Source organism: Rattus norvegicus, chromosome X, assembly GCF_021556685.1.
Source record: "Rattus norvegicus strain SHRSP/BbbUtx chromosome X, alternate assembly SHRSP_T2T, whole genome shotgun sequence".
Classification (NCBI taxonomy): Eukaryota; Metazoa; Chordata; class Mammalia; order Rodentia; family Muridae; genus Rattus; species Rattus norvegicus.
In genome coordinates, this window is record NC_141554.1 from 105,224,482 (window position 1) to 105,296,570 (window position 72,089).

At 39.5% G+C, this 72,089-nt stretch overlaps 1 protein-coding gene and 1 non-coding gene across 2 annotated transcripts; both read left to right on the forward strand.

Annotated features, from left to right (window-relative positions):
* Positions 1-41,458: 41,458 nt before the first annotated feature.
* On the forward strand, positions 41,459-41,566 carry LOC120099559 (U6 spliceosomal RNA). Its single transcript, XR_015647201.1, has one exon. It is a non-coding gene; the product is annotated as a U6 spliceosomal RNA (small nuclear RNA).
* A 1,108-nt stretch (positions 41,567-42,674) lies between these two features.
* Tnmd (tenomodulin) lies at positions 42,675-58,172 on the forward strand. Its single transcript, NM_022290.1, has 7 exons — positions 42,675-42,939; positions 43,105-43,236; positions 51,638-51,778; positions 51,994-52,095; positions 55,187-55,340; positions 57,320-57,486; positions 57,800-58,172. The coding sequence occupies exons 1-7, from the start codon at positions 42,892-42,894 to the stop codon at positions 58,007-58,009; spliced, it is 954 nt and encodes a 317-aa protein (NP_071626.1). The 5' UTR covers positions 42,675-42,891; the 3' UTR covers positions 58,010-58,172.
* The last annotated feature ends 13,917 nt before the right edge of the window (positions 58,173-72,089 follow it).

Consider the following 72,089-nt stretch of genomic DNA (forward strand, 5'->3'; position numbering starts at 1 on the left):
TTATTTCAGTGTAGTCTCTTGTAGGTCACCCACACACCAGGAAGTAAGTCTACAGTCATGTATATATGTGCAACCCCCCAAAAAAGGAATACAGGAATTTAGGAAGGGGTGGGAAGGGAGGTAGAGGGTGGATTGGGAGCAATTAAAGGAAGGAAAGGAGTAAATATGATCAAAATATGCTGAAGGAAATTCTCAAAGAATTAATAAAAATACTGTTTTAATGGAGGAGCAGTAAATCTTGGAGACAGGAGGTGGGAAAAACTAGGAGTGGACGGAGGAGAGGCCAAGGTCAGGATATACTGTATGAGAAATGAATAAAGAAAAAAATGGAAAGTGAAAAAGTATTATGCTGAAAGTCCCATTTTATAGTTTGCTCTTATCCATAATTATGAGGAACTATAAAATTACTGGCTGACTTATCCAATAAGTTACATTTTCCGTGACTTTAGTTTTAATATTATCCTAATGAAAACACACCATCTTTCAGTCCTATTGACAGTATGTTGGGAGTCAATTATTCACAGTTCTCTGATATTTCCACATATCATACAAGCAGAGATCCTAACTACACTTTGGATAACATTTGTATTGCAAATAATTGTGAAAGATAGAAATTGTCTTTTCCTCCAAGACAAAGTGATGTGTTTATTGAGCCATATGATATATATTATCCTCCTGCTCTGTTTCTTATAAGATCTCCCAGCCAAACATGACCTTTATCAAAGAAACAGGAACATAACTCTTGCTTATTAATCATTCATGCTAAAACCACTAATAGCAGGTTCCTGTTTATTACCATATTACAGAATTATCCCAACAACCAATTCTACTTTTCCACAGGAACCAGAAGGCACCTCATCTTTATGAAATTACAAAACTTCAATCTCATTGTCTCTGGTTATTAACTTCGTTGCTGGTATAGTTACATGTGGCACTCCAAAGTATCTAGCAACATCTTCTGTATCATTATGATGTATGACAGATATATCGTGAATTTCATCTGTTTCCTGTTGAATATTAATATTTGGCAATTCCCATAATCCTAGATTAGGAGTCTTTACTTCATTAATGGAGTATCTAGGTAAAGAAACTCTGTATATATGTGTGTGTGTGGCTGCATATATGCACGTATGTGTGCATGATATTTTCTTTCAGATCAAAAGGTTATGTATACATCCCATAATAAAAGAGTTGGCTTCCTTAAGTTTTAGTGTTCCTGAGCTATTATGTGATCTGACCATGTTCACAGTTTCTGCCTTGGTTGCCCACTCTGTGTTTCTGCATGGGGGTGAGCACTCACAGGGATTTTTCAAGAGCATGAAGTTCTGGATGTTTTCTGTATAGTATGTCTAATTTTATGTATAATCCAGAAAATTTTCACCTTCTGCCAGCGCCTATGAAACTGGCATACAAGTAGAGTTGAAATCTCATACCCTTCACAGCTCTTCGCACATTGTATAGCCTGATATAACCTGCTATAGTCTGAAGAGTGTTTTCCTGGGCTTCTTTTCTTTATTAATTAACCACAGTAGGCATATTTTGCAATGATTCCAGGTAGGGATGAGTCTGATTTAAATTGAGTTTAAACGTTTTAACCATCTGGTTCACTGAGGTAAGTATTCTTTTTCATGGATTATTAAGATTTACAACTTTGGCATCTACTGATTTCAAAAATATCACTACAAGGAGCAAAATTTGACATGCCATAAAACCATTAATAGCACTCTAGCTATGATAATGCTAAGCCCTAGTTAATCATCACTTATTAAATAGTGTTGGTACCTAGTTCCATCCATTTCTAACAATTGCCTCTCTTTCTTATAAATATCCAGCAATGTACAGTGCAATTTTGCAAGTTAAAATACAAAGTTTTGTAAAAAAAAAAAAAACAGCATAAATACAAGTAGGTAAAGGACCTTAAAGAAATGATCAAATAATTCATAAACTCATTGTCAAGTGATCCCCTGCCCAAGTTACATAAATCAACCATTAAAAAGGAGAAAATAGACAAGTACAATGACAGCATTTCATAATATAATTATATGAACAATAAATTTTAGCACAGGCTCATGGAGTGATATAATGCAGCTCTCAGTGTTGCACTAATGACCCTCTCATCAGAACCAAACCTGAAATTGAGCAAGTTACACTCATGCTATCACATGTTGGTCCAGAGAATGGCCCTTCCAAAAAGAAACCACAGATATTTTAAGTACTAGAAACTAGTTTAATTTGAACCTACAGTTAATATGTTATAAACCTCTCTTCATGATTTTTGTGTTTTCTTGAAACAAGGACTCATTCTGTAGCCTGCGCAGGCCTGGAAATCATTAGCACAAGCTGGCTACAGTTTCTCAGTTCTCCTGATTCAGCCCCACCCACACCCCCACCAAGAGCTAGGATTACAGATCTGCATCACCACACCCATATGAAGTATTTAACTTTTGAACTAAGATCTCAATCATATAGATTTTTCCATACGTTTTGTCATGTAATGTTTCCTGTTTCCCATGCATTCTCTTCCTATGCGTGTGCCAGCAGTTCTTCCTCGACACTGACAGTTCCCTGTGGTGTGGTTACAGTCATCAGGCTTCCTGTGACCCTGAAATATATAGTCCACTGACACAGTCTTTCTGAAAGGTAGTATCTATGCCCCTTAAAAGAATTCAATAATTTTAAGACATTCATAAAGGATTATATTATATTAATATATCAAAAGTCATGATAATGTGTATTACCCAAGTTTTCACCAATTGTTCCAGCTTCAAAGTTAAGAAATTAATGGTTATATACACACAAGTAGCATTATGCGAAGTGATGAGGTTGTATTAATATATTTAGGAATATATTTGTGTGTGTGCGTGTGTGTGTGTGTGTGTGTGTGTGTAACAATTAAAAGAAAAAGGGCCATGAATTTGAGAGAGAGAGAGAGAGAGAGAGAGAGAGAGAGAGAGAGAGAGAGAGCGCGCAGGAGCGGTACACAGGAGGGAAATGATGTGCTTATACTATAATTTCAAAAAGGATAAAATATTAAATTACAAGTGAATGTATTTTAACTTTTAATTGCCAATTTATTTGCACAAAGGGTAGGTACATGTGATGAAAGTTACAACTATGGCTTACAAATGATTGAAGCTTAGGAAATACTGCATAAATGTACCAAATGTATCTCAGACACTTTAAGATGTCTATTGGCAATGTGTGTGGCATTCAAGACATCAGAGTCTAACAATTGTGATGAGATGAGCCTCTACATGTTGTAATTATGTAACCAAATTATTCTACACATAAAATTTAGCAGATGTACATATAAATGATGCAGAAAGGATAGAGAAGTTATATACGAGGGCATGTGGAAGGACTAGATTCATGTCATAGACATGAATTATGAAGGAAAATATAAGGTCAGTTGGTTTCCTGATCCTAATTCTGTCATAAATCTTTTGGTTTTGGTGTTGGATAACACATAAAACATATTCAATAACAAAAGTGTAAAATTTAAACCTGAAGTTCCACAGGTTCATTGTATAGAATTTTATAGAGTTATATATATTTTAGGTTTGATTAATTTTGATATGCGATGTTTTTATTTGCAATATTTTTTGTAATGAAATTTATAAAATTTTATAAAAGAAGGATTAGAGACAAATATTTTAAATAATTAGAAAAGAGTTTTGTCACTGCTGCTAAGTATGCCACTGGTTCTGTTATCTGAATAGCCTCAATACCGAAAGGCCCATCCATCTCCAAATCCCAATCCAGGCTAATGGCCAGGAATACTTCAAGAGACTCCACATGAAGCATTCTTCAAATTGGAGAAGCATAATACTTCTATCCAATGAAAGCTTGTGTGTCTAGAGGGCGGTTGGTGAAAGGTTTATGGTGGCATAGATTTTTTCATTTAATTCTCAACCCAAATGTCTTTTCTAGGAAATCATTTTGAGTTGAGTAAACAAAAAAAGCAAAAGTTCTCATGAAAAAAAAACATGTTCTAACATCTTTGAAACATTTGTAGGGAAAGTAGAGGTGCCAAGAAACTTTAAAACTTCATAACTTACTACTTTTCAAAAAGTAATTTCTTGGGGTAAGAGAATGCTCAAGATTTACCACTTTCCAAATATTATGGAGAGTTTATAAAATACAATCATTGTGGTTTTGATATGGATTCTGTTGAATCTGTAGGTTTCATTAGATAAAATTGAAATCTTAACAGTATTAAGCCTGTGAATGCATACAGATGCCTTGTCTTTCGTGTCTGCACATAGAACATGTGCACTTTTAGTTTCCCTGAAGTTTTTCTTGAAATTGATTCATTATTGAAATTCCACCTTGTCTTATGCAATGATACTTGTAAAAAGGGTAAGTGTGTCTTAGTTCCCTTTCTTGCATATATTTTTAAATACAGAGGAATACAAAACACTCATTAAATGAGTACCATGAGCCAGATACTGTTCTGAATATCTTGATTGCCACATATAATCCTGCAACTGCCCTGTCACACTTGGATTGTAGCTTTTAAAAGTATTCTTTCCCATCCTCTGATTCTTACATTCTTTCTGCACCTTCTTCTATGATGTCCCCTCAACTCTGTGGGGTGGGGCTGTCATGTAGATGCCCACTTTGGGCTCAGCACTAAATTTCAATGCATTTGTTCTCAGCACTTTGGTTAAATATGAGTCTCTGTGTTAACCACCATCTACTACAGAAAGTGGTATGTGCCCCATGCTGAGTGGCATGCATGGGTCTACATATATAAAAATAAACACAAGGCAATTGGACAAGCCCGTTTAGCAAAAATAACAATAGTTGGGGTGGTTTGAATAGGTGTGACCCTCCTCATAGATTGATGTATTTGAATGCTTGGCCCATGGAGAATGGCACTATTAGGATGTGTGGCCTTGTTGGAGGAAGTGTGTCACTGTAGGAACAGGCTTTGAAGTCTCAAAAGCTCAAGATATGCCCAGTGTGGAACACAGTCCGCTTCTATTTTTTTAAATATTTATTTATTTATTTTATGTATATGAGTACACTTCAGACACACCAGAAGAGGACATCGGATCCCATTCCAGATGGTTGTGAGCCACCATGTGGTTGCTGGGAGTTGAACTCAGGATCTCTGGAAGAGCAGTCAGTGCCCATAACCACTGAGCCACCTCTCCAGCCCCGCAGTCCACTTCTGCTGCCTGCAGAGCATGATATAGAACTCTCGGCTACTCCTCCAGCTCCAAGTCTGCCTGCAGGATGCCATGTTCCCCCCCCCTCCCCCAATGATGCTGGAGTCAACCTCTGAGACTTTAAGCCAGCCCCAATTAAGTTTTCTAAGAGTTGTCTTAGTCAAGTTGTCTCTTCAGAGAAATAAAACCCTAACTAAAATACTAGTAAATTTCTCCTAGGGCTTATGATCTCCCCAATTATATAGACTTTGACCAAATTTACAGTACAAGACATATATTCTCTCCCATTGATCAGGTCTCACATTCAATCAGAAACAGGACAGCCAGCCACTATTGCTTGTGTTACTGAGCATATATTTCCTGCCCAATATTGTGAGAAGCATGGTATACAGTTGGGTAAGACTGCTGATTATGATTCTCCCAGCAGTCTGTATGAAGACCGTCAGACACTAGGGTTAGGCAAAGGATTTCCCTACTTAGTTTCAGCTTGATTCATCTGAGTTTTGTAATCACGGTGTGTGTTGTCTTCAAGAATAAGTTCATACCAACTAGTTCTGGTGGGCCACAAAGAGCAATGGGAAAAGCCTGTATTGCTTCAGAAGTCTCTGTGGCTGCCCTGATCAACAATCAGGTTACTATTCTGTACCTGGCACTAGGATTTTTATTTTAAAACTGTGGTTTCAGGAAGCAATAATAACTGCCCATACAAGCTACCTCTTTCCCAAGGTTTTCCTTTTTTAGTGTATTTTTTAGTAAGATTATAAAGTAGTGGGTTTCTAAATGTTTATTCATACATCCTTGGTTGTTGTTAGCCATTTTCCCATTCCCAGTTGTCCCGATCCATATGCTCCAATGCCTATTTAAACTTTTGCATAGTCTATCTCTCTGCTTCCATATTCCGTACAGTTTACTCTCTCCTACTGTAATGTTCCCCTCCCACCCATGGCTCCTTTCATGCTTCCTGACCTCTCACCAACACTCACTGGAACATAAAGCCTGGAATCTAAGAATTGAAACCTAAGCACCATGGGAAAGAGAACATTTGCCTTTTGGAGTGTGGGTTTCCTCACTCAATGTAATACTTTCCAGTTGCATCCACTTTTCTTCAAATTTGATCAATGAATTTTAATGGCTAAATTGTGTGGATGAGTGGCATTTTTCATTATTCATTCAGCTGTTGATGGACATCTAGGCTGATTGCACTTCCTGGCTATTGTGAATCAAGGCACAAAGATATGTAGGAATCTCTGTCATAAAATACAGACTTCTTTGGGTATACTCCAGGGCTGGTATAGCTGTTTCAGATGGATGTTATATTTGGGGATTTTGTAGAACTCTCCACACTGATTTCTGTAGTAACTCCATCAATTTAGATCCTCACCAACAGTGACTAAGTGCCCTCCTTTCCCCAAAAAAATTCCTTTGCCAGAATTTGTGTTCTTGTTGATAGCCATTGTGGCTGAGGTGAGATGGAATCACAAAAAAATTTCACCTTTAATTTCCTAGATGGATATTGATGTTGGAAATTTTAAAATGTTTATTAGGTATTGTTATGTCTTCTTTTGAGAACTTTCTGTTTGGTCCACACTACATTTCATTTGTTTACTTTTTATTTCAAAACCAATACTTGCTTCAATGGAATAAAACTGAGGACACACACACACACACACACACACACACACACAATTTATTTTTCAATAAAATTATCAAAAAACACCAAAACAAGAACCACATACACTGAAGAAAAACTACAGCGTCTTCAAATCTTCAAGAAATTATACTAGATATATGAACTCACAGAGACCAACAATTGACAAATGGAATCTCAAGAAATTAAAAAGTTACTGAAAAGGAAATTGTCAAATGAATTGACTACAGACCAAGAGAATAACTTTGGCAACTGTGTATCTGACAACAAATTAATATATACAATATGCAAAGATGACTATTATTTTAAAATGCAAAAACCTTCATAACAATAGTTGGGAAAATGTGGAGAAATTTGAACTTTTTAAAGGAGATATAAAATAATACAACTTCTGTGTAAAAATAATACAGAAAATTTTAAAGAATAAATGAAGAATTACTACAAAATCCAGAAATTCCACCATGAGAATACATAAAATTTAAAACAGAATCTCAAACAGATACTTATGTACCCATATCTATGACAGCATAATTCAAAATAGCCAAATGATAGAAAAAAATTGAAATGTTAGTGGACAAATGGATGGACAGATGGATGGATGGGTGGAGAAAATATAAGAAAAACATAAAAGGTGATATTAGTTTTATAAATATATGCTATGCTATGGGGTGTTCCTTAAAGACATTATACTGTTTGAAATAAGTCAGACACAAAAGATAAATGTATAAGTCTATTTATGGGTAGTACCTATAATAGAGACAGGAAGCAGATGATAATCAAGAACTAGGGGAAGAGGAAAGGAAGGTAGTGTTTAACAGAACAGTTTTCTCCTGTAAAGTGAACAGGTAATGATTGCTCCACAACGGTGAGAATAGCCATAATATTTCTGAACCATATGACAAGTGTGAGAAAGAGGAGGAAAAAAAGATGATATCAATCATAATCTACATACAGCACAAACTGTCATAATCTCCAATGTTGAGATCCCAAAAGACCAAAATCCATAAAGACTGAGATCCTGAAATTCACAATCCCAAAATATTATAATGCAGAAATGTAAGATGCTACATACTTAAATTCCCCAAATTATGAGTCGCACAAACAGAAAATATAGGTAAAGGGGTAGAAGATTAAATTTGAAAGGAGTTATCCATGCCACATAACAACAACTTTAGTTTTAAAATGTGCTTATATTTATATATTCACACATTCATATGAGTGTTTAAAAAAATTGAAGAATAACCATGAATTTGAGAAGGATTAAGATGGGGAACATGGGATGGGTTTAAGGGAGGGGAAATGTGAGGGATGGAAAGGAGGAAAAAGAAGGGAAGAATGATATATTTTAATTAAAAGGTAAAAGTAATATATCATCTTTCTGTATCACCTGGCATCTCTAGATAGCTGATAAAATTCTAGTAGTTTCTCAAGATTAAAGAAACCTTTGGGAAAAAAAGAAAGAAAAGAAAAGTTACAGTTGCCTGATAAAGCCAGCAAATTACTGTCAGGTTTAAAAATACTCATGTGCACAGTAGGATAAGAAGGCATTTACACAATGGCTATGCTGTTCTATCACCACTATGATGTCTTTCAACGTTTTAGTCTATATATGAGTGCAATGAGAATGGATTTCCCACAAACAAAATTGAAGCATGAGAAAAATCTCCCACAGAAGTTTGGAAAATGCAATAGAGAATGTTCCTGTCAGTGTATATCAAATCATCGGAGAAATTCAAAAAGGGCAACATCAGGTAGAAAATGAAAATGAACCTATTCTCCAAGAAGAGCTAGGCCCTAATAAAATTATAAGAGAGCTATTCACCACAATGTGAGACTTCAAAGTGTGATGATTGATAAACTTGCCTAGATTCTATAACCACCCCTAGACAATTTCCCTTCGTCCATGTCTGCAATAATCCTTCCACTGATAAACACTTTCAGCAAAGCAGATGTCTACAAAATTAAAAAACAAAATCAATAACCTTTCTATATACAATTGGAAAACATACTGAGAAGGAAATGAGGCAAACCATACTGTTCAGAATAACCTAAATAATAATAAGTATATGTACACATATATAACCTTTATATTCAAAGGTTATTGAAAACAGAAATTGAAAAAGACATTATAAGATAGAAAGGCTTCCAATGCTAATGGATCTATAGCATAAATATTGTGAAATAGCCATCCTACCAAATGCACTCTACAGATTCAATACAATCATCAAAATTCCAACACAGTTTCTCACAGAAATTTTAAAAATAACCTTAATGTGTGTAGGAAAGCACAAAAACATGACAGCAAAAATATTCTGAATAATAAAATGACTGTGGGAGGAAATCACTATCCCTGATTTCAAAATGTATGACAGACAGAACTATAGTACTAATAATAGCATGTTATTGACATAAAAATAAGCACATTGATTGATGGAATCAAATTGGTAAGAGAGACAAAAGTCCACACCTAGGGACCCTTGATTTTGACAAAGAAACCAGAAATGTACAGTGAAGAATTAAACACAATCTTCAACAAATGGTGCTGGTCAAACTGGGTAGCTGCTGATAGAATGAAAATAGATCTGTATCTATCATATTACATGAAACAACTCCAGATGGATTAATGGCCTCAACATAAGACCAGACACCTATACCAATATGCATGTCAAAGTAGATGGGGAAAAGCCATGAGGCCTCAACCCTACACAAAGAACTACAGACACTAAGAAATGTTGAAAATGGGGAAAACAGTCATTACCCTGATTGACTATCCAATACCAAATGATGAGCCCTGAAAACTTAGATACAAATTATAGTATAAAGACTAAGCAGGCTATAGTTACAAATATATATGTATGTGCATTTACAAAACAAAAGGTATCATAAATTTGAAAAAGAGCACAGAGGAGTATATGGGAGGATTCAGGAGAAGGAAAGTGAAAGGAGAATTGGCGTAATTTTATTATGATCTCAAATAAAAAGATGAAAAGAGAGAAGGAAATGCCTTTCTAAAATGATCAGATGCCTTGACCCTGATGGAAGACAAAGAAGGGAATACAGTTGAACTTATTCGCAAAGGAAATGATCTGAATAGGACCCCAACAGAATAGACATTAAGATTAACAATCATAAGTGAGACCTTATAAAACTTCTGTATAGCAAAGAACATCATCATTCAAGCAAAGGGGCAGCTTAGACAATGGGAAAGAAATCTTTACCAGTTATACATCTGACAGAGAATTGGTCTCTAGAATATACAAAAAATTCAAAGGAATAAATATCAAGGAAACAAATAGCCCAATTTAAAAATGGAGCATAGAACTAAACAGAGTTATTCTCTGTGTTTCCAAATTTGGGGTATTTTTGTTGTGCTGTTGTTTGCTTAGGGGTTCTTTGTTTTTCTCCTGCTACGTTAAATTTCCAGAAAATTTTAAATTTACTCTTTTGCAACACTAGAGATACAAATTGAAACCCCCAGTGACAAGAATGTGTCACATCTAATTGAGCTATGGACCAAATGAGCACCATGGAAGCACCCCAACCTCTCAGGATATTGCCAAAGCGATTGGTTGCTCTCCACAGGCTGATGGTAGGGCCCTATTGCTGAAGACGATACTTGCATATCTCATTGAACATGGAGAAGTAAAGCTGGTGAGTAACTGGAAGCTCCACTCCTACTGACAGGCATTCATGGTATTGGTAGGTATTCCAAATGCTACCAGAGGAGAAAGGCAATCAACCAGCTACAAACCCTGTGAACTACACCAATGCTCCGCCTGCAAGTTATGCTGGTACATACATTGGCACAAACACTGCAGGAGCAACCCATCACTCTCTGATTGGATTTGAGCTCCACTCAATGAAAGAGAATCCAAGTTTGACACTGCACAGGTAGCCAAGTACCCGAGACTAGATAGGCCATGGACCTAGAAGAAAACCTGAAGGAATGTAGCAATAAAATGACCCCCAACAACATTCTGTTATACCCTCAGATCACTGCCTCATTCAGCCCTCATCAGGAAAGTTTCTTCTTGTAGTACATGGGAACTAACACAGACCCACAACTAGCAATGTGCAGAGAGTGAGAGACTTTGCAGCACTCGGCCCTAAAGGAATGTCTGGGTCTTCATCAGCAGAATGGACACCGAGTGTTTTAACCACACTCTTCGGCAGACGCCATGCCCAGGATAGTAGGCCAACAGGAAATGGACTCTGTTTTGGGCACTTGTTGTTTTTATTTAGTTTAAGTTTGTATTTTTTTTGGTTTTTTGGGTTTTTGTCTAATAAAATGTTTTGGTTTTGGTTTTGGTTTATTTTGTTTGTTTTTGAGAGGAAGAGAAAGAATATGAAGTGGCTAGGTAGAAAAGTGAGAGAGATCTGGGAGGTGTAGAGTAAAGCAAAGAATATAATCAAACTATACTATACAAACACACTTAAATTTGAGATTTCATCATATGTTTTAATACAACATATTTCTTTTTTGATATATGCTTTAAAACTGTCTTAGATATTTTTTTGTTCTGGTTTTTCACATAAGCTTAAATTTTCCTTCCCAGATCAAAAGAGAAACTGGTAGTTTTATAGAAGTTTAATTAGAGCCTTGGGACCACAGGTAAGACCAAATTTTCTGCTGCAAGAAAGCTGCCTGGTGAGCTTGGGACACAGGGAAGCAGAATTTCTCTAGAACCGGGCACGGTCTGTGTTTACCGGAAGTCCCACACCCGCGGATCCCGGCCCGCAGCAGCTCTCTGCTCCCAGACCCGGTGAGAGAGAGACCCAACCGCCTGGTCAGGTGGGCACTCCTGAGGCTGCAGAGCAGAAGAGACCACCAACACTGCTCACCCCTGCCCACATCCCTGGCCCAAGAGGAAACTGTATAAGGCCTCTGGGCTCCCGTGGGGGAGGGCCCAGGAGCGGCAGGACCCCTGCCAGAGACACCTCCGGACCCTGAAGGAAACAGACCGGATAAACAGTTCTCTGCACCCAAATCCCGTGGGAGGGAGAGCTAAACCTTCAGAGAGGCAGACAGGCCTGGGAAACAGAAGAGACTGCTCCCTGCACACACATCTCGGACGCCAGAGGAAAAAGCCAAAGACCATCTGGAACCCTGGTGCACTGAAGCTCCCGGAAGGGGCGGCACAGGTCTTCCTGGTTGCTGCCGCTGCAGAGAGCCCCTGGGCAGCACCCCACGAGCGAACTTGAGCCTCGGGACCACAGGTAAGACCAAATTTTCTGCTGCAAGAAAGCTGCCTGGTGAGCTTGGGACACACGGAAGCAGAATTTCTCTAGAACCGGGCACGTTCTGTGTTTACCGGAAGTCCCACACCCGCGGATCCCGGCCCGCAGCAGCTCTCTGCTCCCAGACCCGGTGAGAGAGAGACCCAACCGCCTGGTCAGGTGGGCACTCCTGAGGCTGCAGAGCAGAAGAGACCACCAACACTGCTCACCCCTGCCCACATCCCTGGCCCAAGAGGAAACTGTATAAGGCCTCTGGGCTCCCGTGGGGGAGGGCCCAGGAGCGGCAGGACCCCTGCCAGAGACACCGCCGGACCCTGAAGGAAACAGACCGGATAAACAGTTCTCTGCACCCAAATCCCGTGGGAGGGAGAGCTAAACCTTCAGAGAGGCAGACAGGCCTGGGAAACCAGAAGAGACTGCTCCCTGCACACACATCTCGGACGCCAGAGGAAAAAGCCAAAGACCATCTGGAACCCTGGTGCACTGAAGCTCCCGGAAGGGGCGGCACAGGTCTTCCTGGTTGCTGCCGCTGCAGAGAGCCCCTGGACAGCACCCCACGAGCAAACCTGAGCCTCGGGACCACAGGTAAGACCAAATTTTCTGCTGCAAGAAAGCTGCCTGGTGAACTCAAGACACAGGCCCACAGGAACAGCTGAAGACCTGTAGAGAGGAAAAACTACACGCCCGAAAGCAGAACACTCTGTCCCCATAACTGACTGAAAGAGAGGAAAACAGGTCTACAGCACTCCTGACACACAGGCTTATAGGACAGTCTAGCCACTGTCAGAAATAGCAAAACAAAGTAACACTAGAGATAATCTGATGGCGAGAGGCAAGCGCAGGAACCCAAGCAACAGAAACCAAAACTACATGCCATCATCGGAGCCCAATTCTCCCACCAAAACAAACATGGAATATCCAAACACACCAGAAAAGCAAGATCTAGTTTCAAAATCATATTTGATCATGATGCTGGAGGACTTAAAGAAAGACTTGAACACACTTAGGGAAGCACAGGAAAACATTAATAAACAAGTAAAAGCCTACAGAGAGGAATCGCAAAAATCCCTGAAAGAATTCCAGGAAAACACAATCAAACAGTTGAAGGAATTAAAAATGGAAATAGAAGCAATCAAGAAAGAACACATGGAAACAACCCTGGATATAGAAAACCAAAAGAAGAGACAAGGAGCTGTAGATACAAGCTTCACCAACAGAATACAAGAGATGGAAGAGAGAATCTCAGGAGCAGAAGATTCCATAGAAATCATTGACTCAACTGTCAAAGATAATGTAAAGCGGAAAAAGCTACTGGTCCAAAACATACAGGAAATCCAGGACTCAATGAGAAGATCAAACCTAAGGATAATAGGTATAGAAGAGAGTGAAGACTCCCAGCTCAAAGGACCAGTAAATATCTTCAACAAAATCATAGAAGAAAACTTCCCTAACCTAAAAAAAGAGATACCCATAGACATACAAGAAGCCTACAGAACTCCAAATAGATTGGACCAGAAAAGAAACACCTCCCGTCACATAATTGTCAAAACACCAAATGCACAAAATAAAGAAAGAATATTAAAAGCAGTAAGGGAAAAAGGTCAAGTAACATATAAAGGGAGACCTATCAGAATCACACCAGACTTCTCGCCAGAAACTATGAAGGCCAGAAGATCCTGGACTGATGTTATACAGACCCTAAGAGAACACAAATGCCAGCCCAGATTACTGTATCCAGCAAAACTCTCAATTAACATTGATGGAGAAACCAAGATATTCCATGACAAAACCAAATTTACACAATATCTTTCTACAAATCCAGCACTACAAAGGATAATAAATGGTAAAGCCCAACATAAGGAGGCAAGCTATACCCTAGAAGAAGCAAGAAACTAATCGTCTTGGCAACAAAACAAAGAGAATGAAAGCACACAAACATAACCTCACATCCAAATATGAATATAACGGGAAGCAATAATCACTATTCCTTAATATCTCTCAATATCAATGGCCTCAACTCCCCAATAAAAAGACATAGATTAACAAACTGGATACGCAACGAGGACCCTGCATTCTGCTGCCTACAGGAAACACACCTCAGAGACAAAGACAGACACTACCTCAGAGTGAAAGGCTGGAAAACAACTTTCCAAGCAAATGGTCAGAAGAAGCAAGCTGGAGTAGCCATTCTAATATCAAATAAAATCAATTTCCAACTAAAAGTCATCAAAAAAGATAAGGAAGGACACTTCATATTCATCAAAGGAAAAATCAACCAAGATGAACTCTCAATCCTAAATATCTATGCCCCAAATAAAAGGGCACCTACATACGTAAAAGAAACCTTACTAAAGCTCAAAACACACATTGCACCTCACACAATAATAGTGGGAGATTTCAACACCCCACTCTCATCAATGGACAGATCATGGAAACAGAAATTAAACAGTGATGTAGACAGACTAAGAGAAGTCATGAGCCAAATGGACTTAACGGATATTTATAGAACATTCTATCCTAAAGCAAAAGGATATACCTTCTTCTCAGCTCCTCATGGTACTTTCTCCAAAATTGACCATATAATTGGTCAAAAAACGGGCCTCAACAGGTACAGAAAGATAGAAATAATCCCATGCGTGCTATCGGACCACCACGGCCTAAAACTGGTCTTCAATAACAATAAGGGAAGAATGCCCACATATACGTGGAAATTGAATAATGCTCTACTCAATGATAACCTGGTCAAGGAAGAAATAAAGAAAGAAATTAAAAACTTTTTAGAATTTAATGAAAATGAAGATACAACATACTCAAACTTATGGGACACAATGAAAGCTGTGCTAAGAGGAAAACTCATAGCGCTGAGTGCCTGCAGAAAGAAACAGGAAAGAGCATATGTCAGCAGCTTGACAGCACACCTAAAAGCTCTAGAACAAAAAGAAGCAAATACACCCAGGAGGAGTAGAAGGCAGGAAATAATCAAACTCAGAGCTGAAATCAACCAAGTAGAAACAAAAAGGACCATAGAAAGAATCAACAGAACCAAAAGTTGGTTCTTTGAGAAAATCAACAAGATAGATAAACCCTTAGCCAGACTAACGAGAGGACACAGAGAGTGTGTCCAAATTAACAAAATCAGAAATGAAAAGGGAGACATAACTACAGATTCGGAGGAAATTCAAAAAATCATCAGATCTTACTATAAAAACCTATATTCAACAAAATTTGAAAATCTTCAGGAAATGGACAATTTCCTAGACAGATACCAGGTATCGAAGTTAAATCAGGAACAGATAAACCAGTTAAACAACCCCATAACTCCTAAGGAAATAGAAGCAGTCATTAAAGGTCTCCCAACCAAAAAGAGCCCAGGTCCAGACGGGTTTAGTGCAGAATTCTATCAAACCTTCATAGAAGACCTCATACCAATATTATCCAAACTATTCCACAAAATTGAAACAGATGGAGCCCTACCGAATTCCTTCTACGAAGCCACAATTACTCTTATACCTAAACCACACAAAGACACAACAAAGAAAGAGAACTTCAGACCAATTTCCCTTATGAATATCGACGCAAAAATACTCAATAAAATTCTGGCAAACCGAATTCAAGAGCACATCAAAACAATCATCCACCATGATCAAGTAGGCTTCATCCCAGGCATGCAGGGATGGTTTAATATACGGAAAACCATCAACGTGATCCATTATATAAACAAACTGAAAGAACAGAAACACATGATCATTTCATTAGATGCTGAGAAAGCATTTGACAAAATTCAACACCCCTTCATGATAAAAGTCCTGGAAAGAATAGGAATTCAAGGCCCATACCTAAACATAGTAAAAGCCATATACAGCAAACCAGTTGCTAACATTAAACTAAATGGAGAGAAACTTGAAGCAATCCCACTAAAATCAGGGACTAGACAAGGCTGCCCACTCTCTCCCTACTTATTCAATATAGTTCTTGAAGTTCTAGCCAGAGCAATCAGACAACAAAAGGAGATCAAAGGGATACAGATCGGAAAAGAAGAGGTCAAAATATCACTATTTGCAGATGACATGATAGTATATTTAAGTGATCCCAAAAGTTCCACCAGAGAACTACTAAAGCTGATAAACAACTTCAGCAAAGTGGCTGGGTATAAAATTAACTCAAATAAATCAGTTGCCTTCCTCTATACAAAAGAGAAACAAGCCGAGAAAGAAATTAGGGAAATGACACCCTTCATAATAGACCCAAATAATATAAAGTACCTCGGTGTGACTTTAACCAAGCAAGTAAAAGATCTGTACAATAAGAACTTCAAGACACTGAGGAAAGAAATTGAAGAAGACCTCAGAAGATGGAAAGATCTCCCATGCTCATGGATTGGCAGGATTAATATGGTAAAAATGGCCATTTTACCAAAAGCAATCTACAGATTCAATGGAATCTCCATCAAAATACCAATCCAATTCTTCAAAGAGTTAGACAGAACAATTTGCAAATTCATCTGGAATAACAAAAAACCCAGGATAGCTAAAGCTATCCTCAACAATAAAAGGACTTCAGGGGGAATCACTATCCCTGAACTCAAGCAGTATTACAGAGCAATAGTGATAAAAACTGCATGGTATTGGTACAGAGACAGACAGATAGACCAATGGAATAGAATTGAAGACCCAGAAATGAACCCACACACCTATGGTCACTTGATTTTTGACAAAGGAGCCAAAACCATCCAATGGAAAAAAGATAGCATTTTCAGCAAATGGTGCTGGTTCAACTGGAGGGCAACATGTAGAAGAATGCATATCGATCCATCCTTATCACCCTGTACAAAGCTTAAGTCCAAGTGGATCAAGGACCTCCACATCAAACCAGACACACTCAAACTAATAGAAGAAAAACTAGGGAAGCATCTGGAACACATGGGCACTGGAAAAAATTTCCTGAACAAAACACCAATGGCTTATGCTCTAAGATCAAGAATCGACAAATGGGATCTCATAAAACTGCAAAGCTTCTGTAAGGCAAAGGACACTGTGGTTAGGACAAAACGGCAACCAACAGATTGGGAAAAGATCTTTACCAATCCTACAACAGATAGAGGCCTTATTTCCAAAATATACAAAGAACTCAAGAAGTTAGACCGCAGGGAAACAAATAACCCTATTAAAAAATGGGGTTCAGAGCTAAACAAAGAATTCACAGCTGAGGAATGCCGAATGGCGGAGAAACACCTAAAGAAATGTTCAACATCTTTAGTCATAAGGGAAATGCAAATCAAAACAACCCTGAGATTTCACCTCACACCAGTGCGATTGGCTAAGATCAAAAACTCAGGTGACAGCAGATGCTGGCGAGGATGTGGAGAAAGAGGAACACTCCTCCATTGTTGGTGGGATTGCAGACTGGTAAAACCATTCTGGAAATCAGTCTGGAGGTTCCTCAGAAAATTGGACATTGAACTGCCTGAGGATCCAGCTATACCTCTCTTGGGCATATACCCAAAAGATGCCTCAACATATAAAAGAGACACGTGCTCCACTATGTTCATCGCAGCCTTATTTATAATAGCCAGAAAATGGAAAGAACCCAGATGCCCTTCAACAGAGGAATGGATACAGAAAATGTGGTACATCTACACAATGGAATATTACTCAGCTATCAAAAACAACGACTTTATGAAATTCGTAGGCAAATGGTTGGAACTGGAAAATATCATCCTGAGTGAGCTAACCCAATCACAGAAAGACATACATGGTATGCACTCATTGATAAGTGGCTATTAGCCCAAATGCTTGAATTACCCTAGATCCCTAGAACAAACGAAACTCAAGACGGATGATCAAAATGTGAATGCTTCACTCCTTCTTTAAATGAGGAAAAAGAATACTCTTGGCAGGGAAGGGAGAGGCAAAGATTAAAACAGAGACTGAAGGAACACCCATTCGGAGCCTGCCCCACATGTGGCCCATACATATACAGCCACCCAATTACACAAGATGGATGAAGCAAAGAAGTGTAGACCGACAGGAGCCGGATGTAGATCGCTCCTGAGAGACACAGCCAGAATACAGCAAATATAGAGGCGAATGCCAGCAGCAAACCACTGAACTGAGAATAGGTCCCCTATTGAAGGAATCAGAGAAAGAACTGGAAGAGCTTGAAGGGGCTCGAGACCCCAAAAGTACAACAATGCCAAGCAACCAGAGCTTCCAGGGACTAAGCCACTACCTAAAGACTATACATGGACTGACCCTGGACTCTCACCCCATAGGTAGCAATGAATATCCTAGTAAGAGCACCAGTGGAAGGGGAAGCCCTGGGTCCTGCTAAGACTGAACCCCCAGTGAACTAGTCTATGGGGGGAGGGCGGCAATGGGGGGAGGGTTGGGAGGGGAACACCCATAAGGAAGGGGAGGGGGGAGGGGGATGTTTGCCCGGAAACCGGGAAAGGGAATAACACTCGAAATGTATATAAGAAATACTCAAGTTAATAAAAAAAAAAAAAAAAAGAAGTTTAATTAAATTTGTGAATTAACATAGAGATATTTGACTTATTCACAATGTGGATCTGCCATACTCTAAACTTAAACATATCTTACTATTCATTGAAGTAAACTTCATCTTTAAGTAGTGTCTCTTCCTTAAATGATTTCTACAATTCTGGATAAGCATTTTGTCATTCTTGTTGCTATTTCAAATACTATCTTCTTTTCAATTGTATCTCTAATGTATTACTTTCATAAAGGGAAAACACTGAGTCTTGTAAATTCTTGACATACTCTATCATATTTCTTCTATTTCTATCTCCAGATATGGAGTAAACAGCTAAATACATAGAAAATACATAGAGTTAATGATAGATAGATAGATAGATAGATAGATAGATAGATAGATAGACAGACAGACAGACAGACAGGAATGTTTAGAGTTAGATAAGGATACCAAAACCAGAGGAAAATGGTATTCCAAAAAGGATCTTTTCAAAAGAAACCATTAATATCTTCAAAGAGTTAAGTAATTACTGAGTTACTAAAATAAGAAAATTCTAAAGAAAGAACAAAAAACAAGAACACTTTATTTTCATATAAAATTTATTTTTGCAATGTCATATTGCCTTCCTCTTTATGTGAAAAATATACATTTTATGCTTTTTTGCAATAATGCACTTTGAGTTTTATTATGGAATGAATAAAAAATTGTTGTAGAAAACTAATAATAGGTCTGTTTATGCTTCTAATTACCTCTTTTATCTGGGCCAAATGAATTACCATGGTTGTTTCTTATTCGCCTACCTGTAAAGTAATAGTTGTACTATATTATGCAAACTACATGTTACTTCTAAGGTCAGTGTATGACTAAATTATTTAGCAAGTGATTTGTGTTTTTAATTTTTTACTAGACATTTCACAATAAGTGTTGTGACAAGTTTGTGAACAGAATCTTCTTCTTTCATTGTAATGGGATTTAAACACAACCAAAGATTTGGGGGAACTTGTGGCCTTCAAACTTAGTGAATTTGAAACCATTGCAGAAAGTGGTTTGAATTATATACAACTCACACTCTTAACTCACAGTGTACATAATTCAGAGTGCCACTTTTATCTATTCATTGAGTTTTGCAATAACCCATGGGGATTAAATTTGGGGCTTTGTACATAATAGGCAAGCATTCTGCCACTGAGCTATAACTGGAGCCCAGCTTTTTAAAATTATTGATATTATATACATTTATGGAACTGTGCTGGCTAGTTGTTCATGCCCGTTTGACATCATCTGCGAGATGTGAACCCCAATTGAGAAAATGCTTCCAGAAGATTTAGCAGAAAATGCCTAGGGAATTCTCTTAATTAGTGATTGATGGGGGAGGCAGCCCATTGTGGATAGGTCATCCCTGGTTGTTGGTCCTGGGTTCTATAAGAAACAGGCTGAGCAAGCCAGTAACCAGCATCCTATCCTGGCCTATGCATCAACTCCAGCCTATGGTTTGGTTCCTGCCCTGTTTGAGGTCCTGCCCAAAGGTCCTTCAATGATAGACTATGATGGTTATACATAAGCCAAATAAACCCCTTCCTCCACAACTTGCTCTTGGCCATAGAGTTTTATCACAGCAGTAGTAACCCTAAGACAGTAACATAATCCTTAGATATATCCAAACAATGGAATTATCACTCTACAGAAGAAAAGTAGTGTCTGTTGCTTTCTAAAGTTGTTTGCTTTTGTTTCTAGTCAGAACACCTAATTTTACTTTCTTAACTGTAGTCTTCCTGCTATGTGTTAAATCACTGGAATTTTCCATCTTGCATAACTATATAGCTTACCTTTCATTTTCTTCCTCTCTTGTACCCCAGTAACCACTATCCTACCCTTTCTTTTTTATGTATTTACTTCCTTTTATATTTCCCATACAAATGAACATATTTATCTTTTGTTCACTTTTGGCTTTATGTATGTTTGTTTGGGCACTGTTTCTCATATTGCTTGTTTTGACATATTACTTCATTGCAATGTAATGTTTTGTCATTAAAAGTCCTACTTACATTAAACAGAGTAAAGAAAAGGTTGAATAGCTGTGTGCTTGATCAAGGTCATGATTTCTAAGAAAATGAGCTACAGCAGAGTTTTTCAGGGTCAGGAAGTGACTAAGTTGGAAGAGTGAGGACCCAACCTGCAGAAGACCATAGGATCTGTCCCCAGAATCCCAGAGTTGGGGCACAAGCCTGGAGTTCTAGTGCTTGGAATGTGGGAGGAGGTGGGTCAGAAGAAGGCCATCTTTACTTATGTAAACAGATTGCAACCAGCCTGTGTTTGAGACTGTCATCTTAAACAAACAAACAAATAATTTTCCTTACAGACTCCTCTAAAATTGGGAAATGCAGGTAAAACTCATAAAACCATACTTCTTTTAGTTTTTACTTATAATTTAAAAATAAATAATTTTTGGGTTTTTTGTTCATTCGGTGTAGATTCTTGGCTTCTTCTCTGACCTCTATTCCTTTTTTAATCTTTTTTTTATTTATTCTTTAATCATATTTACAGTCTAGACTTTATTCTCCTCCTAGTCTACCCTCTGACTGCTCCACATCCCACAACTCCTCCTCCCACCACCACCACCACCCCTTGCTGTCTCCAAGAGGATGTCCCCACCCCCATCCCACCAGACTTCCTCACTCCCTGGGGTTTCTGGAGGATTAGGTGCATCTTCTCTGAGTCCAGACCTAGCAGTCCTCTGCTGTACATGTGTTGGGGACCTCATATCGGCTGGTATGTGCTGTCTGGTTGGTGGCTCAGTGTCTGAGAGATCCCACAGGACCAAGTTAGTTGAGACTTCTGGTCTTCCTACAGGGTCACCCTCCTCCTCCTCAGCTTCTTCCAGCTTTTCCCTAATTCAACCACGGGGGTCGCCAGCTTTTGTCCAATGGTTGGGTGTAAGTATCTGCATCTGACTCTTTCAGCGACTTGTTGGGCCTCTCAGAGGGGAGTAATAATAGGCCCCTGTTTGTAAGCACACCATAGCCTCAGTAATAGTGTCAGATCTTGTGGTCTCCCCCTGAGCTGGATCCCAATTTGGGCCTGTTTCTGGACCTCCCTTTCCTCAGACTTTTCTCTAATTTTGTTCCTGCAGTTCTTTCCTGAGTGAGGTAGCTCACAGTATGTACTCACTAAGTGGATATTAGCCAAAAAAGTACAGAATTCCCAGGATACAATCCACAGACCTCAAGAAGGCTAGCAAGCCAAAAGGCCCAAGTGAGGATGCCTCAATGCCACTTGGGAGATAGAAGAAAGCAATCACAGACAGGGGTGAGTCAGGGACCTGGATGGGAAAGGAGACAGGGAGGGGAAAGGGGGAACATGATCAAGTATTTGGATGGGGGTTAAACAGGACTGAAGCCCTGAGAGCCAGCACAAAGAATGGAAACAGGCAACCTTGGTGGGTAGAAAGTGGGGGGGCAGAGACCCTCTAGAATGTACCAGAAACCTGGGAGGTGAGACACTCTCAGCACTCAAAGGGAGCAACAGTGGGGGAGAGGGAACTTGCTGAGCCCACCTCCAGTAGAAAGACAGGGCATCCTGTGAAGGGATGGGTTTGCCATCCCACAGTCAAAAACTCTGACTCAGAATCATTCCTATCTGAAAGAACTGGCCTCTGTTCTTAAAGAATGCAGCAAGTCCACCAAAAAGCAATGAGAGCTGAGACTGACATAATTCCAAAGGCTTGTCCCTTCACATATGCTGACTCTTTAGCAACCATGCAGCTATAAGCGGTGAACACCAACCAACACAGGCATCTTAGTTCATTGTGATAATGGCAAAAGGTGAGACTCAGCCAATCATCCTGCATCACCCACCACTGTCTGAAGACAGGCATGTATGTACCCTATATATTCATGTACTTAACATCACCATAGGATTGTCCTATAGAGTCCCTAGATCTGGAGTGGCCTATTCTCTCACTACCAAAGAAGGCTCTTGGCTGAAGCAGCATACCCAGTCCATTCAACAGTGTTTCCACTCATGATGCGTTGAAAAACTTAATTTAAGACAATCCTTTGCCCTGTTCTACATACCTACTCCCTTTAGCTGGATTCATAATGACCAGAAATTGGAAGCACCAATCTCTCAGTAGGTGAGTGGGTAAACCCTGATTACACTCAGATGATTCACATTATTCATTGCTAAAAATAACTGAGCTATCAAGCCACAAAAAGGCACAGGGGAACTTGAAATGTGTGTTGCTACATGAAAGGAACCAACCTGAGAAAGCTGCATACAGCAAGAATCTAATTATATGATGTCTTGAGGAAAGCAAGACTATGAAGGATGATTAAAAAAAAATGGCAAGTTTCCCGAGGATGGGAGTGGCAAAACAGATGAAAAGAGGATTTTAAGAACAGTGAAACTACTCTGTGTAACACTGTATTGTTCTACAAATGCTATTATATGTTTGTCAAAGCCCATAGAATATATAAGACTTACAGAAACCCATAATGGAATCATGGACTTTGCATGATAAGAAGGGGTCAGTGTTAGTTGGACAGCATAGCAAATGCACACTGTGGTGCAGGAGTTTGACAGTGACAAAGGCCACATCACATGTATGTGGACACAGGGTATATGGCTAGCCCTACCTTCCATTTAATTTTTCTGTGGTCCTAAAACTTCTTTTAAACAATAGACCCAGGTTAATAAAATACCAAAGGGAAATTATGAAAGTTGTGTAAACATGACAGAAAGAGTAGTGAAGCCTGTAGATGTGTTTCAGAGGGTCAAACGTCTATTTATGCATAGTTTAGAAGCAAGAAAATGAAAGGGACAAAAGTAGAAAATACTAGTTTAAGAATATTTCTCAGAGGTAAATAATGCAAAACCACAGACAAAAAGAGCCTACCAATAAAAATGTGCACACACGTCAGTGATCACTCTATAGCTACTTGCTTATCATCAACGAAAGAGCCTGGAGTCAGATTATATTGTGAAATATGTTCCTCTTTGTTTTCAGTAGTTCTCATTTAAAGTGTAGAAATCCGCCCCAGCTGTTTCAGTGGGGCTTTCATTTGAATTAGCTGGCTGAGCCAGGGTGCTAATGAGGCTCCTAGTCATGGGCCCAACTCCTGTGTGGGCCATGCAGCCTCTTCTGTTTCATGGCGAGAGAGAGAGAAGCTGAGTTAAAAGTACAGACAAAATACAGATATGTTGCTCCGAATCCATCAGCAATATAAGAGAAAAAAATTCAATTACCTGCCCTGGGGCAGGTTCTACATGTTCACCTATAAAAGCAGCCTCCTCCCTTTGGATAACAAAAATGTTCATAAGTTACTTTATATAATACGTTACTACCAAGAGCCTCGAGTTGGACCTTCAAACATTCTTTGGAAAAGGAAACGCTTGGGTTCTCTTGTGTTTTTGGTGGTTTCCTAGTCTTCTTTATTGACATAAAAATTCAAGCAAGAGCCCAAGAGTAATTTTTCAGGCCAGTATTTCCAGGCACACGAATTTTATATGCCAGTCAGATTTATTGTAATAGGAATAGAATGAATTAAGTCAGCTGCTTCTAGATGATGTTTGTGATTGATTTTCCAGAGCACCTTGGAGACTGTCCCTTTATCTCCTATTTGTTCTCAGATATTTTTTTTCCTGAAATAAGTTCTTTGGCAAGGCGCCTCTGGTGTTTTAATTGTTTTGTTTTGATTTGTTTGTTTATTTGTTTCACCTCTTGTCCTTGTTGCCCATAAATGCACAAAGCCAAAGAATTTTTTTCCACCCAAATTGCTTGCCTCTGTCACAGCTCACAAGGATGTTTCCTCCTCCCACAGTTGCTGTTCTCTTGTCAAAATCTTGTTGAAGGATCTCTTTCTTTTCCTGTCTCTCTCTATTGCATGCTGACTTCCTAACGATTCTTTTGGTAATATCTAAAGAGATTATTTTGAAGGAAGAAAAGGTCAGCAAGAAGAAAAACACCTCCAATTACTAGTATTTTTTAATATAATGCTATATCAATCTTATAGAGTTTAGCTGAAAAAAATTTAAAGTGAGTATTAATCAACACATATTGTGAGGCAGTGAATGTACCCTGATTCCTTTATGTCTCCATCTTATCTTTGTAAGCAGCAGACAGTAAGGTGTCTAAGATGCTTTCCTGTTTTTTAAGGCACTGATTTCTCAAAGGTTTCTACTTAAACACTCCAAGTAACGTAAAAAAAATGAAATGAAAAAAGGGGGGAAAGTACTTGAGCATAATGTAATGCATGGTTTGTCTGTGGCATTCAGAAATAGCCTGGTAAACCTAGTACACCAGACAGTCTCCCCCCTCAATTGTAAATCATTTAAACTGAGATTTAAGTATAATACCTTACCTTGGTCTCAGTGCCACAGTAGTCATTTTATTGTTTCTGGCAAAGAAGAGAGGAAAAAATGAAAACTAATATAGTGGTTGAAAAGTGAAATCTCTTTAACAGACTAAGCTTTAAAAACTTACTGTTTTCCTCCAAGTCCTTCCTTCTGCACCCGAGACCCAGTCGTGTTTGAAGAGTGTATGAAAATCATTAGTTCATCCTCTCTAGGGATAAGTATGCCTGCTTTACTGGGAAGAGCCCTGGAAAAGGGATCAGAACGTGCAGGCTCCAGTACTAGTTGAGCCACTACCTAGCTGTGTTACTTTGAACAAGTTGTTTTGTGGCTCTGCCTTTCAGCTCGCCGATTTTATAAATAGGGTTGGAACAGAAAATTGCTAAGGTCCTTGCACGCCAACTTTTGTTGTTACAATTTATAAAAGAAAACAGTAAAACATCCATGAGCCTATGAAGAAAACAGGGGACCACTATGAGGCTAACTGGTCAATCAGAGCAGAAAAAAAAGTGCAAAGAACTAGGCAAAGAGCTAGGGTACTATACAGTACAGAATGGTGTTAGCTACTTATGAATGGCATTACATGCTGTTGAGTATAGGCCAGACACGTCAGAGAGAGCCGGAAGTCCTTTCCACAATTAAGTTGTCCTTTTCATAAAGCTGATGCATTTGCCAATCAAAAGGGAAATGAAAAAGTATCTCCTGTAACAGACTGCCACAGACAGTGTGGCTTAAGCAAGAAGTACTTATTTGTCACAGTTCTCAAGTCTGGAAAGTCCTAGATCAATGTGCAGGTCAATTTGAGTTTAGTGAGAGATATCTTTTCAGTGTACTTTCTTTCTTATTTCCTTTTTCTTTTTAGTTTTGGCAATAGTGGGGTTGAACCCAGGAATTAGTACATGCTAGGGGGATGTTCTACTACTTTACTGTATCTGTAGCCCCTGGCATTTCATTTATTAATACTATACATGAGAGCTCTACTCATATAACTTAGTTATTTCCTAAGTCTCCACCTTCAAAACGGCATCACAGTGGCAGCTAGAATTTCATCATTCACTTTGGAAATCCAAATATCTTCAATTTATGACAGATGGGATCAAAGCAGAGAGTCTTGACCTTTAACAATAGTCTATACAATCAAGGGATCTCACCAACAAAAGACATGAAAAACATTTGGTAACCAATAAAAGGACAGACATGATTGTTTCTGTCAGGCACCAATGGCCTCAATGGGAATATTAGGAAATTAAGCTGAAACATGGTATTCTGGGTTCACCCATTCTGCTACTATGACAAATGCCATGACCAAAGTGAATCTTGAGGGCTAATGGCTTATTTTTACCTTACAGTTCATCAGAGATGGAAGTCGGTCAGTACAGGAAGCTAAGGCTTGCTCTTCCACAAGGCATTAATTACAACCAAGGAAATCACTTTACATGATGTACATGAGTACATGATGTACAGCAGGAAACATGGAAGATGCTGCTTATTTAATGAATACAAGCTCATATTTAACTAGCTATCTTCTATAGCTAAGAATGCTCTGCCTAGGAATAGTGCCAGCCATAGTATACTAAGCCCCTAGTACATCAGTTAGCAATCAAGCAAACCCTCCCCAGACATGCTCACAGGCCAGATTCCCCTCGCATGTGATTCTTACTGCTTCAAGTTAATGTTATGTAGGAAAAATAGCAAACACTCTATATGGCCATTCACAAATGTACAGAAATCTAGCCAAGTTAATTCATTTTCTGTGTTCCCTTTGCATAGATACATTATCTACTCCACTTGAGTAAGTAAATAAGCTTAACTTTTACAGGATTCTTCCAGAACCATGCTTCTGAATTGAGAGATGCCTAAGAATTAACTGTAGAAGATTGGTAACATCAAGACTCCAAGGTATTAGTTCTGGGTTTGTCATTCAGTAGTTTTGCAATTATAAGTATCCATCTGCATTAATAAATCACTGGATATTCCAGTGCAAACAGAGTATGTTTTAAAACACTCTGATGTAATGATACTTGGTGCGGACCCTTATACTCCACTCATGTATGCCTCATTAAAAGAAATTCTTCCAAGAAAGACTGCCCTAAGGTAAATTTTTACCACCAAAATATATGCAATTATCAACTGAAAGAATGTAGATGAATGATTATACTCTGTTTCTAGCACTTAACCACCATTGTTACTGGTTTCCTTGCTTGAGGATTTTAACATGCTCTAATTTACCCCAAATTTCTTAGCAGCATTTATAACTTTTCACCATCCTCAGACAATTGATATTTCCCACTTTCTTGAAAGGTGTCTCAATCACTGGCTAAGATCGAGTGAAAGTATTTCTTCCTTTATCTTCCATGTAATCATGTTGACAAAATCCAACATCTATTCTACAAGAGCCAGAGGTGTTGCATGACTCCAAGGAAACAGCATCTTCCAGACACAACAGGACCGATAGGCATATAAACTCACATGCATGCACAAGATCTACACAGATTCAAACCAGTAAGAAGGGGAAGTATACTCAAAGTTCCACTCAAACAAGAAGCTAGTTGCAACTGAAACCTCCTGGGAAAGGGAAAATTTCATTTTTCTCCAATAGAGTATCTCTAAGTATATTAACCCCATTCCAAGACCCTATGCCTAGGGTCATTGCTGATAGAATACTGTGGAAAATACTTTGGTGATTCTTCAAAAGTTAAATCATGCCCCGGAAGTTCCACTCTGTGATACCCAAAAGTATTTAAAACATACGTTTGTACAAAGTTACACTCAAATATTCATACAAGTATTACTCATAACAACAAAATAATATTATCAAGGCCATATCCAACTTTAGTTGAATGTTTAAATAAAATGTACTATATTCATAACGGAAAAATTGTTTGGCAATACAAAAAATTAAATAATTATACCTGATACAGTATAGGTGTAACTCAAAGGCACTATAATAAAAGAAAACAGAATAAAACAAAAAGATAGGAGAGGTCAGAAGTCTCATGATTCAGCCATTTCTGGAAACACTACCCAGACACTCCCAGAAGTAGTCTTTACTGATATCTTAGATGTTGTTCAATCCAATCAAGTTAGCAAGACTGTGACAAGGTCAAATGAATTTTTTAAAAATCACAGCAAAAGAGTTACAGCCATGTATCATTTAATGCTATGAATAGGTACTGAGAGTTGTGTTATCATAATTTCTGTCTGTGTAAACATCAAACATAGAGTGTACTTACACATACTTGATGGTATAATCAATCACTCATTGTAAACTCTTTTTTGTTGGTTTTTTTTTCTTTAGACATCTTCATTATCATTGTAGACCAGGTTACTCTCCAACTAACAGAGATTCTCCTGCCTTTGCCTCCCAAGTGCTGAAATTGAAGGCATGCACCATCATGCCTGGCCTATTGTGAGCTCTTGATATAATTTAGATGGAGTAAACACAAGGTAGCTGAAAGTAAACAGGTTTAACATGAGGATTCTTTTTCCAGGAACACTTTTATAATAAACAGAAGGAACACACTAATAATTATAGCAAGGAAGACACGGGAGATTTACTAACAATATCAAATATTGCATAGTGTACATATTTTTTGAATACCAAACTTTTTTATGACTGACAGTGCAGATAATCTGTTTACATGAGCAAATATATAAACAGTAAATGTAACACTAATTCACAATTTTACAATGTACTGTCTGGTTTTGTGTGTCAACTTGACACAAGCTGGAGTTTCCACAGAGAAAAGAGCCTCCCCTGAGGAAATGCCTCCATGAGATGCAGCTGTAAGGCATTTTCTCAATCAGTGATCAAAGTGGGGGAGCCTAACCCATTGTGGGTGGTGCCATCCCTGGGCTGGTAGTCTTGGTTTCTATAATAAAGCAAGCTGAGCAAGCCGGGGGGGGAGCCAGCAACCAGCATCCTCCATGACTTCCACATCCACTCCTGTTTCCAAGTAGTTCCTACCCTGTGTGAGTTCCTGTCCTGACTTCCTTTAGTGATGAACAGCAATGTGAAAGTGTAAGCTGAATAAACCCTTTCCTCCCCAACTTGCTTCTTGGTCGTGATGTATTGTGCAGGAATATAAACATTGACTAAGACATACAATAACTATGAAGTCTCAAGATGTTCTATTATAATCTTATGGGGCCACAATCATACATGTGCACATATTTGACCAAAACACATTTGTCACAAATTTGCAATGGTACAACCTCTTGGGGATAATATGGTACTACTAACATTTTAATAGGTGTATTTAATGACTCAAAATTCTTCTCTTTGTTAAACTTAAATTTTGTTTTATTTCTGTAATGGTTTTCATCTACTGGAAAACGAAGTTTCTGTGGTGAGGGGTGAGAGCTACACTTATCTGTAGGTGTAAGGATAAGTTTTTAGAATACAGTTAGAAATTATATTTGTTCATGAAAATAGTAGTAGTAGTTTCTCCTCTATAGTCTGCACCATCTCCAGCCATGAGTAAGGGGCTAACTTTACAGCAATGGGCATGAGTTCCCCCTTCTTGAGGGGCTCTTAAGTCTAATTACATGGCTTTTGGTTACCTCTAGGGTAAGTTGCCACTACTTCACTATTAGGAGCTTTGGTTCATGGGATCTGCAGCTGGCTAGGATTTTTGATTGCTTTTTTCTCTTGGCAACTTGTGTAGCACCTTCATATCCTAGGAGAGTTATTCCTTGGGGTAAAGTCTTCCAGGTCAGTACAAGTGTGATTCCTCCAAGTCCTGCGTCCAAATTATGTAATATTTTCTGCACTAGATCTCACCATTAAACTTTAGGGAGCAGCCAAGGGCAGGGGCAATAGCCTTTATTGTTTGGGGGTATCTCCTGGAATTCTCTGTCCAACAACTTGAGAGGAGAGAGACATTTATTAGATTTATGGGCTCCTGTGGGAACATTATCACCCATGTGGCAAAACTCTAGTCAACACACACACACACACACACACACACACACACACACACACACACCACATACAATGTGTATTTTAAATAATCTTATAAAATAATATTTCCTAAGGTTTTTTCAAACATTCTTAGCTATCTCTTTTCTCTCTCCCTCTTTATATTACCCTCACTATTCCTCACCAGTTAAGACTTCCCATTTCCCCCCTCTCTCTTTATAGAACCTCTGTTCTGCTCTCTCCCTCACCAGAACTTCTCCTCTCCCACTTCCATGGTACCCTCCAACTTTCCTGGGTTCTGGGATTACTCTCCTTATGTTCTCTAAGGATAATTTTTATATTGATAATAGTTTCATTCATGACTTATCTACCTAGATTAAATGTCTGGTGAGAGCCTCTTTTCAGACCCCCTCAACTAAAAACAAAAGTCAGAATAACTGAAGCTAAAGTACAGATTTACACTGATCTTCCTCTATGCTGGAGGCCTTTGATAATTAGCAAAGAAAACTAGCATACAGAGGAGAGTTTGTAGAACCAGCCAGCCAGATGAGTGCACCCCCCCCCCGTGCTGTTAACTGTGCCTTGGTCAAGAACCACACTGGACAATATAGTGGATGCTGTAATCATCAGACTACTCAAGATGCAGCCCACATTGTCACTGACTAATCTAATCAGTGATGTAGCTAACTGCTTATTATAATCATAATTTAATCTAGTCCTTATCAACCTACTCCTTGATCAGTCTGATGAGGAGTTAATCTGTCTTCAGGGTTCTACATTTCTATATCAATTTCCCCTACACCAATTGTATCCTTTCTTTCCAATGTCTTTGTTTCCTTTATTAACAATCAGATGGCAGTAACTGCATAGTATTTACAAGCCTTGCATTCCTTTTCACTGCTCTAAATATCTATTCTTACGTTAGTTCTGCATTGCTTTTGTTACACAGGGTTCTTCATTTTAGTTTGGAGTTGGGGATTGTGAAACCTACAATATTGTCTTATTTGCTCAGGATTTCTTTGCCTACTTGGTGGGTTTGGGGGAGTTGTTTTGTTTTTTTCTGGTGTTCTCTCTCTCTCTCTCTCTCTCTCTCTCTCTCTCTCTCTCTCTCTCTCTCTCTCTCTCTGTTATGTGTGTGCTTCAGTATGAATTTTAGAACCCATCAAGAGTCGATGATGTAGATCAGCAACAGAGTACTTCGGTGCAAACACAAGGCTTTGCATTGGTGTTCAGTCACCAGCACTGAACATAAGACAAAAAGTTAGGTACATACCTAGTTATTTTACTTTATGACACTATTGTAAACGAAGTTGTATTTGTGATTTCTTCCTTGATGGGTTCACCAAAAACATATAAGAAAACCCACTCATTATTGTAGGTTGGCTTTGTATCTTCATACCTTGCTGAAACTAACTATCTGGTCTGAGTTTTCTGCTTAGAGTCTTTACAGTCTTTTAAGTACAGCATATGATTGCCTGCTAGTAGTGGGCAGCTTTGTCCCATTCCTAATTTTCTTTTCCTATTGAATATAATGCTGCCTATAGATCTATTGCACATACCTTTTCTTAGGTTGAACTATGATGCTTCTATTGCCCTTGAGTCCATTTACATTATGCTTGTTGATTTGTATGTTAAAGCATCCTTGCATTTCCACAATGAAACTAACTTGATTATGATGTATGCTCCTTTTAGTCTATTGTTGGATTGGGTTTGCAAGCATTTTATTGAGCACTTTTATGCTTGTGTTCATTGCAGCAATTGTTCTGTAGTTTTCTTCTTTAATTGATTCTTACCTGGTTTTGTTATCATGGTATTATGGGATATAAAGAATGAGTGGTCTTGGGTGTGTCAGCATTCCTGCGAGACCAGCTCTTTCTGGGGCGGTGAATTTGGGTATGGAGAGCTGTGGCACAGGGTTATCTCCGGGGAGCAGATGAGAACTGAAAGGATCCTGTCCTTGGCTGCTCCGAGGTTCCTGTGCCATGTGGGCTCCTGAAAGGTCCAAAATCAACCAACCAGACAACTCAGAGCTCTCAGGGACTAAACCACCAACCAAAGAGTGCACATGGAGGGACCCATGGCTCCAGCTGCGTATGTAGCAGAGGCTGGCCTTATTTGGCACCCAAGAGAGGAGATGCCCTTGGTCCTGCCAAGGCTCAATGCCCCAGTGTAGGGGAATGTCAGGGCAGGGAGGTGTAAGTGGGTGGGTGGGTGGGACAGCACCTCTCATAAAAGCAAGGGGGGGGGATGGGATAGGAGGTTTGCAGAGGGGAAACCGGGAAAGGAGATAACATTTGAAATGTAAATAAATAAAATATCTAATAAAAGGGCAAAAAATGAATGACTTTGAAAGAATTCCTTCCCTTTCTATTTTGTGGAGCACTTTCAGAAGTATTGGTGTTAATGAATTTTTAAAGGTAGAATTTAGAATTGACTCTGTCCAGTCCTGGGTTCTCTTTTAATACATATTTTAGACACCTTCTATTTCATTCCTTATATTATTGATATGTTTTGATGATTTATACCTTCTGGGTTCAACTTTGTTGAACCACACAATTTCTTCTGAATTTCACAATTTATGGTGTTGCTAGTTTTAAAAACATTTTCTAAGGATTCATTTGCTTGAAATCTTGTTTTCCATCCTTGCCAATAAGGTGTATTTCTTGCAGACAATCAGGTAGATTTTAGTTTTATGCCAATCAACCTATATATATGATTTATACTAGATTTAGATTTATACTAGATTTATTCTAGATTTAGACTATAGATGATTTATACATGATTTATACTAGATACCATATTATCAAGATGTATATGTGCATTTCTGTCATTTTGTTGTTTTGATTCCCAGTTTGGCTTGTTCTTTCTTTCTCCCTTAGCTCTGCTAGTTTACAGAAGGGCAATTTTGATTCTTTCCTAATTGTCAATTATCTCTTCTTCTAGTGAGATTTAATTTTCTCTTTTCTTCTTCTCTGTGTAGGATTTGTTTATCTTCTGCAATGTTGGACTAACAGTCACAGAGTATTTTATTTTCTTGATCATCTTGGAAGGTATTTATTTCTCCATTAATTTTAAAGAATAACTTTTAATAGTGATATTTTTGGTAGTTACTTATTTTCAAGAGATAGATAATAATATAGCATGCTCTCCCAAACTTTAGTGTTTCTTTAGAAAAATCTGATATCATGGAAGGGTAATATTTTATAATCAAGCTGTCAATTTCTCCTATAAGTTTTAGTATTCTTTCCTTTTCATTTTAATTATGACATGAAGATGTTTTCTTTGTCATATCTGTTTGGATTCTAAAGTCTTCCTATTCTTAGATGCCTTATAGTTCCATAGAGTTGGGAAATTGTCTACAATGATCTCATTGGGTAAGTTTTGTATGCTATTAGTCTACATCTCTGCTTGGTATGGTACACCAAAGATCCATTTGTACATCCCAGGGGCCATAAACGTAGTAGCCATGATTGGTTTTTTGTTTTTGTTTTTGTTTTTGTTTTTGTTTTATTAACTTGAGTATTTCTTTTTTTTATTTTTTTATTTATTTATTTTTTTAATTAACTTGAGTATTTCTTATATACATTTCGAATGTTATTCCCTTTCCCGGTTTCCGGGCAAACATCCCCCTCCCCCCTCCCCTTCCTTATGGGTGTTCCCCTCCCAACCCTCCCCCCATTGCCACCCTCCCCCCATAGACTAGTTCACTGGGGGTTCAGTCTTAGCAGGACCCAGGGCTTCCCCTTCCACTGGTGCTCTTACTAGGATATTCATTGCTACATATGGGGTCAGAGTCCAGGGTCAGTCCATGTATAGTCTTTAGGTAGTGGCTTAGTCCCTGGAAGCTCTGGTTGCTTGGCATTGTTGTACTTTTGGGGTCTCGAGCCCCTTCAAGCTCTTCCAGTTCTTTCTCTGATTCCTTCAACAGGGGACCTATTCTCAGTTCAGTGGTTTGCTGCTGGCATTCGCCTCTGTATTTGCTGTATTCTGGCTGTGTCTCTCAGGAGCGATCTACATCCGGCTCCTGTCGGTCTACACTTCTTTGCTTCATCCATCTTGTGTAATTGGGTGGCTGTATATGTATGGGCCACATGTGGGGCAGGCTCCGAATGGGTGTTCCTTCAGTCTCTGTTTTAATCTTTGCCTCTCCCTTCCCTGCCAAGGGTATTCTTTTTCCTCATTTAAAGAAGGAGTGAAGCATTCACATTTTGATCATCCGTCTTGAGTTTCGTTTGTTCTAGGGATCTAGGGTAATTCAAGCATTTGGGCTAATAGCCACTTATCAATGAGTGCATACCATGTATGTCTTGTTTTTGTTTTTAATTTGTTTGTTTGCTTGCTTTGCTTTATTGCTACCAGAATGTAGTAGTCGCTCATCCTTGTGTTAAATCCTTGCCATTCTTCCACTATATTTGGGGTGGTTGATTATTATTATTATTATGATTATTATTTTTATTATTAAACCTTTTTTTACAGTCCAGTCTTTATCCCTATCCTGGTCTGCCCTCCTACTGTTCCTCATCTCATTCCTCCTCCCCTGTCTCCAAGAGACACCCCACACCCCACCCCCACCCCACCAGACCTCCCCACTCTCTGGGACCTCAAGTCTCACAAGGGTTAGTTAGGTTTTACTACTATTTTTAATTGATGATGGCTTCTCCTATTTTTATTTCATCAGTTGACCTTCTTATCTGCAATATTGCCAGACTATTTTCATGTATCTCTCCCTTTCTTTGGTAAATTTCTTCTCTAAGTCTTTAATTAACTTTATCTCATTTATGTGTTTATTTACCTCTTCTTAGAAATTACTGATATTTTTAAAAAATAGCCTCTTTGTGGTTGGGCACCAGCAGAACAAGGTGGAAAGATCGTGAGATCCAGAGAGGATGGAGGACACCAGGAGATCAAGACCCTCTGAATCGACTAAGCAAGGCTCATATGAACACACAGTGGTTGATACAGCAAGCACAGGGCCTACACAGGTCTGCACCAGGTCCTCTGCATATGTATTATAGCTCATAGCTTAGTATTTATATAGGATTCCTGAGTGTGAGAATGATTAGGTCTCTGACTCATGTGCCTGCTCTTGGGACTACTTTCCTCTTGTTGGGTTGCCGTGACCAACTTGGATATCATAATTTTTGCTTCATCTTATCATATTATATTTTGTTGTTATCTTTTAGAGGCCTGCTCTTTACTAATGAGAGAGAGAGAGACAGAGAGAGAGAGAGAGAGAGAGAGAGAGAGAGAGAGAGAGAGAGAGAGGAGTGGATCCAGATGGGAGGGGATGTGGAAAAGAACTGGGAGAAGGAGAAGAAAGGGAAACTATAACCAGGATATATTGTATGACAGAGGAATATTTTCAACAGAGGAGAAAAAAATGTAGCAAACTAAAAATAGACTCTTAAATTCTTTGTCATTTGGATCTTTAATTAGTTTTGCATGCACTCAATTACTGAAATTTTATAAACTGTTGGAGAAGTCCTACCGCTTTGTTTCTTTTTTCATATTTCTTCTGTTTCTGTGTTGTGAGTATATTTATTGAAATAGAAATCACATCCTATTTTATATGGGGGTCTTCTTAGTAAGTAGATTTGTTTCACGGTCTTAACCTAATCACATGAGAAAAAGAAGAGATACCTGTAAGCAAAGTGATTTCCAAACTAGCACAACAGCCCCAGTTTGATCTCCAAGAACCTACACAAAAAGGCAGGTAATGCTGGCTCATGCTTGTAATCTTGGTGCTGGAGAGGCAGAGAAGGGAGGCCAGCCAATCTAGGTGTGTCAGCAAACTTCAGGGTCAATGAAAGATCTGTTTTGAAAAACACTGAGGAAGACACCCAATGTTAATCTTTTGGTTCCATAAGCACTTGTTTATGGGCCTCTGGGGTAGCACTAACCCCTCATATGGCACAATTCCAGTAAACACACACACACACAGAGAGACACATGCACAGAGTCAAGAACAGAAAAATGTACATAAACAACAAAAAACAAAAAAAAAAAGAAAAATGTACACAGTAAAAGCACCGCAACCATAGCCTGCAATCCTTTAATCTGAGCGGAGGTTTGCAGGCAGCTGTTACCGCAGTTTAGTGGACCGATGATATGCACAATTCAAAGTGCACATGTTGTACATTCAGAAACAATAGCTGCAGTTATGTTGTGGGATGCGACAAGGGTGGAAAATATTGTTTCCTTGTATTCATTCCTCACCTCTGGCTCCCAAGAGGTTTCTGTCTCCTCTTCCACAATATTTTTTTTTACAGGAGGGTGTGTGATATATATGTTGCACTTAGGCTAAGCATTCCACAATCTCTCATTCTCTGCACTTTGACCAATTATAGGCTGCCGTGTTAATCACCATCGACTGTCAATAGAAGCTCCTCTGACTAGAGAAATGCTTTTATCTAAGGTGCAATGGTATGCTCGCACAGTGTAAACTACTTGCAGACTATGTAAGGATGATCATTTGAGCTCAGGAGCTAGAGGCCAGTCTGGGTAACAGTGCAACTCTTTAGAAATTACATTTGCAAAAAATACCATTTACAGTAATCTTACTAAAAACGCTGCACCCATTTGTTAATCCTGAATAATAAAACTAGTGCTCAGAATAAAACTTATTTATCTTAAAGTAGCTTTTCACTATCTAACAGTGATGGGACTATATACTTTAAATGGATTAAGTTATTAAATCATGATACCATCATAAGTAGAAAGGTAATATAATTTTCATTATTTAGTTTGAATAAGGAAAATGAGGTGTAATAATACCTATTCCTAGCTACTACAGATTTCCACCTCTTATATTTTTTTACATTTTCATTTTCCAATTACTGTGTATCTTCTTATAAAAATATGAAAGCCATTCTAAACAGGCTTTTAAATAAATAATTGTAAAATCTTCCTGAAAGTCGGTGAGCAGTCCTCTTCTCTGGCTACTCTAAACTCTTTTTCTGAGCCATACCATTAACCTCCATAGCTTTTACCAGAGTAAATGGCTCCAAATTGGAATTTTTACTCCAGTAACTACATTATGGGATCCAAACATCAATTAATAGAAACTAGTCATCCCTTCTTGGATACTTCAAAAATAATTCAAATTAACATGTTCTAACCATACTTATCATTTTGAGAAAAGTGGTCCTCCTCAGTGCTTCTTAATATCAATTAATGAATGGACAAGCCAGATCTCTGTGATTTGTTCTTTCTCTCCTTTCTTGCCCTCTCTATTCAACCTACCACAAAGTATCTATTTCTCCTAAAATATAGGTCAATCTGCCTACTTTCTTGACACCATTTTTCCAATTCAACCACTGGCATCTCTTTCGATGAGCTATCTTATTGTTTTTCTCTCCTCATAATTTATTCGTTTTAAATCACCCAGAGAGATGTTACTAGGTATAAAGAGAATTCTGCTCTAATATCTATGACTCCTCATTGTTCTTAGAATAAACGTTAAGTCTTTACCATGACTGTAAAGGCAGAAACTGCAGTTTTAATATCCAGCATGTTTCCCCAGTTTATAGAAAAACAGAATATTGCTAGGAATAATAATAATGTGGGTAGAAAATAAAACCTCCTCACAGTATTATTAAAGCTGAAGTGGCCATCCAACACAGTTCTGTCCAGCATAATAATAAAAAAAGTCTGCAGGATAGCATTTCCAGGAAAACACTGCTTTCCCGATGGAAACAACTGGCACATATTCTTGTTGACCCATGCCATCCCTTTTCTCCTTTCCAGAGGTGAAGCCATATTAGTAGAGAATGCTGGAAGACATACACATAGAATCACAGAATGGAAAGACAGAAGCTTAGATCCCTTACCCTTGAACCAGACCTGCACTGGACTCTCAGACACTGCATTTGCTTGTACATTACTGAAACACATATCTGTCCTCTGTAACAGTGCTGGCCACATAGGGAACACTAAATAAACATGTACTAGCAAAAGGCAAAGCTACTGAAATATCACATCATTTGTGCCATTTTCTTTGCTCTCCTGAATCAGAATGTCCCGTGACTCCTTTTAGGTTTCCATGGCGTTTTCTTTTAACCCCCCTTTTATATCAATCCTTTTTTTTTTTAACAAAAAAGGTATTACAAAGAGTCTGGAGTCTATTTATCAGTGAAGCACATAGAAACTACTTGTAATACAATGCAGTATTCCGAGGGCAGTCAATGGTTAAAACATCAGCAAGATGCAAAGGTAAGACAAGGAAAAGGCTGATGAGCACAATAAGGTGTTGGAGATAAGACAAAGGAAAGGCATTCAGGAAGTGGTAAGATCTAAGCAAGATTTTGAGGACACGTTGAAAATAGTCCAGCTGAACAAGGAGGAGGGAGGAAATACAGACAATGAGGGTAACATGCAATGAGAGCTATGGCTTGAAAAGCTGAGTATGTTTATCAACAGAGTATTAACGATGAGAGTGGTATCAGAGGTATTATGAGTGACATGTTGAAGGAAACCATCTATTCTATAAACATGGGTTCTCAATGGGAATGCTCTTATGACCTTAAAAATAAACTTAACCAAATAATTGCAGAGTGAACAGAATCATGAACTCTGATTTGTTTTATTTTGTTCTTCATAATTTGTATGATCAAGTTCAGGTATAATCCTGCCTCTAGCAGAATTTCTCTTCCTTTGAGACATTACCAGGAAGAGTCATGTGCACCTGCTCCATTGCCCTGCACATCTAAGATCACAACCGGCTCTGTGTCTGGAGGAAATTGTTCAGAATCATAGCTAGAGAAATATACAAACTCAAGACCATGAAGTGCAATCTATGTCACCATTAGTGGCTAACCAAAGAACTTCAAGCAGAGGAGAGGCTGCCCTCAGATTTCTGTCTTAAGAAAACTTTAAAGGCAATGGACAATGTTAGAACTATGTTATAGCAGTAAAAATAACTATAGACCCTCAACTGAGCCAGTTTAGATCAAAAGTCTGTACAGTAGAATTGTCAAGATAATCCAGAGCCAGAATTAATTAGATGTAATAATTGATTAGGTGCAGGAATGAGTCAAAAAGGAAGTGATCATGAGCCACTGAAATTTGTGGTCTGGAGTCAATTCATGGTGTCCTTAAAGTGAGGAAGATAACAGATAAGGAAGAGTATGGTTTAGAAGAAGATACAGTTAACTCAGGTTGGGTAATTGGCATTTAATATCTCCCAGTGGAGGTCTTCAGCTTGCTAGATGGGCACATAAGTCTGAAGCTTCAAGGGAGCAGCCTAGATGAAAGGTATAGATTTGAGACTTGTCTAAGACATGGGTTCTCAACCTTCCTAATGCTGTGACTCTTTCATACGGTCCTTTGTGTTGTGGTGACCACTAAACATAAAATTTAGTTTTGTTGATACTTCATCATTATAATTTTGCTACTGTTATGAATTGTGATGCAAATGTCTGATATGCAACCCAAAAGGGGATGAAACCCACGTGTTGAGGAAAACTGGTCTCAGCTAAGGTTTTGGCAGTGAGTATAGAAGTCCTCTTCAGTGAGGGAAGACCATCTATTGAAGGGTATGAGAATTTAAAGTATCTAATACCTGGTGACTAAGCAAATAAAATGAACAATAAAATGTGAGGTAACTGTAAGACAAGCTTGTGGTGTCTGGTGTGAAGACTGAGTTACTGCTCCACTGGTATGGCTCAAGCTGAGTCACTTCAGATTTCATACAGTGAAGTCTTAATTCCCAGTGTCTTAGAATTTGACTGTGTTTGAAAATATGGTCCTCAAAAGAGTAACTAAAGTGAGATAACATTGTGTAGCTGCCCCTTTATTCAATGTGACTGATATTCTTATAAGAAGAGATTGGGAGCCTGCTGTGATAGTTCACATCATTAATTCCAGCACTAGGAAGGCACAGACAGGTAGATCTCTATGAATAAGGAAGCTAGCCAGGGCTACATAGTGAGACTCTGGAGTGACAGGGGTGGGCAGAGGAAGGAGGGGAAACTAGATTACAACTCCTCCCAAAATACAAAGGCACCATGTAGCCAACACGATAACCACCCAGAAACAAAAGAAAGACAGCTCAAGAAACAAATATTGGTGGCCCTGAGGCTGCCAGAAGAGAAACACCCAAGTACACCATGCCACTTCCATGAATGAAATTGTGATGGAGAAACAGGAAAGAGGGACCACTAGGTAGAGGAGAGACAGAGAGAGAGAGAGAGCGAGAGAGAGAAGCCAAGTGGTTCTCGCACTGTGGAGAGAGGTGGAAATGGAGACACAACAATGGTGAGGAACGATGGATATGAGGAGCCTGAGCAACCACCTGGGGTGACGGTGATATTTGGGCCCCAGCTGAAGCTGAGAGCCATGGTTCTGCTGTATCCGGGGTCTGGATCATTGTCTGTGGCCTGAGTTATTGCCACAGTCTATGTGGGTATCAGTGGTTTGGGCTGCTACTTGAGACCATGTGGGTGTCAGAGGGCTGTGCTGCCACCAGGGAACATACTGATCTGAGTGACCTGTGCTGCCACCTGTGAGGCCATGGTGACATCAAGACCCATGCTGTCACCAGGAGCCATGTCTGAGTTCATGCTACTATCTCAGCTATGAGCTATGTTGATGTCCAAGGCCAATGTTACCACTAAAGACCATGCGGATGTCCCTGACCTAAGGCCATATTGATTTCCAAGCACTATGATGAGCTGTGACTCCCCAATCACCCTGGAGATGAGCTGGCCCCACCCTTAACCTGCCCTGTAGTGGTGTGGGGACTGGAGAGATGCAACACACACACACACACACACACATCTGCAGCAGGGAGGTGAGCTGGCCCACAGTGCTGAGAGTTGGAGAGATGGCATGCCCCTTGCCTAGGCAAAACAAGAGAGTTGGTTCTGGTGGCACAGGCGTAGAGAGTTGGTAGGCTGACCAACTAAGATTCCAACTAGGCCCAGATCCAGGGCTCTGAATTGGCCCACCCCAACATCCATCCCATCTATGACCTACAGAAGCATATGAATGGGTCAGTCCTGTAGATCCCAAGCTGTGGGATCTCCATGACACAGGGCAACAGTGGAATGTCTAAGAAGGGTCCCAGGGAGGATCAAGCATTGGTGCTGTGGCAGAAGCCAGAAGCCTCGAACCAGACCAATGAACATTTGCAAGTAAAACCGTATGAGCAAAAGGCTGTACTGTGTGACACACTGTGACATACCATGGCTTCCATAATGAGATAGGTTTTGGGGGGAAGGTAGTTTTTGTTTTCTTTTGTCGGGGAGGTTGCAAAGGAAAGGGGTGGATATGAAGGGATGGGGAGTTGAGTGGGATTGGGGTACATGATAAGAAATACACTAAGAATAAAAAATTTAATTGAAAAATGAAACAAACAAATATGGAACAGGTGAAGAAACTGAGAAGCAGAGGAGATAGACGAGAAAAAGGAAACAGTGTCTCCAAATGGGACAGGACTGACGCACATAGGAAGTCCCAGCGACTACACTAGGGCCTGCACAGGTCCAAACCAGATGGAGTCCCACCACTGAGATGGGGATCTCCCATCCCCCACCAAGAAGCTATCTCCAGTGGACAGCCACTCAAAAAAGAAAAATCAGTTTCTCCCATGGAGTCTCACTGGATATATAAAACCACATTTAAAGAGCATGCCCGGTGCTTGCTTCCACAGCACATGTAACTAAACTTGGAACGATACAGAGAAGATTAGCATGGCCCTTGCGTAAGGATGACACGCAAATTCGTGAAGTGTTCCATATTTTATTAATTGGATCAAAAAAAAAACCAAACAAACAAACAAAAAGAGCATGCCCCATGCCCAGCAGTAGCTGGCCAACCTAAAATGAACTCAATGGTATTTTGGCAGATTTTTTATTTGCCTGTCTGTTTTTTAAGACAGGTAAGGGTGGGAAGATGGGAAGGATCTGGGAAATGAAGAAGGGAAACTGAGACCAAAACTAAATAAAATGCATAAAAGGAAGAAAGGAGAAACAAACAAACAAAGCTAGCTGGCATCTTGATCATGGACTGTAGCCTCCAGAAATGTAAGGACTGTATTTTTCAAGAAATAGAGTTTTTATATTCAAGTCAGTGATTCTTCTGTGCTTTGTTATGGTAGGCTGAAAACTAACTGTAATCACCAATCAAGATTAGGATTAGTAAAAAGAAAGTAAGTTGGGGGAAGTAAGTGTTAAAAAGGAAAGAGTTTGATACTTAACATACTGAGCTTGCAATTTCTGAGTTACACCCAGATACAGACGCATGAGATGCTCAAATGGCTTTGAAAGTAAAAGACAGAACTGGGTTACAGGCACAGAATTGAGTCACATTGCTATAGAAGTGATATATTAACTCCAGGACTGGATACGATCATTTAAGCGGTATATGTTAAAGTGAGAAAAGCATGAAGAAACATCATAAATACCAGCATTGAGAGACCAACTAAAGAAGAGAAAACTAATCACAGAGATGGAGACGAAGAGAGAAAGCTCACAATTGCTCTTCATTTTATCCTGGTTTCAATTATAATTCGTCAAATAAACGTTGGTCTTGGCATTCAGAATACTTTCACATAGTGAGACATGCTATCTTCTTCCTTTCTGACTCTCGAGCACCCAGGAAAGTCCCTGATACTTGATATCCCTGCAACAAATACTTGTTTAATTGCATGGAAACGAAATTAGAACTCTGTTCCCCTCTTTTCGCCCTGTTTGCTTATTTCTGGAGTGTGCAGCATGTATTGCCACTGGTATTTTAAGTTCATAGTGAAAAATCATTTCAGTGTGTCCTCGGCTTGATCCCCTTCCAGCCCAACCCTCAGGACAATAGTTTTCATTATAACCTTCTGTCTTTACCATTCTGGATGGAATTCTGTGCACAGAAGTTATATACATATATGGGTATATCTATGTAACAAATCGTAGCACGGGAGCCCCCTGGGCTCCCTCCGGCTCTGGTATGACATATTTGAGCCATATAAATTCAGCTTCTCCTCTGGCATCTGTTAGCCGACTCACTTGCAACTCCACCTCAGCAGTGGTCTCTCAGTCCTCTCAAAGCAAGGAAAGAGCACTGTGTGCTGGGAGACCATGGCAAAGAATCCTCCAGAGAACTGTGAGGGCTGTCACATTCTAAATGTAAGTTGATTCATATATTTTCCCTTTTGAGCAGAAGCATGGTTTTGCAGATTTATCGTACTGCAAAGTGAACATTAGAAAGTGAAATTGAAGGAGACTTTGAATTATGGCTTGCTCTATTGAGGGTTATTGTACATTGTTTCATCCTTTCTGTTCTTTGCTTAGGCAGAAGCTCTGAAATCTAAGAAGATACGTAAATCACTGAAGATTTGTGGACTAGTGTTTGGTATCCTGGCCTTAACTCTAATTGTCCTGTTTTGGGGGAGCAAACACTTCTGGCCCGAGGTATCCAAGAAGGTAAGTAACAGAAACTTATCCAGTGTTTTCTTTTCTGAGTTTGATTGAATTTAATTAGGGATTAACATGTAAATTAATTTGAAAATGAAAAGTCTTTTCATCCTCTTTTATTCATGTGGGGGCATAGGAAATGATATCAAGGTTCCTTTCATTTGCTTATTTAGACGAGAGGAAATTGTTTCTACATTTTAGTTAGTAGTGACGGGAGATAAACTGACCCACTCCTTTATGGTTGACTTTAAGGAGTTAAATCTCCTGGAAGCTTTTCTTTTTATGTAAGAAAGAAAAAAATATACTTTCCATCTTCCTTTCCATTATCTGGGCAGAAAGTGATGGAAAAGTAACCCGACAGTCACATAAGAAGAAACCACCCGGAATGGCAGTGAATGATTTTCAGTGATTATGTTCTCACTTAACACATCTGCTGTGAGGACAGGCAGCAAGTTCCTGTCCTTGTCAAGGAAGCGATTCTCATACCTGAGTTCTGAATTATTAGTTACTTAACCAGAAGAACTAGAGCCTTTCGTCTCCTCAGCAGTCACAACCATTGTCCCAGGGAGATACTAATGGCACAGGTAGATACAAGGAGCTCTAAGTCATTAATCACAGGTATGTCAAAGAAACTTCTGACACTGAGGACATTTGGTGAAACTTGGTTGCCATTGTAATCTGCATTCTCGTCCTACCATGCTATTGTTATTTCTGAGCTTGTGTGCAGTGGACACGTTTAGGTGTGACCCACAAAAAAATTGTAGTCTTTTCTTGCTAGCAATTAATATTTGAATGAAAATGAGATGAGCTACAAACCCATGAAGACAGGTTTCTGGCTTTGCCATATTCTTCTCTATTTGTAGGTCACTGTCGTTGCTGCAGCTCCTGCAGGTGTTGTAGTTAATTTTTTGTCATGAGATACTCATTTCTACTTGGTAGCAGATGGAGAAAAGAAAAGGCAGGCAGAGATCCTGGAGGGAGAATGAGACCAGAAGAAAATGGTTTGGCATGGACCATTAGGAGCCAAAGGTGCAATAGGAGCAAAGAGTTCATGGGGAAAGACAGACAAAGGGGGAGAAAAAGAGAGTAAGCTGGCTAAGTGTCCGACAGAAAACCCAAAAAGTAAGGCATAGCCACCCTGGGACTCCCTACCTCTGCTGCAATACCTGTTTGTATTTAGTCTCAAAGGATACCTTATAAAGTTTAAGTGGGAGGGAGAGCAAACAAGCCTAGTTCTTTGTTTCCCTTTTTATTTACATCATGTTCCAGAAAGGTTTTCAGGCATCACCTACTCCTATTAGCCCACCCCCACTGCCCTGCTGCTTTTGAACTATTTACTGTTCTGATGTCTTTCTAGGGAAGCCAACTATGTTAAGGTTAGCAAGGTGTGCAAAGAAACCACCATCAGAAAATGAATCGAGAGCCAACATTCATTCCAGCACAATTACTTACTTCCACTACCACTTAGCTAATTCTGAAAGTGATATGCTACCCCAAAAGTTGAATCAGTGGTTCTCTTGGAAATTGCATGAGGACCATAATTATATACAGAACCATAAATCATTTAAGTTGCTGCAAATATAAGTCCTTCATTGGATGTGGTAGGGAGCTAATCTTCTTGACCATTCATAGATACCTGTCTGAACAGAAAGCACATAGCCTTTCCTATTTTCTTGTATTCATTGGCAGTATAAATGTCATTCTAACAGTATTAATGTGTTTTTCTAATCTTACCATGGCATTTGCCTCAGTGCGGTAATAAATGCCTAGGGAGTGACTCAGGAGATCTTGCCTTTATCTTGTAAGAATTCACACTCCCTAGCTGAGTTCATGATCTCCCTTATCTTCCAATTATGCTACCTTTGTTTCTAATTTCTGTTCTTTTAAATATGATTTTCAAAAAGTAATTCTGTCATTCCTGAAGCCAAACAAAAAATTCAGGCGGTACATACATGAAAAAGGTGGGATGTGCTATTGATTAAAGTTTATTCTAAAAGAAAAACAAATTAAAGTGCTCATGAAGTAATTCATCTTAAGATATATAATTTTCACCAAAAAGAGTGCAAATGAGCGATCAAAGTTATTATGAAAAAGTGCAGATAAAACACATTACCTATCTCCTAGGATAAGTTTTTCTACCATGAACAAGTACTGTTTATTTTCTATTCCAACAAGAAATTGCAATATAGGTATTTTTCTTACATAAGTCCTGGACTTCACTACAAAATCAGGTTGGGATCACTGTAAATCTGGAGAGCAGGTAGCAGCATGCATTCTTTATCACTCAACTACTACCTTCTAAGTCCCAGGCAAGCAGCTTGGGAGGCTAGCCATGTACCTCCTAGAAACTAAGACTCTGACTAGACCTGTATCTGAGCAGTTAAGAATCCAGGGAAATTAAAAAGTAGTCAGATTAGTCTGGGAAGAATATTTCCAGAGGAAAACGATCCAAGCATCTTGTACAAATTTAAGACTCTCTCTGCTTAAAAGTATGGGGTGGAATGAAAGGCTGCTTAACAAAGTAAAAAGTACCATGGTCTTCTGGACTTTTCTTTAGGTGCTTGTGGAATTTGAGAGGATTGTGTAGCCTTTGGTTGAGAGGGAACTATTGATGCTTTTCTGTTTCATGCTTGTAGTGATACCTTTGTTGTCCTGGAGCTTCTCTAAGCTCTCAGTGTTTGCTCTTCCAGCCCCCACAACACTCCTTGTTTTCTCTTTAACATCTGTTTATAATAAACAGTGTTTTTTAACATCCTACATCTGGTGTTGACATTTCCATGCTACTAAGTCTTTCTCTTCCCTCCTACTTTCATATGCACAAAAGATCCAGACTCCTGATCTCAAAGGGAGTAAGCAATATTTGACTCCTAGTATACCTCAATCACACATCATGTGAGTACACACAGACACACACACACACACACACACACACACACACACACACACACACACATCCAGGAGAAATATAAGTCAAAATTATTCTGAGTGAGCCGCTGTACTTTTATCCAGGCCCCAGGCTTCCTGAGCCACAGGCATACCTAGGAGATTTGAAGAGATTTGAAGAAAGCCAAGATCATAAGGCTCTGTGTTCAGCTTTCCTAACCAAGCAGGAGAAACATATTCAGTTCCAGAGATTTCGCAAGGGCACCATATTGAGGATCCACTTCTAAGCAATAACTTCCTTAAGATCTATGAAGTAGACTTACTGGGGGAAAAACATGCTTACTCAAAGCTCCCTGTGTTCCACATTGAACTTGAAAGAATTAGAAGCCAATTCCTCAACTAATCAAAGCAACATGGAGAAAACAAACCAAAAAGGCTGTATTTCTTAAACCATCAGTTTATAAACACAGCACATATTTTGTACCCCATTCTTCAAAACATTTGTGGAATGAGACATAAACATAATGAGTTATGTGAAAGAAATGTTATGTGCTTCTCTGCGAGACATCAGAGCTATGTGGTGATTTTTAGTGCTGCTGGGAGATGGTCACCCACTCCCCAACAATCAGCATATTCTTGGACACGCTCCTTCAAGTTCCATATTCTAGTTGGATGAGATGAGAGGTCATGAAGATAAGGGAGCATCCTGCCCATGCAACCCCAATTGCAGAAGACCACTGAAACAGTCTCATTTATGTTTCACATCCAAGATCAATCATTCTGGGCTGAAACTCCTTTGCACAAAGGAAACTTCCTTGCCAAGTGTAAGCCCATCTTTCCTTGTGACTTTTTTTTTTAACAACCAGCATTAGCTCCAGACCAAGTCTCTTAAGTCATCTTTAAGCACACAGGGGACAACTTTTCTCTCTAGATTGCTTAGGCATCTAACACAACACTCTGACAGTTGAAACAAGGAATGGGAGAAGCATTTAAAACCTCAAGGGAAAAGCTGGAGATGTAGCTGGAATCTCTTAAGCAGGGAACTGAGTTTCACCAGATGCCGCCACATCAGCATTTTGGGAAAGAAGGCATCTCTTCGTTTTCTTTTCTTTGCAAGATTCAAATTTTACCTTTGTATGACAATCCTTAATGGGCCAGTTGTTACTTTAGACTATTCATAGATACCCCTTACAATTTCTATGAAGCTAGATTCCAAGTGCTATGAATATTTACTCCTTATTCCTAAGGCAGTATTTGTTTAACTGAGTACTTTATAAGCAAGTGTTGTCTTCAAGTAGAACTATCATGAGTGGCTGAAATGGAGAAGCTCAGGCGATCAACAGGTAGTTGCAATCCACCAAGCAACCTGACAGGGACCAGACCAAAAGTGAGAAAAAAATGGATTTGCCAACAACCCAACATTGCAACTAGAGAGGGGATACAGACAGGACTAAACCTTTAAAGACACACTTCTCCAAAGTCACACAACTTGTAGGTGAAAGAACTAACATTAAAACTAGAACCTTTTCTGGGAATTCTTTCCTGATCTCCAACTGAATTTGGGAATTAGAGAGAGGATTGTGGATACAAGAAAACTTCTCTAGTATCTCAATTTGGTAGGTGGAAGAAATGGCCTTTTCTTTCTCTCTCTCTTTCTTTCTTTCTTTCTTTCTTTCTTGTCTTTCTTCCTTTCTTCCTTCTTTCCTTCCTTTTAAAAAGGAATGTCTGGCTGCTTATGCCAATTTTTTCAGGGCTGAGAACTGGTGATTGAAGATGCAGAAGGCCAACTATGCATAAGAAATAATCTGTCAGCACTGTGTTGGTGGAGAAATACCCAGAGGACCTTTAATTCTCGCAGGCTAGATTGGTAATAATATGGTACAGTGCTTTCCCTTCTCTTTCCTTTCTGCCAGCCTAACACCTGCTAGCCAGCTATTCTGAGCATGTATTTCATCTTTGGAGAGTGTACCTCATAAACAGACAGTAAAGAATGAAGGTGGAAAAAAAAAGAGCAGCTAGATTAATCACAGCTTTCAGAAAAACAAACCTAAGCCAAATGTCCTCAAATCCCTGTCAGGACAGGGTCCAGCTCCTTGCCCCCAAACAGATCCATCACACTAAGGTATGAGTCAGCTTTACTCTTTATAAAACCTTTCTTTTCTGGTCTCAGAGACTGTCACCAACAGAAACAAGAAAACAGGGGAAAGTGTTCCTATTGCAGGAGGAAGTCAGGGCTTATTGGCTACCCAAATGGAAGATTTAACTGGACTGAGGACAGAGTTCCTGGACAGGGAATAAAAATGGATTTGTATTTCCCCCATACTTTGTCAGTCCCATCTTTGTACACATTGTCATACCCCCATTATCCCACTGGCCTCTATGTCCTATTCCAGCCCTTATAAGGCTAGTAAGAACCCATTTGGATTGTGTTGGAAGCCTTGAGCACCCCTCCCCATATCTCTTGCTCCTGGTATCACAGTACCTAAAATGCACCACTACAACCCTATTCCTTTGAGTGAAGCATTGCACTCCATTTTTCAAATTGGCAAATGTATTCTCCGTTGCTAATAATTAAATGTAAAATCATTTGTCAGATCGGTTTCTTCTCTTCCATAAGATCCCTAAAGCCCTGGCAGATTCCTGGTTGTCTAGACAGGAGACAAGGGGACAGATGGAAATGAAAGGCATGGAAAAAAGGCTATGAGGATGCAAAGTGGACAGGGTATGGAGATACCAGAAAAGGGGCTCATCCATTTGCCAATTTGGCAAGGGCCCATTTCATGTCACATGCTGTCCTTGCTCTCCTGGAATAAAGCTAAGTTGGGGGCAAAGTCTAAGGAGAGATGCATGGAGCCCAATCACACCTTCCTAAGGTCAGCCATCCTGTCTCTGCTTTAGTTTGTTCCTGGACAGGGCAAAGGCATTTAATTCTTCATCTTCAACTGGGGAGCCCAGGATCTTAGTAGACAGCAAAGTCCTTCTGATGCCAAAGGCATGAGCTCAGTCGTCATATGGGCCAGTGAAGCTTGCATAGCCATTACCCAAGTAGTGAGCTCCACGGGGACCTAAGTGAGACAGTATGTCTGGATTTACTCAAAGCCATCCCCACACAGTCCAAAGTAAGTCGCTGGCATCATCCTCCTAGACAAAGGACAGTCTGTTTCAAAAGGACACCTTTGATAGCAGAATTCCATCTGGGTGAATATGTAGCTCCCTACTCCTGCACCCTCCCACACACTAAGGATTCAAACACAAATGAAATCATTCTGATCTCACTCTGTTTAAGAAGCTACCATTGCTAATACAAAATCAACATGATGATTAATAGGTACAATTAACATGGATGCCTCTTCCCTTACCAAACAACAAACAAACAAACAAACGAAAACCCAATTCTTTGCAGAAATGTTGAAAATAATGAAGATCTGCTGAGCTTGGCAGTTTCCAATAGTGCTCATCCAGAAAGGTGTCCAAGTAAAGTGCACTGCCAACAGTGCAGGAAAAGTCATTCCACAGAAGTACACTGAAATTTTAAATGTCACCAGCACAGTCCCATAGTCTTCTACTGATGATTGAAAATGCAGTCTGTATTTTCTCTTTCTCTTGCCCAGGTAGGCCACAGTCCAATATCCCCTAGTCTCTAACCCAATTTTTCCATGCAATAATCCATCAGTGGTGCTACTGATGAAACAAACACCCCAGTCCAGCCCCTGGTGGCTAGCACTGTCAACATTTGTCTCCACAATGGATAGTATTTCTAACGAAACTGCCCCCTATTGGGAAACCTGACAAGGCTGTGTCTGAAGTGGATGCCTCTGTCCTTTGCTTAAGTCAGCCAACTGACTGAGAGCTTTTTTTGCCATACCTAGAAGTTTCTCTTCTCTAGCTGGCACCAAAGCTGAAACTGAGAGGATATTTAGAAGCAGAAGCAAATAACAAGCCTAAAGGAGTTTTCTACCTGTTACAAAAAAGACTGCCTTTCCCAAGTTAACTGTGTGGTTGCTGGAAAGTTCTCGATACGCTTTTCCTTTCCTTTACAAAAATACCTGGCCAATTCTTCAATACATTCCTTGGGAAAGATGAGAGTGTACCACTGATAACAATACTTATTCAACAAGTAATCACTGTTCATGTCTAAGGTACTTATTCCAGGGCATGGGGAGGTAAAATGGCTTTGCCTCTGTTTTCTTTTCAGTGGCTCCATGAGACTTTTCATGCTTGAAGTAACACTTGTTTCTACAAACACATCCAACTTGTTCTTCTATTTGAGTTGGGAAATTTTTGACCAGGTTAAACTAACATGCTGTCACGCACATCAGCAGACACTAAAAACAACCCAACCCAATGGAAACTGAAGGAGGAGGGTGCCACTAGGAACTGTGTTATTAGAAAGCAACACTGGCTCCGAAGGCAACTTGCTTCTTCGGAAGGACAAGGGAATGTGCAGAAACCTAACAGGGAAAGGCCTCCAGGCCACCGGGAGACACCCAGGCTTGCAAATGGCACCATCAACTCCAGCATGCTTTACCACAGAGATCAGACTCCTCCGGAGTTCAGATTGGATTCTAGCCCCAAATATGTTCTAAGTTATAAGTTGCATGATCAATCCCGAAATAGAATACATCATGTGGCTGGGCCTCTTGGTCCGTGATGAGAGAATTGTCTCTTTTAGAGAGCAGAAGGAAGTTTGGGGATTTGTTTCAGCCACTCAAGAAAGGCTTGATAAACAGCCTTTCAGAAGCACTCTCCTTGGAAGGTTCTGTTAATTTATGGCACTTTACCCTGTCACCAAAGGCTATCTATCCAGAGGGATCTACAGAAGTTGAAAACAATAGAATCACATTTTAAAAACCTAACTCAGCAATAACTTGAGTGGGAGTTTTACCCTATAAAATAGAAGGCTAAGGGAAGGCAGGTGACTGCTAAATTTTTAACGAAGAGATATAAATTGGTATAGGATAAGTCTATGGGTTAATATTGGCCAGTAACATCTTGAGGTTCTAAAAAGGGCAAACACAATACTGTTGGGACACTAATAAAATCTGGCTATGGGAATAGAGAGTAATGCCTAACCACTCTAAATGGTTTCACATCTCTTTCTAGGACATAATGGATGTCATGGAAAGGATGGGAAGAGCAATCACAGAACACTTAGAAAAGGAAACAGCATAGGCTTGAGGTGATCCCTAGGCTTAACACAAGGGGAAAATACTTTACAGGCTGGTTTACAGACTATCGTTTGCTCCTTAGCCAAGGTTGCCAATAAAACCATTGGGATGCTTCATAATTAGTTCAGCTGTTTGGCTTAAATACAAAACACTGACTCTGAAGGGATTCCCTGAGCACCAAAAAGCACCTCATTTTAATCCCAAGTTTTAGAGACTGTCCAATGGTAAGATGCTGAGATAACCCCTCAGTGCGAAGGTTCTGAAGAGAGATGATGGCCCAGATATTTGCCCAGTGAAAGCCTTTTATGAAGAGGCACCCCGACTGTGTTCGAGCTTCTTTCTCTTCCTCTGCTCCCCAGACCTATGGCATGGAGCACACTTTCTACAGCAATGGCGAGAAGAAGAAGATTTCCATGGAAATTGATCCCATAACCAGAACAGAAATATTCAGAAGTGGAAATGGCACCGATGAAACATTGGAAGTCCATGACTTTAAAAACGTGAGTTGACTGTTTCCCCTGAAGCTTTTCCCTTAAAATACTACAATAATTGCATCGCGTTAAAAAAAAATAGCCTTTAACCTTCATTTAATTTACAAGGAAGCCTTTCCTTGGAATTCAAAATTTGCTAGGCTGGGGACCTAATAGGTCATGGGACTCATTAATTGAAACAAGCACAGGAAATTAATTGTATTATTGTTGTGTTTGTTTTATAGGGATACACTGGCATCTACTTTGTAGGTCTTCAAAAATGCTTTATTAAAACTCAAATCAAAGTGATTCCTGAATTTTCTGAACCAGAAGAGGAAATAGATGAGGTATGTGAGTGAGAACAATGATCGTACTAAAAGGTATCATTCACTGGCCGGTCACTGAACTAGATGTTCTCTTCTCATGAAATCCTCAGTCTTGTAGATAGGATTATTATGATTATTGTTATCCCCATTGTCAGATATAGGATCTGGGATTTAGTACCAAAGAGTGACTTGCTGAAAGTACACAGCTAGTGAGTAGCAGATTAAGGTCTTTAACTGAGACCTTTTAAGAAAATGACGTTTGTGGTTTGGGGTATAACACTATACTTTTATACCCGAATACCTATAAAAAAATACTTTTTGTTCCTGAACCAATAATTTCTGGTGAGAGGAATTAATCAGAGGAACAAAAGTAATCATGAGTATGAGAAAAACTTGAAGAAAATGAGTCCAGGGATGGAGAGATGGCTCAGGGATTCTAAGTTCAATTCCCAGTACTCATCAGTCAGCTCACAGCTGTCTGTAACTCCAGCTCCAGGGCTATCCACCACATCTGGCCTTCAGAGGCAACTTCATTCTTATGCACATTTATATCCCAACAAATATACTCATGCATACCCAAAACTAAAATTATAATAAAAACAGGGGCTGGAGAGCTCGCTCAGAGACTAAGAGTACTAACTGTTCCAGGGGACCCAAGTTATCAATTCTCAGCACTCATATGGTGGCTCACAACCATCTGTAACTCTAGTTACAGAAGATCCAATGCCTTCTTCTGGTAAAGCAGACGTACATGCATACATATACCTAAAATAATTTTAAAATTAAATAATTAAAAGAAATTGTGTTTAAGGTGGGAAATTGGTCCCAAGGCTACAAGAGGATCATACCACTTCCGTCATGCTCCAAATGTTCACCTACCTTAAAGGTTTCTGTTTGTTTCCCTTACCGTGCTTAATAATCCAAAGTTCTCAGAAGAAAAAAAAAGACAGAGAACGTCAACTTAAGATGAATTCTCTGGATCCACTAAACTAAAATGACTAAGCCCCTGCTCCAATTAGTGAATGAATGATCTCAGGAAGTCATGGGAGAGGGGTTATCACCCACCTAAAGTACACCAATCCTCACTGTCCTTGAGGTTCTTTGGGGTTCATTTAGTTTGGTTTTGTGTTTAAAATTGGAAAATCGAAGGTGGGACTGTGGCAGTGGCATAATGGACTCTATAGACATTGGAGTCTCATTCTCTTCTTGATCCCAAGTTCTTTTTCATGACCTTCTTTTCCTTGTCTTTTATGGGAAGTGCTGGGGGATTGCATTATTTTCCCTCACCCAAGACTCCCCAGAGCTGTTGTTAGTTCCCATGTCACTGTTTTCCCTGTGCCTAGAAAAGTTACAGACCCCTACTCCTAGAATTGCCCATCAGAAGAAGAAAGTGTCTCCAGAGGGGATGCTTTGCTGCTGAGGCCTATGGTAGTGAGAGATTTTGTAGAGTTTCATTTTGTTTCTAATATGCTTATATTAGATGCTTGTGAAAAATGGATTGATTTCCAAGAAATTAGGAAGTGGTATGGAAGCAATGATAACGTGAAAGAAGATTGGGATTTAACGGGTACTACAGAGCCAGAGAGAAGAGTCAGCAGGTGAAGGCACCCAGAGCCAAGCCTCATGATCCAAGTTCAATTCCCAGGATCTGCATAAAAGAAGGAGAACTAGTTCCTGCAGGGCTGTCCTCTGTCCTCCACACGTGCACTGTCATATGGACCCTGCTTCCCCAACACACAATAGATAAACATATTTTAGAAAGCAACTACATAAAAAATCATCTGAAAATGTTTACAGAAAACATTTCCTGTTTCTGTACAGACAGGCAGCAATGAGAGCCTAAAGCTATATATAATAGGATTGTTCTGAAGTGATGTAGGAACGAAGGCCCATATCTTCACTGGGCCCTAATGGTTTCTTCTTCTGTTAATTTGGTAAGATCTTTAAAATCATCCACATATTCACCTCATGATAGTAAAATCACCCTGTTTCCAAGAAAACAGAATGTCACACTACAGGTCTCTTTTAATGCAACAAAAGTTTGTGGTTGGAAAATTACAAAAGCCCTCTTATTCTGGACTTCCCTCAGCACGGTGTTCAGGGTGTGCACCTGGAAAATATGCAGAGTCAGTATCTAAATAGCCCCGAGTTTGCTAACAATGCTAGGGAACACATCAACCTCATTTTCTGCAATCCCTTTCAATGTGTTCCAAGGTCTTTACAGACTCAAGGGCAAAAGGGCCAGGACTTGAAAGTTGTAAATGGTTCAGAGAAAAATTACACAAAGACATATTTAAGTGAATAAATAAACACACTGAAAATTCGAAAAGCCAGGAAGAAACAAAAGAGGGGAGGAAAAGTCCCTATGAAGAGCAGGAGTAAAGCGATGAAACTGCTTTGACAAGTTGGTAAGAACTGGGTATTCGAGGCAACTACTGGTGGCACTAGAAGGGGAAGAGAAGATATTTTTAACAAAACTGCAAAGTGCTGTGAACCAGAGCCCTGTGTGAGATAAATGTTAAGCATCTAGAATGAATGGGATTAATGAGTTGACTTCCCATAAGCGGAAGACTTTAAAATAGGGAAAGCCAGATTTCTTGTAAATCTAAGATGATAGGTTAATTTAACAGATCTTACTAGTTTGAATTATGAGAGGATTTTTGTTTTTTGTTTTTTTTGTTTTGCTTTGTTTTTTTTTCCATCTTGAGGTGAAATCCTGGGTCCAGCCTTAGCTACACTACTAAACCATGGCAAGTATTGGCCCATTTAAAGGGGAGACATATAAATCACTCATAGTACAAGCTCAAATGAAAGCTTATGTGGCCCAGGGAGTGCCCAGAACACCATGAAAAGCCTTTCAAGGAAAATGATGGCAGGTGAAGCCCTTATTTTAGTGAGTAGTCTTGCAGCCAGACCCAGAAGGAAAGGATCGTGTGGTCATTAGCTCTTCTGTGTGCACCTACTGCTGGCATGACATGGAGATAGCTCATGAGCAACCAGCCATAGCATTGCAACCCAGGCTCAAAACATCCTGGGTTTCAGTACTCCGTATCATCGAACTGGCCCCACTATTCTTCCACAATCCCAAGTCCAACCTACTTTCTTCTTTCAGAATGAAGAAATTACTACAACGTTCTTTGAACAGTCAGTGATTTGGGTTCCTGCAGAAAAGCCTATTGAAAACAGAGACTTCCTGAAAAATTCTAAAATTCTGGAGATTTGCGACAATGTGACTATGTACTGGATCAATCCCACTCTAATAGCAGGTGTGGTCTCCTGTCCCCAGTCTGTTCCTTCCAACGATGGTAACATGCTAGTCATAGTGGTACACATCTGTATTCCCAGTGCCCAGGAGTCTGAGGCAGGAAGATGTTGAGTTCAAGGCCAATCTAAGCTACAGAGCAATATGCTATCTCAAAAAAAAAAAAAGGAAAAGAAAAAAAAAGAAGATTGTAACAGGTTAATGTTTCCAGCATTGAGAGAGCACATTTCTATGAAAACAAATGATCAGTTTATACCTTCTTGGAAGAAACTGTATATGCTGACTGTGGTGAAGAGGGAAGTTTTCACAGCCAAGTTATAAATCAGATAAATTAATGCTGACAGGCTTTTAAAATATCTCAGGAAAGGTAACACCACCGTAATGTGACCAGTGATAGCAGAAAGCTAATCTATCTTTCTTTGTACATCTATATTCATTGCAGCAGGGATACCAGACTATTTCTCAAAACCACAGTGGGCCCAACCCAAGAACTGGAGAGAGTAGAGACCAAACAAGTACACGACTGTCTCAAGAATTCGCATGTCAAATGGCATTCTACCCTAGAATTAAGGACAATCCTGTTTGTGTGGTGTTTGGTATGTGGTGTGGGGTGTGTGTGTGTGGGGTGTGTGTGTGTGTGTGTGTGTGTGTGTGTGTGTTTGTGGTGTGTGGTATATGCGTGTGTGTGTGTTTGTGAGTGTGTGTGTGTTTGTGGTGTGTGGTATGTGGTGTGTGTGTGTGTTTTTGAGTGTGTGTGTGTGTGTTTGTGGTGTGTGGTATATGCATGTGTGTGTGTTTGTGAGTGTGTGTGTGTTTGTGGTGTGTGGTATGTGGCGTGTGTGTGTGTGTGTGTGTGTGTGTGTGTGTGTGTGTGTGTGTGTGTTTAAGGGATCACTATAAATGGGATAGAAGGTTAGAGGTCCAGAGCAGAAAAGTACAACCTTCAATTTGAGAAGATGAAGGTCCCTAGACACATTATTCTGTCTAGGTGTCACAGACTTGGGCCTCCCTCATCTTGCACAAAGACTACTATATTATTCAAGGCAGCACAGTCCCAACACTGCAAGCCTCTATTAGAATTATTTGGAGTTGTTTATTTTGTGCTTTTTTGCTGTTATTGTTATTTTTAAAGGTGACAAATGCAATCTGGTATCCTGGACTTGGATGCTGCAAAACAAAAAACAAGGATGAAAATATCGATGTCTAATCTGTAGCTTAATTAATAGCAATGAACCAATGCTTACTTATTAGTTTTGACAGTTGGACCACAGTTGTATAAGATAACAAGAAAAGGAGTGAAAAAATATGCAGGGACATATACTTTCAGCAAGTCTTCCACAGACCTAAGTTGAAAATAAATGAGACATGGGGCGGGGAGAAGGGGGGCAGTGCTGGAGAGATTTCTCACTGGTTAAACACACTGGTTGTTCTTGCAGAGGACCAGGGTTCAATTCCCAGTGCCCATTTAGTGATTCACAACCATTTTCAACTCCAGTTCTAGGTTATCTGATACTTAGGGTTATTCTGCCCTCTGTGGACACTATATGTGTGTGGTGCACAGACATACATGCTGGGCAAAACATCTATATATGAAAAAAACATAAACTAAAAAATTGAGAAGCAAAAGAGAATTGATGGGAAGGCAACTGATACCAAATCAAATCAGACAATCAAGAAATATTTTGGATCACTTGCAGCTAAAAATAATTGAGGGAGACGGAAGTCCCTTGTCTTGTCAATTGATTCTATTACTAAGAAAAGGAGTAAATGTTTGATGCCAAACAAGCGATGAAGTTGGTGAGAAGCCAAATAGTTTCTAAACCTATCCACTTAAACAGCTAGGAAATGCAGCCCATGCGTGCCTAAATTATCCCAGTCAAAGGGCAGACAAAAATAGCTCTCCTTAACTTTTGTCCTCCTTAACCCTCCTCTCGGAAATGCTTGCAAAGTGATGGCATCTCAATTTTGTATTTCTTATCCTAGTTTCAGAATTACAGGACTTTGAGGAGGATGGTGAAGATCTTCACTTTCCTACCAGCGAAAAAAAAGGGATTGACCAGAATGAGCAATGGGTGGTCCCACAAGTGAAGGTGGAGAAGACCCGCCGCACCAGACAAGCAAGCGAGGAAGACCTTCCTGTTAATGACTATGTGAGTGCTGTCCACTGCACTCATGTTAGGGCAGAAACAAAGGAACTCTCATAAAACTTACTACCTCTCAAACACTTGGAAAAATTATCACAGATTTAACAAATACTTAAGAAACTCAGACTCTCCAGGGAGTGTGCTCAAAACCAATTCTGATGGCATGGCAACATCTCCATGATTTGGCTAAGACATTTAATGTCACATCAACCACCACCACCACCCCCAACTCAGAGTCACATAGTATGCTCTTGCTTGGCAGGACCTCCTCCTAAAGAGTTCTCCATCCAACACTGTCTTCTTCTTCTTCTTCTTTCAGACTGAAAATGGAATCGAATTTGATCCCATGCTGGATGAGAGAGGTTACTGTTGTATTTACTGCCGTCGAGGCAACCGCTACTGCCGCAGGGTCTGTGAACCTTTACTAGGCTACTACCCATACCCCTACTGCTACCAAGGAGGTCGAGTCATCTGTCGTGTCATCATGCCTTGCAACTGGTGGGTGGCCCGCATGCTTGGGAGAGTCTAATAGGAAGTTTGAGTCCAAATGCTTAACCTTTTGTTAGCCAACATATAATTAATGCATGCTACTCCATGAATTTCTGCATTTGCCTCCAAGTAGCCTATCCTCCAGAATTATTTGTAGGATATTCCTCTCTTCGTGTTCTAATAAACGTCTACATCATCATCAATGGCCTTGTTGCTGCTGAACACAATGGGGAAGTGTTTGCTGAGAATACTCCTGGCAATTGGATGGACTAGACCTGCCTAAGATAGATGGCAAAAATGCCAGTTTGAACTACATCACCAGACTTGGGTAGAGCATAATAGTTCCTAAATCCCCTATTTTTACTCTGCTGTTTTGACAAAATAAAAATGAAGGGGTGATGACAAAATGTCCCCAGAAGCAATGAGGAAAAGCATAAACTTGTGGGCATAGTCCCAGTGCTTAATTACCTGAAAGGCATGCTGTGGGGTTCAGAGTCTCTAAAGCTGCTCGTCAGGCAGTGAGTCACAGCAGGCCAACACTTCAATATCCTAACTGCTCCAACTCAGCAAAGGAGAAAGCTAACTTAGCAAAAGGGGTCCTGGATTTCCCTCAACTTTGGACAAATTTAACATTTTAGAACCTTCATACCTGACTTTTCTTTAACATCAGTATCTGGCTCCATAATGTTCCAAGGCAATTTTCTGAAATATAAAGACCCATAAATAAAACCCACAGAAACAGACATACAAAATTACTGGGGTGAAAAATCAAATGGGCTTTTTCTTCCCAGACTACAGGGAACTAGCCATTTGCTACTTAAAACTGTAAGACCTAGTTCCCAATTACCCCATCTTTTCCTTAGGAATAGGAAAGAGTACAAAAATGAAAGAAAAGAAAACTGGTTAAAAGGTAATGTTAACTTTGATGTCCCTTGCAAGGTCAAGTTTCAAAATTCATGCTCTGCCAATCTGTCACACCCCTTATAGTTTCATTTGAAGATAACAGCCTCCATTGCTCAACTAAACATTATTGTGTCATGACAATAACTGTCCGGAAATTTCCATCAAATAAAACCCTCACCTGGTCCACTTCTGTGGACCAGGAAGTCAATTCTCCCACTACCCCATTGAGAAAATACATAGAAACAGCTATGACCAAGACTGACTTAGGATTAGCAAGTTACTAATTAATAGCATACATGCTTTGCTTAAGGCTATTAATAGTCACAAAATGAAAGTACAATCAAATATATCTAACAATGTTCCCTCCATTATTAATTACTTAAAAGGCCCCAGACTTTTTTGGATTACTCCAATTATAATAGGAATTAATTTATGTTTGAAATAGAAAAATGTGAAAGATGAGATCAATTTGAGGCTGTATATACTTAGTGGTGTTAGCTACCATTTTTTTAAAAGTAACTTACTCTTTTTAACACTGTTTCCAATGATTAGCCAGTAAATTTAAGTTATGGAGGCACTAAACATTGAATAGTCTCTAGGATACAATATATACCATGCTCTGTGAAATTTCCTAAGAATGACAACCAGCATACATGATTGCAAATACAGGATCATATAGGAAAAATAACTACAGTTGTATTTCCCAGGTATATGTGCATACATGTACACCTATACACACCCACACATATAACCACACATATTAGGAAGTATGGAGTTTTCTAATTTTGGAGCCAGGATTCCTATTCACATTTTCCCCTCCTTTCTTAACTTCTATTCCCTGCCCCTTTCTCTGTCTCCATTCTGGAATATGAACCCAGAGTCTTGAGCATGTGAGGCACCGAAAGCATCTTATTCCAATAACATAACCTCAATCCGCTAGCGACTTCACAGTGAAAAAGTATGAGTCCTTTAATGAAGCAGACTATTGATTCAAATGGGGAAAGAAAAGAGCGTGTTTAAGAAACATTCAAACTATCCCTTGGTTTACAGGGAAGAAAAACAGCACCAAAAGAATCAAATGAGCCCATACACATTAGACTATTCCAGCTTAGGTACAAGCCAGAAGGGAAAAGGGGACAGTGTTCCCACTTCTGCCAGAGCTCTTCACCTTCAACTCCTTACCATTTTATCCCTTCTGCCACACTCAGATCAACTTGATAGGAGGTAGAGCAGCCTCACTGACTCCTGCCTCTCTTCCCTATGCCAACTTCCCAATCCCAAGGAGCAACACCAAAGAAACCTCAGTTCCCACGTGTATGTTTCACCTGTGTATAAATATGTCCTACATGCATGCCTAATGCCCTTAGAGGCCCGAAGAGGGCACAAGATCCTCTTGAAAATGCAGCTGAAGGCAGCTACAAACCACTGTGTATGTGCAGAGAACCCATTCCCAGTCCTCTGTAAGAATAGCAAATGCTTTAAACTGCTAAGCCATCTTTTCTGTCCCCTGTATTTGGTATTTTAACTAATCTCTCCACTAGCAGAAATTTAAATGTATCTCTGTCCTCCATGCCAGCCTCTTACCAAATACCCTAAACTCTCTCTCCTACATCACACCTCAATTGTGTTTGTAGTGTAGTACACACGCTTAGCCTTAACAGTGACCACCTGCCCTTGATGAAACTCCCACATTGTAGAATGAAGTTAATTTAAATGTGTTTACATGAAATTTGCTTTTCACATACAGATTTTATTTGTGTCATTTCCTTACCTGACGATCTCTTATAGGTACTTACTATATTAAAGATCAGGTGTAAGTTATATCCTTTGCCAAACTACTCAACGTCTACCTTCAAACCCACTTCTCCTCTCACTACCATATCTTCCCCCATGGCAATCCTCAAACACCTTAGCTTCAGGATCAGCTTGCCCAATCAACCCATCATCTCTTTTCCCTTTTGCCTATACAGTAACTCTAAATCTTTGGGATTTCTGGATTTCAATATGGGATCTAAGTATACAGGACACTCCTAAACATACTTTTTAAAGGCAATCAAGTAGAAGAGGAGAAAAGGGGTAGAAGAGAGGAGGCTAAAAAAGGGCACAACTACAAAGCCCTTAGGAATACTACAAAGTTAGCCTTGAGTTCTGTTCAAACTGAGGGTGAGTTATCTTATCTTCCTTAAATCCACTTCTGTATTCGTCGTCTTCTGACAATTACAACAGTGAGGAATGCCTCTAATCCCAGAATGATTGAACGTTTCCATGACTGCCCACAGCCCAGACATCTATTTCCATCATAAAACTGCTGCCTTTTGCATTTTAATCTCAAGTTTCAATGATTCTCAGTATAAGGGGGAGGGGTGCAAGAGGCAAAACTCCTGTGAAATCACAAGAAATATCATATTACCTTCCAGATTCTTTGGGGGAATCTAAATTCCAATTAAGAAAAGTCAGGTGAGGGGAAGGCAGCCATTGCCCCCACTCAGCAGAAGGACACTATGCATTAGTGTGCTCAGCGCCTTCCTGCACACCTAAAATGGCTCTTTGGCAGGACTAGGGGCAAAGAAAATCTATTTTGAGTTTTTATATATAAGGCTCACTGTCTGGCTGAGTCCAAAACTGTCACTTTGGCTCCTAAAGTCTAACGCTGAAAGCTTACTGAGATAAATATGGGCCTTCTCATTTGGGCTGTCAGGAAATGCGTGGATCTATTTTATTTATACCCTTAAAAATGATTTCATTTTGGCTTTCCTTTTTTGAAGAAGTTTCATCCAGGGCTTAATTTTGCTGACAGCATGCTGTTCCCTAACAAGAAAGAAAAGTGACTCCATGTTCAAAACCAGGTATGAGTGTATAACCAAAAGTTATTGTCGCTGGCAGCACAAAAATCCTGCTTCAATGTCTATAGAGTATTTTAAATCAATTTCCATGAAAACCTCTTATCCAATAACTGCACTTGTGATTTCCTTAGATGAATATTCTGTTTTGGTATTTACAGACTAAGAAGTAAATAGTCATTTGTCTACCTGCTGCTTTGAGATTTGGTTCTGTTTGTCTATATTTTCCTCTACTTTCTTAACTTCATGCTCATGCCTACTGTCCTTGGTAGAAGGGCTTTAAAAGACATGCATATTGAACCAAAGGAAACAGATCAAGCCACAAGAAATTCTTCAAGCAAAACAAACGGTAGCAACAACCAAATGATTCCAGACATTTCATAGTGCTGAGCTGATCCATATCTGACAGTGATATTAATATACTGTTTACATTTCTCCTTCCCTAATTGATGCTATCGTCTGCCATTCTGAATTTTTCCACTGACAGCAGGATTTCTGCTGCTCTTCCAGAGATATTGGCTACTAAAATACTTCTTGCGCTTACATCCTCATCAGTCTTCATTGAGCCAAGGGCAGGGGACTTTAGGGGACAAGACCGAGCTATAAGGGAGCAAAGATGCAACAACTGGGTAAGTGCCAAGAGATAGGAGCCGGACTTTGAGCTTGTTTATATTACAAAGGAGCGCAGATGGCTTGCCAAAGTACAAACTCACTGTGTCACCTGACATCCATTTCTTCCTGTGAAAGTTGCCTATTGTATAGCAACAGTGGATAGCCATGTATATCTAGTAAATTTATGCTGTAATCTGCCACCACTACTCCCAATTACAGCCTTTGATATTTTTGTCATGCTAAATCATATTATCTTGAAATCAGAATGGTTTGTGGTTGACCGTTTCTATTTCCTGTTCCTCAAAATTACTTCTCCTTTTAAGAGAGTCTTCCTCTAGGGGCATACAAACCTAGGACAGCTGCCACACTAATACCACCTTCAACATAGGAATAGCCAGCATTGTGCTTGACCATGAGAATAAAGTACCTTCCTTGTTTTGTAGCATTTATAAAATATTTGGCATGATGCAATCTATATCCCTTAAACTAAGAAAGCACAACAGTTTTTGTTAAAGGAGCCAAAAAAGCAAAAATTTCTTCAAACACTCTCAGAAAACAGAAAATTTTCTTTCAAAAGACAACCATTGATTCACTTTGAACTATATTACTAAGTGTTCTGAAGGGCTTTGTAAACCTTCATTTCCAGAAAATATTTCTACTTCTACTGTATCATTAGGATCATGTATGACTATACATACCAGTAAACCCTTCAAAACATGTAACATTTAAACAAGGCAATCCAGGTTATTCAATCAAACGACCAGTGAACCTGTTCCACCATCCTGATTAGTTTTTATCTTCAAGTTTACCTCATGATCTGAGACAACTCTAAGTGTAATCAATTGTATCTGTACTCTATGTTATATCCAGATTTGCATCTGACAGAGGGTAGATAGTATAGAGTGCCATCAATCTTTTGTATAGATGTACATATAGATCCTCTAAGCTTACATGTAATCACATAACCAAATAGAGTTCTGAAAGAGATTTTTTAAATAAATCTTACAATTACCTCGAATGAAGTCAAGATTCTGTTGGTGATGAAGAATGTAAAAGACACAGTAGAAACTGGTAACTTGGTAGTTATCTGGTAACTTGTCATCACGTCGAAAGTTTCTGCTACTGAAAAGGCATCACTTTGGTGCTCATCTGCTACCTTTCAAAATCCCTGTTCAACTCAATTATATTTCTTGTAAAGGGGTAAAAGACACCAACAAACTATGACCTGTTCTTAAACGTTCACAAACCAGTCAGATTAACTTTAGCTCTGAGGAACCAAAGCAAAAGAGAAGCAACGGCAGCCCTGTTCATAGACAGCGTGAAGTCAAAGCTCTGCTACACAAGGCAAGGCTGAAGTTAGGAAGACAACCAAGGCCATTTTCCCTGGCTCTCACTTTGCTGCAGACTCATCCCTCGCCCTTGACTCAATGCAGTGGTATGAATTGCTATGGTTGTACAGCTTACACCAAAAGACAGAACCCAAATTGAACAATTCCTCTGTTATCTTTTACAAGGTCTTTACTTGTTGCAAAAGAAGGAGGATAAAAAGACTTAGAAAGGAATGCGGGAAAGAGCCCTTTAAACAGTCCTGATTTGCACCCTGGAATAAGAGTATAGCGTTATTTTGGAGAAAACTTGGGGAACAGGTTTTGCTTCTCAAAAGTCATTAGATTTTGGATTAAGACCTTCTAGGATGATAGTATTGATTAAAGAGGTTTTATTTTGATGTTAAATTGACTACAGATAATTTTGTATTCTCCATGATGGAGAATCAAAACCTGTCTAAAAGAAGAAAGTAAATTTCATGGCACAGACAGATGTGAGAGGTTGAGGCAGGGGGTGGGGGAGGTTTATTTTACTGTCATTCAGGGAAATCCCTCTTTTCTATCAAACAGTCAATGATCCACACGCAGTCTTCAATGTCTGCAAACCTTTTGTACCATCAGTGGATTTCATCAGTCATCCCGATGAATGTGGATTTGAAGATATAAAAGACTGTGACCAATTTACATACCAATCCTGAGAGCAAAAACCTCTATACTCAGAGAATAAAATAAAATTACTAGTTTGAAACTTGCTCAGTCTTTGGTCCAACCAACAAAAACTGATTCTCTGCCAACACACTCATTGTGGATGCTCAATAAATATTAACCAACATCATACAGTGTGGTGAACTAGTATTATACTTAGCAGTGTGAAGAATGAAGACTGTCCAAGTCCTGAGAAATGGTTTCACAGAAATTCTATTTGTCTTACATTCAATATATTTTTATTCTAAAACGTGTTTTGCTGATTGACTGAATCTTAATGAGCCATTCCTTCTCTATTTGTTTATGCGAAATTGTACAGGAAACACCGAGACTGGTTTTCATTTAAAGCTAGTAGTATTTTGGTCTCAGATATTTTATTTTTGTGGGAGTTAGGAAAGGGGGAGAGAAAGTTCAGTCATTTTAGCTTATTCCCAAGGCCTCAAAACCCATTCCCACCCAGCGTTCTTTATAGATCAAAATGAAGCAATTTTTAGTAGCTGAAAGGAAAAACAAACACACACACACACACACACACACACACACACACACAACTCCAATCACAGAATACTTTCATCGGGATTCACATATTTTCCTCTAAGTGTTTAATTATACATAACAAATTATATTGTTTTCAAAGGTTTGGTAATTCAGCAGCTCCTAATTGTTCTTACACATTTCTCAACTTTTCACACTCCATTTTAAAGTCTTCAATCAGCGCCTGCACTGTACATGAATGGAGACATCCCTTTCATCTCATGAAGTGGCATGTGTAGGGGATCTTTTTCTATGCTTTTACATAGGTATTCCACGGATTTCACTCTATGCCATGTTTGAAAAAAGAATACCGCAATCTAGAAGGACATATGTCTGCCCTCGTATAGAACTGACTCTTGTTTCTTTCTATCCAAGCAGGAGGAAAAAATACCCATGCTAAAAGAAAGAAAATAAACATCTCAGAGCTCTTTGTTTTTACAGAGCTTAAGATCAACAGACTTACTGTGCTCCCTACTGGTAAAATCAGGAGCTACAGCAGTATAAAACCCTTACTTTAGAAAAGCTTTATAGAGCTAGGCTTTAGCAATTACTTTACAGTGCCCAGAAAGACGATCTCTTGCTGCTGAGTTCAAAAATTACAAGACAACGTTAGCTAGAGAGCAAATTCAGAGCAGCTCCAGGGTCAAGGTGAATATGCATTCATATACCAGTATCATTTGAGATCATGGTCAGTATCACCAGCTGTTCCTGTATGCTAGACAAACCTTCTTTAAATATACCCTGACTCAATGGTTCTCCCACTGTAGTCTGTATCAGAAGTCCCTGGGGTGCCTGTTCAAAGTATGCAGTCTTAGCTCCATGGTCCAGGGATTCAACAGCTTTGAGACAAGACTCTACAAATTTGTATTATATCAATTCTTCCCTCTACTGGTAATTCTGACACATATAGCTTGGGAATGCTTTCAAATTATTTTTTTTATTTTATGTATCTAGATATTTGCTTGCATGGATGTATGCACACTGTGTGCATACCTGGTGCCCATGAAAGCCAGAAGATGGTGTCAGATGCCCTGGAACTGAAGTTAACAAATGGTCGTGAGCCTCTATGTGAGTGCTGCAAACCAAACCTGAGTCCTCTGGAAAAGCAGCCAGTGCTCTTAACTGAGCCATCACCCCAGCTCCAACCAAGAATACATTTGTGTAACACTAATACATTTTACAAAACCTCCTGATAATATCATTAGCTAAATATAGTTAGCTATATAATCTGAAAAAAAATGGCATATTGTTTTTGAAACCACAGTCATGCCCCAAAGACAAACATAACTTAAGACATCAGTTCAGAGAAGGGTGTTTTCTTTATAGTCAGTATAATAAATCTCCCTCTGAACCTCACCTACAATTTGGGCCAAGCCACATCTTCAACTGCAGACCTATTTCTTCTTGTAGCCTTCCTTTAAAACCACAATTTTCTTCTTTGTGTTTGTTTGGTTTCTGACTGGGACAAGGGACTAAAGTGCATATTTTACATATCAAAGCAGACCTGGCCTCCAGGTTCTGCAAGCATCCCTCAGTCCCTAACTAGTGCACCCTGCCCCCAACCTTGAACTTTTCGTCTTGGGTGGGGGGCATGGGGGGATGGGATGATGTACTCCCAGAGGCTCTTCCCCACATAGTCTAGACACTTTGGTCTTTCTTGTTCTCTCTTCACCTTCTCTTCTCTTTCTGAATGCTGGCACTCCGTTTCTCTTCCTCAACCCCTCTCCCCATGGTGACTCCCCTGGCCTCAATCCTTAGAGCCAATGAACTTATCGGAGAGCAGCTTCCCAATAAACCTGTCTTTAATATAACCTAATCTGGTTTGAATTGGCTCATTTCACTGGCAGCGGAGAAATAACCTCTGCGTAAACTACTTTTAAAGACACAATGGTTTTCTTCCCTGAGCTTCTACAAAAAAAACAAAAAAAACAAAAAACAAAAAAAAAACAAAAACAAAAACAAAAAAAAAACATTGTGAGCTCAAACATATGCAATTCTTTATAGGACTGATTATGAATGCAAGAGGTCATCAGTAAATAGCCAAAATGTTTCCAAGAAACTGTATGTTCCATTCAGAGTTTATCAGAGTCGGAGAGCAATTTATAAAACGGGACAGAGTTTAAGTTTTTTACATTTATTTATTTAGCATGGTGAGTGTGTACATGTGGAAGTCAGGTGACAACTTAAGGGATTCAATTCTCTCCTTCAATCCTCTGGGCTCCAAGGATTGAACTCAAGCTGTCAGGTTTGAGAACAACGAGTTTTACCCAATGAACCATCCCGCTGGCCTAGGGGCTGCACTTTCTTCACAGCCCGCAGCTAAATAAATGATGTTTTAGCCTCAGTCTGGAACAGTAAATAAGTTAAAAATGACTTATTTTCTCGATTTTGTTTTTCTTTTATTTAGTGATTTCGGGACTAATTCTATAAGGTTTCTGTATGTTACCTATACCATAAGGCAGTATGTTTCTGCTCAGTTTGGTAATAAGCTACTGATTTATCAGATAATTCCTGCAATGGCTTAAAAGAATTTCTCCACCATTTGCCAGCAATGATGCCCCTACCATGGGGGAGGGGCACACCCTCACTCTTCCCAAATTTCAACTCTGACCTAGCCTTCACTCTGGCATCGCCAGAGACTTCAGGTTTGCCAGAGGTTGACTGGGATGGCTGTTCCCCCAGAACTCTGCATGTATGGGTAGCTTGCCAGAGCCTTTGAACCAGATCAATGCTCTTTAAAGTCCATCCTTAATACCAGCATCTTTCTTGTGGGCGTTTGGCCACCTCACATAGAAGCCATATGAGAGTCAATTTGACAACTGCAGTACAGATGCGGGTCTCTTTCAAGGAGAAAGCTTTGAGTCAGGTGAAATAAAGAAAATACTTTGTAAACAGGGTTTCCCCAGGGAGCCATGAGATAGCTCCCATAGTCACATATTCTTGATGGGATTTTGTGAGAAGCTGCAAACCACCATCAGCCCACACTGAGCTCTGGAAAAGTGCTGCTTGTCACAAGTACTGCAATTACAATCCTGCAGGTCTTCAAGGTTACCACGGAGCTGGGCCAAGGGACGTGGAAATAGGCCAGTCTGACATGCCATGAAGTGTTCTGATAGAAATGCAATTCTCTCTCTCTTTCCTCTCTTCCCTCTTCTCTCTCTCTCTCTCTCTCTCTCTCTCTCTCTCTCTCTCTCTTTCTCTCTCTCTTCCTCTTCAAAATAAATATTCCTCAGAGTAGTCCTTTGATTAATTCCCAGATTCTTGGAAAAGTTCATTTTTATCATTTTTACTTATATATTATAGTTGTTTTGTGGAGGATTAGATGTGCATAGTATTTCACTCTGCCCTCCTAAGCGTCCCACCTCATTGGCTATTGTTCTATTTTGGAAACTATCTCTAAGATCGTTTCTCTCTCCCTCCCTATTTGACCACTTCTCTGGAAGGTATTTTACAGCAGGTCATGCCTATCTTATGTAGTGTTCTAGTGTAAGCATAGAACATTATTTACTTAGCTAAAATATCCACTTTCAACAACTCTAAGATGGTTCAGATATGAAAACTAAAAAACAATAAAAACTTCCATAAATGCATCCAAAAGATTAAAAGAAACTGACTTTAAAATTTATAAGAGACATATGACCACAATATCCTATCATCAAACACAGAATGTCAACAAAAGATTGTTAAATACCCAGATAGACATTCGAAAGGAAGTTTGGACAGGCAGAGTAGTTGTAGCACTTGGGAGACTGAAGCAGGGAGGCAGGAGATTGCAAGTTTAAAACCAATCTGAGTTACTAAAGAACAAAATAGAGGAAATACGGTAAAGGAAGGGAGAGGAGAGAAATGTGGGGAAGAACAGGAGAAGCAGGGAAAGGGGTTCTAAAGTTTAAAAGTACAGTAATGTAGCATTCACACAGCAGACTTGAGCATCAGAGAATTCAAACTCAGATCAAGATAAATTGTACAGTATGTGCAACAGAAAGTGCAAATGGTAAAATAAATAAACAGACCCTCAGAGACCTGCAGTACACAACAAACATGCCCATGTACAGGTAAGTCTCTAAAGGAGCAGAGGAAGGGATTAAGCAGAAAGCACATTTGAGCAGAAAGAACATTTGAGGAAATATTGAGCATTATGAAGATCTTTGATCCACATAAATAGACTCAAAACGGGATAGATTCTGTGTGTCTGTGTGTGTGTGTGTGTGTGTATTCAAATAGATCATAGTCGAAATGCTAAAAGACTCTTGTGGCCATCAAGAGGTGGCCAACTCATTACTGTACAAGGGATCCTCAACAAGATTAACAGCAGCATTCTCATCAGAAACCACAGCAGCCACAGTGCATTGAGAAAACATACTCAGGGGTTGGGGATTTAGCTCAGTGGTAGAGCGCTAGCTTAGCAAACGCAAGGCACTGGGTTCGGTCCCCAGCTCCGAAAAAAAAAAAAGAAAAAAGAAAAAGAGAAGACATACTCAGAGCAAAAGGAAAAAATTGTCTCAAATTCTATATTTGATACTAAAGATATGTCTCGGTGTTTCAGAACACTTAGTGTTCTAACAGAGAACCTGGGGTCAGTTTCCCGGATCCACATGAGGATTCACAAGCATCTGTACCTCCAGTTCCAGGGGCTGTGATTCCCTCTTCTGATTGCCATGTGCACCAGGCATGCGTGGGATGCACATGCATACGTCCCAGCAAAACGTTCATACGCTTAACATAAAGTAACATAAATCTAAAAATAAGTCAAACAATCTTAGATTTGACCAAACTATCTTTCAAAACAAAAATAGTTGATGCATTCCCAAATGAACAACAAAACACAAAGTATTTTCAATAATAGGCTTGAAACATAATAGGAAAAGCTGTCCTTCAGTCTGAAATGAAAATGCCAAGCAATAACTCAAATCTATACAACATAAACACTAATAATGGTGCTTCAGATAAACAAGGACAGTATAAATGCATGTGGGAACTTTTATCTTCCTGACCCTACTTAGAGAATATCAAATAAATAGCGTGTCTGAGAATACATGTAATATGCCCACACAAAGACTTCTCTGGAAATGCATTCCTCAGAGTTGCCCTAAACTGCAAACAGAATAAATGCACATCCCTGGAAAGTCGATGTGGCAGAGCCACACCACACAGCACTGCTCATCAGTACAAAGGAGCAGCCTACCACAGATGCTCCATCATGGGGGAATCTTACAGTCTGTGGTGTAAATGTGTTCAACCCAAAAGGCATGAGCAATTCTGTTTATATGAAATGTCTAAAGTGGAAAAGAAGGCTGACGATTGTATACAGTCGAAGGTCAAGACAATGTAGAACTGAAAACAAAGACAAGGGATTTCATGGAGATCAGGAACATAAAATCAGTTTATGGGGATGGATGACTACACCACGCGGAAATGAGAGTAAAATCCTGAATTGTACAGTTGAAATAAGTGGGTTTTTTTTCTTTTTTTTTTTCTCTTTTTTTTATTAACTTGAGTATTTCTTATATACATTTCGAGTGTTATTCCCTTTCCCGGTTTCCGGGCAAACATCCCCCTCCCCCCTCCCCTTCCTTATGGGTGTTCCCCTCCCCATCCTCCCCCCCTTGTTGCCCTCCCCCCAACAATCTAGTTCACTGGGGGTTCAGTCTTAGCAGGACCCAGGGCTTCCCCTTACACTGGTGATCTTACTAGGCTATTCATTGCTACCTATGGGGTCAGAGTCCAGGGTCAGTCCATGTATAGTCTTTAGGTAGTGGCTTAGTCCCTGGAAGCTCTGGTTGCTTGGCATTGTTGTACATATGGGGTCTCAAGCCCCTTCAAGCTCTTCCAGTTCTTTCTCTGATTCCTTCAATAACTGGGTTTTATAGCAAGAAAAATATATTTCTATGAACTCCTTGTAAGCATTAGAAATGACAGGCAATTTGTTTGTATCAGACACTGTTTTAAGTACTTAGCATACGGCAATTCATTTAATCCTCACAACAGCTCTATGAAGTAGATACCATTTATTCCCATTTCATTAATGAGGAAACTGAGGTACAAAAAAAATAAATTAACTTGTCACAAAGCACAAAGAAATTGAACACGAGCCCATTGGCTTGGCTCTATAATTTGTGATCTATTCTAAACCATGAACCTATTTGTAGTGGAGGAAACAGGAATGCACAGATATACTCCTTGTTATGTGACAGTGTATGGAAGAAATGACAAGGATTTCTCATTAGCAACTCCCTAGGAAACAGGAATGAGGGGGCCTGAAAGGGACCCTTCTACATATCATTCTCTGAACTCTGAAATTGTACACACTTTACAATAATTCATGTATTCTTTTTGTAGATGACACATCTATTTTTACATCAAAGTACTAGTTATCTTCATTTGTTAGAATATACATTTTTATTTTTCTCTGAACATTGTTTTTTCTCCATCTTTATTAAATTGGGTGTTTCTTATGTACATTTCAATTGTTATTACCTTTCCCGGTTTCCAGGCAAACATCCCCCTAACCCCTCTCCCCTTCTATATGGTTGTTCCCCTCCCCATCCTCCCCCCATTACTGCCATCCCCCTCAACGATCCCATTCACTGGGGGTTCAGTCTTGGCAGGACCAAGGGCTTCCCCTTCCACTGGTGCCCTTACTAGGCTATTCATTGCTATCTATGCAGTTGGAGCCCAGGGTCAGTCCAGGTATAGTCTTTGGGTAGTGGGTTAGTCCCTGGAAGCTCTGGTTGCTTGGCATTGTTGTTCATATGGGGTCTCAATCCCCTTCAAGCTCTTTCAGTCCTTTCTCTGATCCCATCAATGGGGGTCCCGTTCTCAGTTCAGTGGTTTAATGATGGCATTCGCCTATGTGTTTGCTGTATTCTGGCTGTGTCTCTCAGGAAAGATCTATATCTAGTTCCTGTCGGCCTGCACTTCTTTGCTTCATCCATCTTACCTAGTTTGGTGGCTGTATATGTATGGGCCACATGTGTGGCAGGCTCTGAATGGGCGTCCCTTCAGCCTCTGTTCTAAACTTTGCCTCCCTATCCCCTCCCAAGGTAATTCTTATTCCCCTTTTAAAGAAGGAGTGAAGCATTCGCATTTTGGTCATCCCTCTTGAGTTTCATGTGTTCTGTGCATCTAGGGTAATTCAAGCATTTGTGCTAATATCCACTTATCAATGAGTGCATACCATGTGTGTTTTTCTGTGATTGGG

Excerpts from the sequence above, each read along its gene's own strand:
- Tnmd (NM_022290.1), top strand. The coding sequence starts at position 42,892 with ATGGCAAAGAATCCTCCAGAGAACTGTGAGGGCTGTCACATTCTAAAT. Across the intron at positions 43,237-51,637 it reads GGCCCGAGGTATCCAAGAAG|ACCTATGGCATGGAGCACAC; the intron begins GTAAGTAACAGA and ends TCTGCTCCCCAG. Across the intron at positions 55,341-57,319 it reads CAATCCCACTCTAATAGCAG|TTTCAGAATTACAGGACTTT; the intron begins GTGTGGTCTCCT and ends TTCTTATCCTAG.